This window comes from Salarias fasciatus, chromosome 6 (genome assembly GCF_902148845.1).
Source record: "Salarias fasciatus chromosome 6, fSalaFa1.1, whole genome shotgun sequence".
Lineage (NCBI taxonomy): Eukaryota > Metazoa > Chordata > Actinopteri > Blenniiformes > Blenniidae > Salarias > Salarias fasciatus.
The window spans coordinates 13,668,910-13,729,857 of NC_043750.1; the positions used below are offsets into that span (position 1 = coordinate 13,668,910).

The 60,948-nt window shown below is 42.8% G+C and overlaps 2 protein-coding genes across 6 annotated transcripts in view; both read left to right on the forward strand.

The window, feature by feature from the left end:
- Positions 1–2,736, forward strand: part of septin3 (septin 3) — a 12,426-nt gene extending 9,690 nt beyond the window's left edge. For all 5 annotated transcript variants that reach the window (XM_030093749.1, XM_030093752.1, XM_030093753.1 and 2 more), the window contains exons 6-10: positions 282–399; positions 508–603; positions 814–910; positions 1,001–1,052; positions 1,798–2,736. In XM_030093749.1, the coding sequence (XP_029949609.1) occupies positions 282–399; positions 508–603; positions 814–910; positions 1,001–1,052; positions 1,798–1,927 (493 nt within the window). In that variant the 3' untranslated portion in view covers positions 1,928–2,736. The remainder of the gene's footprint in view (positions 1–281; positions 400–507; positions 604–813; positions 911–1,000; positions 1,053–1,797) is intronic.
- Positions 2,737–30,733: 27,997 nt separating this feature from the next.
- Positions 30,734–60,555, forward strand: atf7ip (activating transcription factor 7 interacting protein). The gene is made up of 14 exons (XM_030094027.1): positions 30,734–31,278; positions 51,559–51,602; positions 52,439–52,951; positions 53,037–53,487; positions 53,811–53,992; positions 54,111–54,248; positions 54,382–54,453; positions 54,558–54,637; positions 56,175–56,239; positions 57,732–58,364; positions 58,476–58,577; positions 58,665–58,742; positions 59,176–59,258; positions 59,623–60,555. Exons 3-14 carry the CDS (start codon positions 52,445–52,447, stop codon positions 60,079–60,081), a joined length of 2,850 nt encoding a protein of 949 aa, XP_029949887.1. The 5' UTR covers positions 30,734–31,278; positions 51,559–51,602; positions 52,439–52,444; the 3' UTR covers positions 60,082–60,555.
- Positions 60,556–60,948: the final 393 nt, after the last annotated feature.

Below are 60,948 nucleotides of genomic sequence, written 5' to 3' on the forward strand. Positions count from 1 at the left end.
TGACAACTGTGAAATTGCTCCTTAATGGTTAAATGGATACAGTCTTTGGTGGATTACTGCCAGAGAGGCTCATCCTTCTTGGCCGGGGTGAACGAGATTGACTGGATGTTTTGTGTGCAGGCCGACAGGAAGTAAGACACAACCTCTCTCCAGTGACAAGCCCACTTTTCATGAACATTCACGCCGTGAATCTTGTATAGTTACTTCCAGTCTGCGTTGTCGTTACTGTGTCACCGCGTCAGTCTACTACGTGGCTCAGTTCACCTCTCTGTCTGCTCAAGTCTTCGACAGCTGGACCTGGAGTTCATGAAGCGCCTGAGTCACTCCGTCAACATCATTCCAGTTATTGCCAAAGCGGACACGATGACCATCGAGGAGAGGCAGGAGTTCAAGCAGAGGGTGAGTTTCGCCAGTAATCTGACTCTGAGTGTCTTTTATTGGCCAGTTCCAGACCCAGACTCTGCAGATGTGGACAGCTGGATATGGTTACTTTGATTCGTTTTGTAGGTGAGGAAGGAGCTGGAGATGAGCGGGATTGAATTTTACCCACAGAAAGAGTTCGATGATGACATGGAGGACAAGAGCGACAATGACAAGATCAGAGTAAGCGCCTCCGTGCAGCTTTTGCCTAATGAGTCTTTTCCTCTGCTGAAGGGAAAATGTCTCTGGCACTCAGCTTGACCCAGTCCCTCTCACAAATATACGTCATGTCCTCGAAGCAGAATGTCAGAGCACTGATGTGTATTTGTTTCGTCTCATGAAACTTGGGCAGATTTCGTGGAGAACTGAACTATACTGTGTCTGTGTCCACAGGAGACGATGCCGTTCGCTGTGGTGGGGAGCGACAAAGAATATCAAGTGAATGGCAAAAGAGTTCTGGGGAGGAAGACAGCATGGGGAATTGTGGAAGGTGACTTGATGAGTTTCTCTGGTTTGGAGACAACTGTGTTTATGTTAATGCCCATTTAAATGTTTTCCCTTTTTTTTTTTTTTTTTTCAGTGGAAAATTCCAATCATTGTGAGTTCGCTCAGCTGAGAGATTTCCTGATCAGGTAAAAGGGCTTTTTGTATTCAAACCACAAAGCAATGGACTGGAAGATATGAATGTGTTGTTCAAGAAAATGTTCATTATGTAAAACAGACACATTGTGGCAAATATCTGCTTATCTGCAACAATCTGCAACTGCTGTAACGCTTTTGGTGTTTCCTTCCACTCATTCCTTTTCATTACTATTTAATTCATTTAGAAGCATACATCCCAACCCACTGCGGCACCCCACCTGAAGCCTTTTGGCGCACCCGAGAGGAGGCCTGCTCTAAAAAAAAAAAAGTCACATCATACCAAACTCCAGTGGGCTGACCAAGCTATTAAAAAAAAAAAAACATTGATTTATCTTTTAAAGCCTGGAACCAGGAAATGGTCATTTTTGGTTATTATTTATTATTGTGTCATATAAATGTGTGAATTTATTCTTTTTAATGTATTGATTTTGTATCTGACACAATAAAAAAAAAACTTTATTTTTTTATTCATTTTATCTGCATCGTGAGAGCAAAGTCAACCCCTGCCACTGATTCCAAAGCCAATCCCAGCATCCCTCTCGTTGAAGCTTTTATTTTGAAATGGAAAGTGAATCACTCTCTTGTAAACCTGCTCCGTTCTCCACATTTAAATTGATGATTACTTGAAAAGTAATGGTTCCAGTTCTGCTGTGTTTTGTGTGATGGTCTTCACAACCTGCACAGAAATACAAATATCAAAACAATAACTCATGTTCGTTTGTGTGTGTTTCCCAGGTCTCACCTGCAAGATTTGAAGGAAGTCACTCATAACATCCACTATGAAACCTACCGTGCCAAGAGACTGAATGAGAATGGAGGTCTGCACCCCATTTCTTCCAATGACACCCAAGAAAGCAACCTGTAGGCTCTCAGCTAGAGGAATAGTTCAATGTGAGAATGAAAACCGTGCAATGAAGCTGATTGATGAGTCTGCAGAATACTATAATCGTTGTCACCACAGCATTGGTGCATGTGTAGAAAAAATATCTGAAATCTGTAAAACTGGTTTTGTTTCATCTCCAGACTCCAACCGTCCCCTTTTCCTTCACTCTCTTCCTCACCGTCGCCTCCCTCATGCATATCAAACACCCCCACTTTTGTTTCAGAGTTGACTTTTTGTACGCTGCCAATGCCTTGTTGGTTCTTTGAATCGTCCAGCTTAGGAAGTGCCACGTCACGATGTGTGTGAGAGGATCATTTTCTAGTTTGGGTCTTGTCTTGCATCTGATGCCTACATTTCATACAAACAAAATTATTTTCTCTAAATAACAAAATGATGATTCGACATGAAACAGTGATGCATGCAGCGATCTCTGCATTCCAGTCTGGAGAAAATGCCGTTTTAAAATTCTCAGCAGCGACTGTTCATTTGAGGAAAGGATCCCTGCGGCTTTACTGTCAGGAGGGCTTACCAAACATCACAAGCTGTGCTGTCTTCTCTAATAAGCACCTCCGAAAAGGAAACAAATCAAACATTTCTCTAATATTCGCTTGTCCTGGTTTTGATGGACTTTTTCCCTTTTGGAATAGTTTACATGCACAGACCTGTGCACTACGGTGGGAGCAACATCAGTCACATTTAAATCAGACTACAGAGAATGCCGCTCATGCAGGCATTAGTGTGAGTGTGTAATGTATGCTGCAAATTCCCTGATTCACCGCAACAGTGCAAACGAAAACCAAACAGTTTGGGACAACACAGCTCAGCCGTCTTTTTCCACAGTGCATGGCGTTTATTCTGCACTGACAGAGTGTGCATCTGCAAATCAGACCAGAGGAGGGCAATGCTGATCCTGAACGGCCACAGTTCTCTCCAACACACCTGAATGGAATTAAAAAGTCATCAGAAAGTCCGAAAACAAACCACTCATTTCAATCAGCAGCATGCCCAAATAATCAGAACTGTGTTCCTCCGAGACTGGAGCCTCATTTAAAAGCAGAATTCTATCTAACATTGATCTCAAGAATAAAGATTGAATTTCAAGATTTGATCTATTTAATTTGAGCTTTTGAGAGCCACCATGTCCCTTTGGCATCTTAACCACTTCTTGTCATTCATTTGATTTTCATTTTCTAGCCCTAATCAAATATGACAATTATTGCATCTTTTTTCTGCACAACAGGAAACAGCAGAGAACCTAAACTAGTTTTCAGTATCTTGTGCCATGCAAAGCTTATGTGATGACATTTTAAAAGTGAATTCTTGGTGTTTGCCACTTGGTGGCAGCACTCTGCCACGTTAACCTGACTGAAACAGCGAGTTCTCCTCAGATGTTCTGTTTGATCAGGTTTACAGACTTTCGGTGTTTCGCTGCTGTCAGTGCTAAAATATCAGGTTTACTAGAAATGAGTAGTATTAGCCCTGTGGTCAGCACTCTTTGTGCAGGTGTAATTATTTAAAATCTTATCATCATTATTATTATTATTATTATTGAGCTGTAATCATGTTTACCAAGTTTTCTTCAGGTACTTATACTGTGCTGCCATTTACTGTTTGCAGTAGAGCACAACTATGCCAAAACAGAAATCTTAAATATTTCAGTACATATCTATTTTTTTTCTCAAATTTAACTTGAATCAGCATTTTTAAACAAACACGTTTGTGAGATTTTAAAATGAAAAGTGATGTCTGCAACTGAAGTTGTAGTGGTATTCTGTGGTTTTAGTGCAGTCGGGTTCGCGAGCAGAAATTTGAAGCAGTGTTCCAAATCATTCTGTTTCTACCGTGTTTACGTGTGCATGCTTGTATCCATATTGCCTGTTTGCTTGCAGTCTATCTCACTCATCACTGAAACTTCACATCAACTTACAATTAGTCCTTCAGATTTTGTGATGTGTACATTAAATTGCTGTACCATAAGAAAGCTCTTTTGTCTTAACTGTCCTGAAGCAGAACTGATGGCCCAACATCCACATATATCATCAGTAGGATTTCACCATGTGCATTTATTTAATGACCACTTTTTTTTTTTTTTTTTTGCAAAAATTGCTGTGATATGTTATGGTATAATTTTCAGTGTTTTCTGAAGTTATTTATACATTAATGACATATTGTAATTTATCTTTATTTAATAAAAGCACATTTCCATGTTTGAAAAAATATTCCTTCATGATTAATTTTCCTGACACATCCTCGGATTGTTCAACTGGATATATTTTTTCATTGTGGCGTTTCTCGGATTTACTGTCCCAGAGGCAGTCAGCCAAGTTGCCATCACACCTAAGGCACACAAACACAGAGTATCCAAAATTCCCAACATATTGACGAGAAAGCCTCTTTTCACAAGCACGTTTGTTGGTGGCGCCCTAATAAATGAAAAGTCTCTGAAAATCACCTTCAACCCTCAGTTACTTGACTTAAAATGGACTGCAAATTAGAATGTACTCTTAACTACAATTATTATTCCAGCTGCCAAACACCCATCTCTCTATGGCTCTCTACCAACAAGCCCTCAAATGAACTACAGGAGTAATAGGGAATTTTCACAGCTCCACTACTTCCTGAAAATAGCTGTGCACATTCATTTCCTGTCTTACATTATTGGCCAAACTGATTAATCCAGGTGTGTCTGGTTTAGACTGCTGCAACAAGACACACCTGGATTAATCATTTTGGCCAATAATGCAAGACAGGAAATGAATGTGCACAGTTAATTTCAGGAAGTAGTGGAGCTGTGAAAATGGCCCATTGCACTGTCACTATTGATCATCGTAATACAGGAGGTTTCAACGTCTGCACTGCATCTTAGCAGTCTAATTCCTATTTTACAAGAAATATGCCACTTATGACCTGCTTCCGGCCGCACCAACCCATTCATACATCAGTTGTCCTCACAACCCTTGAGCAGACTCTGCAAGCCATTGTCCCAACATTGGGGAAGCCAGCTTCCACTGTGCTGTGGCTGTATGCTGTATATCTCTGCTTTACTGGAGCAGCTGTGGTGGTCTTTCAATCGGAAAGTTGCAGGGTCAGTTCTATTTATCAACCTCTCCCACGGGTTAGGCTCCAGGTCTGTGCACCTGTGAAGATCATGCGATTGCAACACCAGAAGGTTACACTGTTTTTCTTGTTACAAGTGATTTTCACATCTTAGTATCACTCACAGCATTCCACAGAAATTCAGTCATCTAGGGTATACTATACACGCATCTGTCCCTTCATGGATAGGCACAGAAGGTTGGGTTGCCCAGCTCTCACGCTGATTAATGAGATCACCCGTGTTGGAGCTGGAACATCTCAGTCTGTTTATCTCACTCATGCACACACATACATGAGGGACATGTGAGAACAATGTGTACTCAGTTCTACTGGTTCCGTAGCTGGTCTGTCATGGCCTTGCCCTTGCGGTGATATGCACAAAGACTGATAGCTCCGCATCACGAGGACCAAACAGAAAACTCCTGTCAGAAGAGGCCCCACCTCAAGAAAGTGAATATTTTAGAGCCCATTCTCCAGGGCTCTTCTGCCCTCACCCTGCATGTGAAAAAATGGTCATGTCGATCATGAAAGGAGCTTTCCAAAGACCAAAAGAAAATTAGGTGCAACCAGGCAAAACTACTGAACCAGTATGTTGAGCTGTATGGGAAGCCACATAGAAGAGCAATCAGAAGGAAAGCAGATACATTAACCATTCTTAATGGAAAAAATAAATGCTTGTTTTTCTCAAAAGTTCTCACCGAGGCATGCCTTGAGCTGGTACCTCTTACCTGGCTCCAGTCACAGACCCTCCACACTGGTGAACCTTTGATAATGTCCTGTAGGGGTTTGGTGATTAGGCAAGCCAGAGTGATCGAACAGCAGAGTGTCTTGAGCCATCTCCGTCTCAAACCAAGACTGCTAAATAAAAAGGAGATTAATTTTCTTTGCTATGAAAATTTGTTTAGTCAATAAACCACTGGAAAGTCCACCACGTATGACTGGTCTGGACAGGGGACATCCAACAGACCAACTTGAAATTGGTGATTCTCAAAACCAACTTGCAGCACTTTTGGAGCCTTATTGGTATCTGTAACCAAAGAGCCAAGTTCCATACAACGAGAGCTATCAGATACAGAAGAAGACAACAGCAAAAGGAAGCTGATCATCTAGTCAGCTCTGGAACTTTAGGTTATGGTCTACAGGTGCAGCTGGTCTGCAGTCTCATATAGTCAGAAAGCTTGCCATGAACACTCTTCAACAAGAAGCCCCTTTGTACTAGTGTTGGGACAACATGCACTGGAACTTTAACATGTGGATGAATGTTATATGAAGCATTTTTGTCCCAACTTTACTTACTGAACATACTGTAGATCATATTGTCAAAGTGTGGCTAAGATGGAGGAGGCAGGTGTGATGGTGTTGGGCGGTGTGTCCCTTACTGTAAGAACCAGACTTCTCATCAAACAGTGTGTCCTGTTAGTCAAATGATTAAACTGTCGATTTACCAATATGGTTTGTTCCTTCAGATTTTGATCACCCAATCGACCAAACATGAGTCAAAAGCTAAGACAAGCTGTTCAGCGATGGCAGAGAAGATCTGTCAAATTCTCCATGTATACAAGCCACATTCTTCGCTCCTTGTCTCACAAATGAGGCACCATTAAAAGGGGAAATAAACAAGCTTTCCAATTATGCAATATGTACGAGGGCGGACTCAAAAGAAACCGGAATTTGGTCATAAAATACTAATAATAATGAGTTTCGACTTTTGGCCGTCAGATGTGTTACAGGTACGCCTCATGCATATCTGTGAAAAATCTGAGATCCCACAGTAACACTGACTTCTGTCACACGCTATTTATAGTAACAGAGTGCAGCTCCCCTCTATGATTTTTCCAAAATGGCGACATTAACTGGAAAGCCAGAGCAGCACGTGAACATTAAATTTTGCTTTTTGCTGGGAAAAACAGCAGCGGAAACACTTACTTGTTGCAGCAAGCCTACAAGGATGACATTCTGGGGAAGACTCAGGTCCATGAGTGGTTCGGGCAGTTTGAGAAGGGCCAGATGTCCGGGCATCAGGTCTGTTCAGTCGTTAAAACAATGCTGATCTGCTTTTTCGATGTCCAGGGTACCGTCCACAGCGAGTTTGTCCCTCCAGGTCAAACTGTAAATCAGGACTACTACATCGAAGTCCTCAGACGCTCCGTGAGGATGTGAGGAGGAAGCAGCCTGCATTGTGGCAGAGTGAAGACTGGTGGATCCACCACAACAGTGTGCCAGTTTCTGGCGAAGAATCGGATGACTCTCCCCTCCCATCCGCCTTATTCGCCAGATGTAGCCCCGTGTGACTTTTTCTTGTTCCCCAGGTTGAAGAAGGAGCTGAAGGGACAGCGGTTTGCTGATGTGGAGGAGGTGAAAGACAAATCGCAGCCGGCCCTTAAAGGCACAATTACGCATGAGGTTGACACATTTGTGAAGTGGGATACACGGCTGGAGCGTTGCATTAATGCGAATGGAGATTATTTTGAAGGCGACGGTGGTGTTTTATTTTGAAATGTAAGAAATAAAAAGTTACAACCAAATTCCGGTTTCTTTTGGGTCCGCCCTCGTATTGCGGAGAAGTTCTGTTAAAACGAAAGAATAATCCATCAAACAGAAATTCTAAATATTTATTCATGGTTTAAATACAAAAGTGTGAATCTGAAGCTGGCCCAAGAACAGTCTGATCCTCTGAACCACTGGTAGAGCAACAAAGGATCTCTGGCAAAGAAATCCAGACCAGAATCCTACTGGATGCAAAACCCTGTGAAACCACTTCAATGTTTAAGCATTTCAATATGATTCGATTCAATTCAATTCAATTCAATTCAATTCAGCTTTATTTCTAAAGTGCCAATTACAACATAGTCATTTCTTTGACACTTTTACAGAGAAAACCCAACAGATTCACATGGACAAACATAAGTGACTGTGAAAAGGAAAAACTCCCTTTTAAAAGGAAGAAAACCTTTGCAGAACCAGGCTCAGAGGTGGCGGCTTTCTGCTGTTCCGGTTGGGGTGAAGCGACAGAAAGAGAAAGAAATAGGATAGACAGATACATTTTCTATATCGACATACATTTCATGTATAAACAGAGAGTACATAAGCTACAAGAGAAACAATGGTCATGAAATATTACATGAAAGAATGGAGAGAAGTGAAGCAGAACTGGGAGCCGGTTCCACATGGTAGGAGCCCGGGGTTAAGTAAACTGCTTGCGCCCACTGAGTCCGGGCTGTCTCATTCAATCAGTGTATCAGCTGTTTTGATTGATGCCCAGTTAGAAACTATCTGCACCCATTGAGCCCAGGTTGTCTCATCAGATTAATGGGTCAGCCTCGATTGATGTTCTGTTTCCCTCAATCAGGGCTCTTGTCCACCTAAGAGACAACCTCTTCTTCCAGGGTTTTTGGTGTTCTGACTTTTTAGTCTCCACATACCGTATGTCTTTTTCCTTTCACCCAAATGAAGCTCAACATCAGACAATTAATATGCAGATATGCAGGGTAGCTGCAGATGAAAAACTGGATTTAGTTGCACAGATGTGGGCAGTTGTTATGATGTGACCGGCTGGATGATCCTCAGTAGTCTTGAAGAGCAAGAGCAATGGTTTTGTTTTTTTCTACACAGCCCCTAAACCTGTGAGAATCCTTGTGCCAATGCACTTGAAGACAAAACATAGCTTTATCAGTATTATTCCCAGCATGCACTTGAACACTGAGATGCACAGCACCGGGATGCAGCTCCATGTTACCGCTGCCTCAGACGTCCAGGCAACAGAGCTGACTCTCCCGCCAGCACTGCAGAGGTCAAGTCAAACTGACTGTGAGCGCAACAGTCATTCCTGAAGGACAACAAACTCATTGAAGGAAATGAGTCTTCTGAAAAAATTAGGAACAAATAGTTGAGTCAACAAATTTCAGCTGGGTCCAGGGTTGACTCAGAACCCGGATGGCCTTGATAGTTGGCCTCAATGCACAACATCCAGTCACATGTTTGCTGATCTAGAGGTATAACAGTGATTTGCACCATCCATGCCCAAAACAAGTCTTGGCAGAGTAACCAAGGTCACACACTGTGATTAAAGGCAAATCCCAGTTGTCACTACGAAGCATGTGCTTCATAACAGCTTGAGAAGTAAACCAATCATTTTGAACTGCCAGTCTTCTTCACTGGTAAGGATTATTTTTAAGTTCATGATTGTGAAGGTTTGTAGCTGTTGTGAGAAATGCTTGGCAATTATATTTAGGCATTTGACTATTAGGACACACAGTTTTTTAAGTAGTATGCATGATTTCTGTCTGATAGTTTATCAACAGAAGAGGACATCCTGCTGAGTTTCAAAGAAAATCCAAGGGACCATTTTGTAAAGGAATGGAAAAATGTAGTTGCAATGAAACCACATTCATTTCTAATTTAACCCTTTAGCCACCCCATCCTTAGGTGCAGTGTAAAGAAAGGGAAGGTTGGTCAGCTAAATCTTTACACCAGTGTGAGGGGCTGTGCATATTCCTGAAGACATCATTCACACAGTCCTCTTGAGAGCTCTTCATTCAGAATACTATAATTCACTACATCATGAAATTTCTATCATTTTAACTGGCTGAAAAATTTGTTTTCTAGATCTCTGTATTTTGTAGACTTATTATTGTAATGACTGTTTTGTACAAATACTGACTGGATGTTTGTCTTACTAACATTTCCCAAACTTCAACACAGTAGGTCAGGTATTCAACAATCAGAGAATTGTATAACATGTATTGTGTTTTGTCATTCAACAAGTCATTCACCTTGTATAATACTGCAATTGTTTTTGATATTTTACTTTTCCATCCACCGTGACACCCAAAAACGTAGTTTCTCTCACTCTATTAATTTCTGTACTTTCTATATTAATTGAATTATCAGTGTCTACCCTTCTGTAACTGAATATCATGAAGTGCATTTTTCCCAGATTTAGTGATAATTTATTTGCATCAAATCATGTTTTTATTCTTTTAAATTCTCCTTTGACCACATCCAACAAGTGTGTTAAATTATTCCCAGAATAAAATATGGTTGTATCATCAGCAAAGAGAAGCATATTTGAGCAGTTTGGATACAGAAATTATGTAATTGACGTATAAATGAAATAGTTTTGGTCCAAAGACCGACCCCTGAGGTACCTCTTATTTCAGCTCCCGTGTATTCTTAGTTTTGAACTTTTTTCTTAGTTTTTTCTTTACTTTCTCATTCTTTTCGGTGTGCTAATCGGACACACGTGGCACTCATGGCATTGGGAGGCTTCAGACACGACAGTGAGCACATTGCTTACACCCGCGATTAGCTGATTGCTCTGCGTAAACCCATCCTGCGGACCAGAGCATGGCCAAATGTCCCCGAGGACCTATGGAAGAGGCGCCGGGGACGCAGAGCTGGAGCCAAGCTGAGGGCAAAGAAGAGGAGATTTCGCCCAGCTGTACAGGCAATCATCACGGGGAACGATAGGTCTTTGGGGAGTAAGGACGAGCTCTCCGTGCTGATTAAGACTCAGAGGGAATATCGGGAGTGCAGTGTGTTGTGTTTCACCGAGACATGAACGTTAAAACAATGATGTCAGAAATTTCATGGTTTAAAACAGTGGCTTGTATTTGTCACTGACACTGCAGCTAATAACTTGAGCGTCTACTGCTTCACTCTCAAAAAAAAAACAACAACAACAACAATCAGCTAAATTATGAAATAGCGGGAGTGACTGTGGCTGCTATCTTCAGTCACCAACTTGTTGAATAAACTGTCTTTTGAGACAAGAATGAGTGTGAAATGCGGGAAGTACATTATAACAAGTAATTATAATTCTGTATTGCCAACAATTTAGGACCATTTTAATGCTGTTGATGATTGCTTTTCCTTAGAAACGAACATATAAAAGCGCCAACTGTAAGTCTTTACACGATAAACAAGTCCATTTTGGCCTGGAGTTTAACATTGACATGTAAGTTAGCAGATCTACGCACCTTAGATTTTGCAAGAACGTTTTCCGTGTTGCCGATTCGATAGGGTCCCAGTGCTTCCACAAAGCCAGAAGCAAAATACTTGTATGAATCCAGGCTCTTATACGCCTTCATCGCTGCTTTTGTGTACGTCGAAGAACTATCGATTAGATAACAGTAAATGTACGCGTGCTCCAGATCGGGGACTTCCTGAGTCTCAGGAGTATATGGATCATGCTTCAAGCATGAAATCTGTAGTTTCTCCTGGTATCAGTCTTTGTGTGTTACGTCAAGACTGTCCACTTGATCTAACAACACAACAATATCCCTACACTCCTTATCAGTCAACATTTTTAACGTTAAAGAACACCGAACATGTACTACTGTTTATGAATGAAACCGCGTCTCACTTGTTGTTTTCACTCCAATATGGCGGCGGTCCTCCGGTTGCCAACTTCCGGGTCGCGTGACTGCAAATACTCTATAGCTGATTCGCCGTCGACCTGTAACGTCATCATCTCCACTGTTGCCAAGGTACAGACTCAACACCCCAACGCCCTCATCATCATCACTGGAGACTTCAATCATGTCTCACTGGACAAACTACTGCAAACCTTCCGGCAATATGTAGATTGCCTACCAGAGGCAAAATAAAACTCTGGATCTCCTGCATGCAAACACCAGGGATGCATACAACACCTTAGCCTTTCCTCCCCTTGGCAGATCAGATTACAACCTGGTCCTGCTGACCCCCGAATATGTCGCCATTGTCAAGAGGCAGCCTATTCACAGCAGGATGGTGAGGGGGTGGACTCAGGAGGCAGCCAAGGCACTGCAGGACTGCTTTGAGACAACAGACTGGAATGTGCTCTGGGGAGGACATCAATAATGTGACTGACTGCATCACAATACATCAAGTTCTGTGAAAACTCCACCGTGCCAACCCGGACTGTACGCTGCTTCCCCAATAAGCCATGGATTACCTGTGACCTGAAAGCACTGCTAAACAAAAAAAAGAGGGATTTCAGGTCTGGTGACAGAGAGGAGCTGAGGAGTGTACAGCACTAGCTCAGGAAGAAACTGAGGGGTTGCAAAGACAGCTACAGGAGGAAGCTGGAGCCCAAACTCCAGCAAAACAACGTGAAGGATGTGTGGACTGGGATGAAACAGATCACCGGATGTAAAGTGAAACAGAGGCAACCATCAGGCAACCTGGAGAGAGCCAACAAGCTGAAGAGCTTCTTCAATCGGTTCAGCTCAAGGCCGTCTGTCTCCACCACACATGCAGGCCCTCTCTCACCCCCACCGCATCTACCCCTCCCCCCTCTCACCCCTGTGGCTACCACTCCTGTGCAAGAGCCATGCCACCTGTAGAAACTTTCTGATGACTCGGCTGTTGTTGGGTGTATAGATGAGAAGGGGGAGGGAGAGTACAGAACAGTGGTGGATAACTTTGTGGAGTGGGCTGGACGCAACCACCTGAGACTGAATGTCAACAAAACCAGAGAGATGGTGATCGACTTTAGAAAGAAGAGGATGCCTTCACAGCCACTGAGCATTCTGGGAGAGGATGTGGAGGAGGTGGAGGACTACAAGTACCTGGGTGTTAAAATCAACAACAGACTGGACTGGAAATTCAACACCGACGCTGTGTTCAAGAAGGGGATGAGCAGACTCTCCTTCCTGAGGAAGCTGAGATCCTTCAACATGTGCAGCAAGATGTTGGAGATGCTCTACCAGTCTGTGGTGGCCAGTGTACTCTTCTTTGCTGTGGTTTGCTGGGGGAGCAGCATGGGAGCCAGCGACTCCAACAGACTAAACAAACTGATCAGGAAAGCTAGCTCCATGATAGGCTGCAAACTGGACACTGTGGAGGCTGTGGTGGAGAGGAGGACACTGAACAAACTGCTGTCCATCATGGATAACCCCGACCACCCTCTCCACCACACACTGGACAGACAGCGGAGCTCCTTCTCCAACAGACTGGTACAGCTCTGTTGTCACAAGGACAGACTCAGGAAGTCATTCCTGCCACAAGCCATCACAATAACGCTCACCTGGCTGACAGAGGAAACTCACATTTGTATGCTGCTTAGGTCCATTACTCTGGTAACGCTCCTATCCTAACACATTAATAATATTTATTATCCTTGCATTCCTTACTCTTCTTTATCCCGCTCAGCTCACTTCTCTTATCTTTTTATTCTGGAAAATTTCTCATGTCTTTAATTTACTCTGTACTTATTGTATGTGTCTGTATGTATGTGAGGGTGTGTGTATGTGTATACATGTGGATACGTGTATATGTGTGTATATGTATGTAGGCATATATGGGTGTGTGTATAAGGGCATGTATATATATTTATATATGTGTGTATATAGTCTGTATATATAGTCTTAGTATTATTGTATAGAATTTTTTCCTGTGTATATTATATATCTATATATATATATTTTTGTTTACTACACTAATTAGTGTAAGGAGTGTCTTTCTGGCTCAAAGCTCCTATCTACCGTGATTAAGAGCAACTCCAGTCTGTTGAAGCACCTCCAGAAGCCACATGTCACAACGAAGTTTGGAGAAGCTAACTCTGTGGACGCGTTCAACTAAAGTTTCAAGCTCTCCACACAAACAACAGTGGCTGGAACTTAGCTGGATTGTTAGCCAGGGAGAGGTCAACAAAGCCATTGTACAGTATGTTGTTGAAAACATGCAGGATGTCTCTACTGTAGAGTCGCCCGCTTTCAGATAACTCGTTAGCATGATGACGTGCCCAGGCGGAACATGGCAAATGTGACGAATAATTTTTTCCAGCTGCTTGAATGAATATTCAAAAATGGAAAGTGATCTTCAGACAACATTGCAGGAGCTAGATGACATTGCAACCCCAAGATGATTGTGGTAATGGGGCGTGGCCAAGCTCGGGTGCAGAGAGAAGTGATCGAGCTGGCTATCAGGGGAGCTGCTGGGGAGAGAGTTGATTGGAGTCACCTGAGGGTGATTATCGATTTCTCGCCCCGCCCTCTCCCAGGGCAGCAGAGGATTAAGAGGGCAGTAGGAAACAGATGGGGGAAAGAGATGAACTGCAGCAATGCTGTGCTGGTCAAGGCAGGTCTCAGGACACCTGGATGGACCTTGAAGCTGGAGGCTGTCTGAAAGAGGGCCTCTCGTTGTGTGTTTGTTTTTGGGTTTTGGTGTCACCAAAACCAGGAAAAATACATCCAGGATAAATGCGCAGGCACCGCTTAATAAGCCTAGTCAGTGCTTTCTCGGATTAATTGGATGCACGTTTGCTGAGACAGAAGACGCGGCTTAGTCAAGCCCGGTGTGGATCATTTGGATAAGTCCAAGTTCACAATATTCTTAAGAAGACCACGAGATCAATCACAGAATCACAGATTGAAAATGGAACAAGGACGTGCATCTTTCTTTACGCGGGAGGAGAAGGCAATGCTTCTTCAACTATATGAAATAGTATAATCCACAAGAAAGGCAACATGAGTGTTGTAAAAAAAAGGAGAGGGAAAAAGCCTGGCAGTTAATAACGGATCGGCTTAATGCGGAAGTAGCGCGAACATGTGCAATTTATAAACTGTACTCCACAGGCACTGTCATCATTACAATTCAAGGATGTGGAGGCAATTGGTACCAATTTCAGGAAGGTCTGTCTTTTTCCCATATTCTTTGTAAAAATTGTATACCTTTTATTGGAGGACTTGTATTAATAAAGAAATGATTCTTAAATGTCTGGATATCCTGCAAGAAGAAAACTGTTACTATAGAACCCTCCTGCCCGCAGTGGAAATGTTGATATCAAAGGCACTGGAGATGAAGGAGGGTCTGATTATTTCAACTGGCCTAACTGATGCCATTGTTCACGTAAGACACTCGCATCAACACCTCAACATGATCAGGTTTTCTATCTTCACATTACTATTACATTGATTACATTGATTACATCCATCTTCACATACAAGATTACACTCTACATTCCATCAGTGGAGATCAGCAATTTTTAGTGGCAGCACATGGGATATAGCCATTTTTATATTAAAAAAAAAATAGTGTGAAATATCCAGCACTCACCGTGTCAGATTTGAGACAGTGGGTCTGAGTGCAGTGACTCACTCATTCCCACAAGTTGCTCTCTTTCTGGTGTGCACCACTGCAGGTCCCAGGACAGCTGGGACCGGCCACCTTCCGCCTGACTGACTGCTCACACTGACATGCCAGTCACCTCAGACTGGGGGGGGGGCACTTCAGGGCTGATAATTTCTCAAATCTATTAATGTATCCAACTCCAACATATGGTAGTAGGCCTCTGTCAGTCGGTGTCGACGATGGATGATTGCACCCTAGTTGGATGCTGCTTTAGGACCAGCGATGGAACTGCTCCGGTCGTGACTGGTGAGGCCGATCCGAGAGCGACAGACTCTGCCAATGTGGATGCAGGTGTGAGCGGTCGCTGGGTGGTCTCCAGGTGAGCGCGCCTTCTGTCTGGCTCTCTTGTCCTCTGCCAGGCTCTGGATCTTCTTTACGCCCGTCTTCAACTGCTTCGTGAGTACACTGCGCCATATGCTGCGGTCTTCCAGCTTTCAGCATTGATGTCCAGAGGTTTTATGTCGTGCTTGCAGACATCCTTATAGCGCAGCTTGGGTTGGCCAAAGAGTCTTGTGCCAAGAAGAAGGAGGAAGACAGAATTCTGCAGGCATTGTGGCCATACAGAGTGCATGCTGTCCTACCGGCACAGGCAATACACTATCCAGATGGGGAAACAGTGCCTGTGGTTGCTGTTGTCCCCATGCAGAGTTCGGATGACCCAAGCTGTGTTTTTTCCACTGGTGTTCTGTAATGAGAGCCAGGAGCTGCATGCCTCCTGACTCTTTTTATACAGGGAAAATGCCAGACCCGTCACTTGGTGGAGACTGTGAGCTATAGGAATATAGATAAGTTGCTATTCAATAAGCGTTTCCTCATGGATGCTGGTACTCAGTGGAAAATTTTATTGGCTTCTTACACCGATGTAATGAGTGGCATGAAGGGACCACCACTGGATGCTGTGAACTGAAATGGAATCCATACATTTCGGTCATCTCTCTCAAGTTTTCTCTCTAACACTTTTCAGGTTTAGGGGCCAGAAACATTACTGATGCACAAAACAGTACCTGAAAGACACATGCTCCACTTCCTATGCAGGCGTGGGGATTTTAAAAAATTAACTTCATATGAGAATGTACACACTGCTACACCAATTTTAATCCTTGCCCTTTTGTCATTTTGGACAAAGAAGAACCAAGCTACGCAGATGTTGAGGTGCAGAATTGAAGCCATCATATATCAGGTTTCAATTAATTTGTATTTTCAGACATGACATCACTCCTTACTCACAACTAAACATGGCACTCCACAAACATGGATTAACTGCTCTAAAAGACCCTCAAAGGATTCTGTTCCCCAGTTTTTTTCTGTAAATAAATTGTCTAAATTGTCTATTTGTCTAAAATGCAACAAAAATCAAAAATCTAAACTCAAACTGCCACTGATGCACTGGGTTGTGGTTTACGCAGGCAAAAGAAATCATAATCCAACAAAATTCCAGTAGGTTTTATCTTGGTTTATTTTCCATGGCAAGCAAACAATTGGTGCAATCACTTCCTGCTGCTTCTCTTGCTCTGGTAAAAAACCATAGCCCCACCCAGGTGCACGCTGATCCTCTACCTGCAACCTCCCTAAATAACCTCCAAGTGCAGGTGGTACCAATTAACTCTACAAAAGCAAGCCTAACAGAAAATAATGTGCCAATTACCCAAATCAAACATGCAAAATAAACAAACAATAAATCTAAACAAAATAAACACTATATGAAATAACAAAACAAAAAGTAAATTAGGAAATATTCAGAAAATACTCAAAAACTAATAAATAGCTCGAATATAAATTTTTGCATTTATATGTAGTATTAGCAGTAAGTATGAAGTGGTGTTCCCCAAAATATTAATTGTTTCTGAGGTGAGGTTGTGGTCTGAAGATGAAGTTTAACTAAGTTTAGGCAAGCAATATGTTTTGTTTTCCTGGTTCTCGTCGGATTCTGCTTTATTTTGGAGCCATGTCGCCACGGTGCCGCTCTGTTCAAGGCTTCCCCTCCAATTACGCCTTGATCCCACAGAGCCTTTTTAGATCCTAAAATCAAGGGTTTCAATAAGGACCTTACGACTTCTGGCTTTTAGTTTGCGAATTCATTACAGCAAGATATTGTTTCCCTGACACAGAATTCTGGTCTTTGAGTCTTTAGTCTACCCGAATGTAGCATCCAGCAGGAAAAAGGCGATGTCTAAGACTGTGTTTCCACCAGAAGCGGTGAACGCAAATTCATTCATGCGACAAATGAAATTGCGCTGCGCTAAACGCTCAAGTTTTATCGCTGGTACAAATATGCCAAAAACCCTCACCGCTCACTGCTCGCCGCGGCATCACGTCACTCCAAGCCCACCAATCATTTCACAGTCGAACATGGCTCCAAATACCACCATCGTTGGTCTATATTTGGCATGGAGAAGTCAGCTGCGGCTGCAGGTGAGGTGGCAGCATCGCTTCTGGATGCATGCTACCCTATGGAGGTGAGGAGTCACGCCAACAATCATCTTCTCCTCCATCTTCGGTTTAGCACCACTAGCGGCTGGAGAGAAAGCACCGCTAGTGGCTGGGTAGAAAGCACCGCAATCCTAACTCTAGCGCCACTTGCTGCTGCTGGCAGGGCTGAGCAGCGGCCTGGCGGTTGCTTCACTCCATCAGGGCTTCTCTCAACAAACCCTCAAGGCTTTGAATCTCCTAACAGAGCCCAGACACTATGTGCTTGGCAGAAGCTAGTGGTTGAAGCGCCCGGCCCCTGAGCCTTGTACACAGCGCAGACACCGCAAGCTAGTTGCCAGGCAGCACAGTCTGGACAGCGGCATGATACGGCCGGTGGTTGTGGAAGAGCACTTTCCCAGTGTTGCTTGGGGACTTTCTGATGGAGGCTCAGTTGTGGATATCGTGAGGCCGGTAACAAACTGTCACGAACTGTCCAGGTCAAATGCATAAATACTGTAAAAAGTTATTTTCGACAAGTAAATGATATGCAAAAACTATGTAATCAGTTTATAGCAGACGATCATGTTATCACACAACACCACAGTCCTGGGCTCTCAGTCAGCCCCGCCCCTTATTGCTCTCTGGCCCCACCCCCTCACTGTCTTTTTTTCGTCTCTGGCTCCAAAAATCCAACACGTCAGCCTCCTAGTCGGCTTCATTTTCTAATATAATAAACAAAAAAGTGACATCACGAATGCTCTGTCCATCTCATACACTGTCAATGGTCCCCCTTCAGTCCTCGAAGACTGCCTTCCTTTGTGTTTTCACTCTCTTCCTGCCGCAGCTCACTTTAATCTAATGTTGCTGTCACCCTGAAACTTGTAGAAAAGCCCACTAACGAGTCCCTCAGTGCAATCAGATGTGCTGCAGCTGTCCTGCAGCTAAAACATGCAGAACGCTGGCCCTTTAGGACTTAGTGTGGACACCCATGCAGTCGGGAATATCATCAGGAAACACTCTATTAACTTCTGCAGATGATACACAAATATACTTATCTATGAAATCAGATGACACTGATCAAATTGCCTAAAAAGCTGATTCAAATAGCTGCAGCCAGAGTTCTGACAAGAACCAGCAAGAGATATAACATCACTCCAATATCAGCTTCTCTTCTCTGGCTTCCTGTTAAAGCAGTACTATGCAAGATTTGCTTTAGCGCTCCCCCTACTGGTCTCCTGTGAAAGCTCACTGTCGTAAACGTCCTCCGCATCACCCCTCCCACGCAGAGAGCGTCCCACTCCAGTTTCCTTTTTTTCCGCTCGTTAGACAAAGTTTTTTTCTGTCTTTTTGGTTCTGCCATCCGTGAGCACCTAAGGCTGACGTTGCTAACGCTAGCGAGGGTTTCATGTTTGTTTTACGAGCTTTTGTTAAATCTTCTGCAGCGGCAGTTCCTCGCGCTGCCCGGGAACTTCTTCCGGTTGCTCCCTCTGTCGCAGACATGCCTGCCTCGCACACTCAAACTTATTGGAAAACAAACACACTGAGACATGCTGCTTTCAGCTCAGTGCAGCGAACTTACTGGCGCTCACGTCTACGAGAGGAGGTGCCACTCCTCTATTTTTCAGTTACCAAACGGAAATTAGAACCAATCAACACATCATGCAAAGATCGTCTATTGCAACACAATGACAGATATCGCACTCCAACAGCTTTTATACTTGTAATCCCGTATGAGTGCCGTAAAGCAGGTTTGTTCTCGCGAGATGTAGTCTGGTCCGCTCCTCTGAAATTGCAAGCGCTGTTTTCAGGACACAGACCCCGGGGGGAGTGGAGGGACAGGTGAATCACCATGACAAGTCTTTGTTTACCCCCACAGGGATTCTGAAACACATTTATTGAGGTAAAAAAGTTGCAAAGTTCTGCTTTAAATCTGGAACAGAATTTAAAATCCTTCTTTAAAAAACCAGGCCCCCATCATATCTAATAGAACTGTCCCATATTACTAACCTACTGGAGGTTCCTCTGTTTCTAAAAGTAGAACGGGAGGCAGACCTTCCAGCTATCAGGCTCTTGTCGTGTGGAACCAGCTCTCAGTTTCAGTTAGGGAGGCCGACACGGTCTCTACTTTCAAGACGAGGTCTAAAGGTGCGTTCACACCGGACGCGTTGCAAGCGTCACGGGCGTCACTTTTACATTCAAAGTCTATGGTGGACGAGCTTCAACGGACCTAACGCGCGTCAGGCGCTTTTCGAGCATCGCTTTCCGAGCGTTTCGAGCGTTGGCAACGCGCGTCACGCGTTGCAGGCATTGCAGGTGTTGCAGGCGTCAGCGCCTGAAGTTGGGAAAATTGAACTTTGGAAGCGTCAACGCGCGCGTCATCCAATCACAGACGAGCATTCTGAGCGCTGATGCGGGCCAGAAGCTCGTCAAACTGGGCCCGGGAGAGGCGGAAGTACCGCTGAAAGCGAACCTCATCCGCACGCTGGCCCCGCGATCTGGGTCCGGCCCCAGAGGTTGTGAGAAACTCTGCACTCGCCAGCGGGCCCACCGCTGGGGTGGCGCGCCGCACCGGGGGGCCCGGGGGTCCGCCGCTGGACCTCTGGGACCGACTCGGTGAGACGCCCGGAGGGGGCCCGCTCCGTAGGACCGCTGGGTGAGACCGCGCGTCTCAGTCCTGCTGCGGGTCGCCGGGGAGCCGGTCGGAGAGGCGGGGGCGGCCGACGGTGTGATCCGCGTCGCCCGCCGCCAAAGCCCGACCGGGTGTGGAGGCTGGGCCGCTGGGTCGGGGGAACAGCCCGCCATGGCACCGGGCGCCGTGCCGGGTGGGGGGACCCCCGTGGCGGGTCCAGGGTTCGTGTGTGCTCTGCTTCTCTCCCTGCTTCTCTGCTTCTCTGACACCTCCGTGCTGGAGCTGCTCATTGCAGCTGGCTTACATTTCGCCGAATTCATTCGAACAAAATCATAAACACTTGGTATCTGGACAAACAAATGACACACTCGCGCTCTAAACGACCACTTTGTTGCCGAATTTTAAAAAAAAATCTCGATAAAGTTATACATTTGAAGAGAGTTTTACATTTTTAGAGCTAAAGTGAAATCAGCTTTAGCAGATCGATTTCGGCACCGATTCCGCCATTGTCAACATGAAGACGGGACACAAGCTCCTCCCACTCCCGCCAGTGAGCTGCCGCGCATCGCGAGCATTGCAAGCGTCGTGTTTAATTTGAACACGCGTCGAATTCCACACTTTACACGCGTCAACTTTGAGGCGTCAGTGACGCCCGTGACGCTTGCAACACGTCCGGTGTGAACGCACCATAAGACCTTTCTATTTATTAAAGCTTAGGGCTGGTTCTGGCCTCCCTGGACTAGTTTCTTAATGAAGCTGTTACAGGTTAAGACTGCTGGAGGGCCTACACTGAGCTTGCCTTCTCTCTTGTCTTCTTCTCGCACCATTATCTCTCTTCAGCTCTCTCGATCTCCACTTCTACCTCTACCTCACTCCAGGATTCCCGAGGTTTGTGATATAAAGGCTCCTGCCCCCACCTGTAGCAAGTGGAGTAATGCTGAGCTGATTCTGAGAATCAATTTGCTTGTACTCTCATTTTCTCTCCTTTTATCCCCTCACCCCAACTGGAACAGCAGAAAGTCACCACCTCTGAATCTGGTTGTGCAAATATTACTTCCTTTCCACATTTGTTTTTGCTTGCTCATGTGGACCTTCAGGTTTTTGCTGTAAAAGTGCCTAGACATGACCGTATTGGATCTGGCTCGATATAAATAAAGCTGAATTGAATTGAATTACATATTTGTTGGTGTTCATCTTCGATTTAATGGATTGCAGTAATGGTCCCTCTGCGTCTGCAGCACAGTATCTTTCAGGATCCGATCATTTCAGGTGTGACATGTGCTTCGGGTGTGTCGTGCCAAAGAAGTTTCACTGAACAAGTGTTTCTCTGCTGCAAGAGTGCTGTCTTTACATATCAGCTTTCTAATCAAATAAATGGTGTCCACCTCTGGTCCTCGAGGTTCTTCCTGCATGTTTTCACTCTCTCCCTGCTTCAACACACCTCAGTCTTTTGCTGATGCCACCCTAACCCCCGATGCACACTGGATGCGGTCTGGCTGCGGAACGGCTGCGGTCCGGACACCGCAGCTAACCTATAGTCATTAAAATCAATGCTGTGGTGCACACCGGCCGTGGTCCGGCTGCGGTCCAGCTCCTGAGCCCTTGCGGAGCTCCGGTCTCCTTGTGCAAGGATCCTATTTTTCCGCATGCCGCAGCCCTACCGCCTCAATTCAGACAGAAGCCATTCGGATGCCGGAAGGAAACGCGATACGTGTTCCAAAATAAGTGACTTCAAAATAAAATCTGTCGTGTTTTTGCCTTAATATTCTATTTTTTTAGTTCTTCTGGTAGAATACAGAACAAACAATGTCATGTAGTCATTATACGCATTAGAAGAATGAACGGTTTTGTACGTCGTCACTAGCCTCGTAAACCAGACCCGCCCACTCCTCATCCACATTTGGATTTGGATTTGGGTTTACTCTGAATAGGAGCCCATAGAAACTTCTTACAGGGGGTGTCGGTTACTCCTTTGACTGACAGCGCACTTCAGCGAATCAGCGCTTCAAAACAAATACGTGATCAAAATGCTTCTCTAAGGGTTAGCATTAGCTCATTAGCACTAGCTTCTCTACACGCAAAGACACACGAAAACGTCTTTTCCTGTAAGAAACTCACCAGGCGCAGACTCTTGCGCTTGCTTGATTGTTGTAATACTTGGTATTTTGGCTATAACTTTACTTATTGCAGCTTTCAGACTATGGTTAAAGTTAAAGTCCGTAATCTCCGCTACACGCAGTGATGGCGTCACTTCCGGTTTAACCACCAGAATTCGCCAAAAAATATTTGAAAACAGATTGGCTCGGCCATTTCACGACCAAGTGAAATACCCTTCTATGGGCTCCTACCCAGACTGAGCTCAACTTCAAAATCCAAACGCGGATGAGGAGTGGGCGGGGCTGGTTTATGAGGCAACATCGTCACTGCAGGAAAGTGAAATGACACCAAAATGGCTCAAAACAGCTCTATCACCGGAGCAGCTCCGTGTTGCCAGATTGGGCGGGTTTCTGCCAAATCAAGCGTCTTTTTTGAACACGTTGGACGGGTTGATGAAATGATTATGTGTTCATCACGTGTTTTTTATCATACAAATACGGTTTTAACGTGCATTTTCAACCGAGATAGCGGTATGGGCTGCTTTCTATTGAGTGAAATGGGTTCCGTATTGTTTACGGGGATAACAACAGATCTGGCAACCTTCTCCAGTGGACTGCAGAGACAACGCAGGCGGTGTGAATCACAGCGCTGCGGTATACCAGACCGAAGACGGAACGCAGCCGGAACGCAGCCGGACCGCATCCAGTGTGCATGAGGGGTAAAGCTTGTAGAAAATCCCACTAACAGCCCCTCATTGCAATAAGTTTTGCTGCCTCTTGGAGAAAACTAAAACATGCAGGACGTCGGCCCTGATGAAAATGACCTTCTACCATTAACATCTAACTACCAGGTGTGTGTGTTCTTTGTGGACGTCCTGTCTCCCCTGTTGTCTCTGTCTGCTTCTCCTCATGTTCTCCTGGTCAATCACCTTCCTCGTGTTCTCATCATGCTAACGTGCTGCACCTGTGTCTCCCCTATTCAGGCCCTGCTCTCCTCATGTGTCTTTTTTTTTTTTTTTTTTTTTGCCAATATAGCGATTAGAATGTGACCTGAAGTACATTCACCAAGAGATACAGTAGGTGGCGGTATGCACCTAAGTTGTTGGTCACCACCTGCCATTATTCCAAAGAAGAAGAAGTTTGGGCCCTATAAAAAGTGTTGGCCCCATCATGTCCCGCCTGAGTGGGGTGGGGTGGGGGGGGGTAGCAGAGCGCGGTGCAGTGCGGTGCTCACGTGTCGCGTCGCTCACTATGTCTGAATGCATGCAAACAAACACGACAGTGTTCCCTCCTGTGCACTGGGCCCTTACTGGGGCCCGTCTGGGCCCCTATTAATGACAGGCCCCTAGAATCCTTCCCCTTTCCCCCCGCTTTTCAGCGCCCCTGGGTCTGTAAGTGTGTTCTGTCCTTGTGTCCATGCTTGCATCAACTTGGCTCATCTTTGTGTGTGAGAAATAAAGGAATCACAACTCATCCTGTGCTGCCTGTGAATGGATCCTTCCACCCCGCACGGTGACAATACACTGATAAGGCGACTTATGTATTTTTCTAAACTACAGGTGATGACTTACTTGAGTTGATATTCATGAAATATATTTTTTAATATACCAAAGCCAGATTTCTTAGCTTTTTGAAAAACCAATTACTTCCAAGAAAAAGTATATTGTCATTCATAAACATTTTTAATATCACACAACTGGAAGATGTTTCAAATTACTTTTTGTCAGGGTCCTGTCTGTCCTGAGCCCTGTACTCTGTATGTGTGATTTAGCCCCTCTTGTTGCGTGTGCTTAGTTTTTCACCCTCTCTGTCCCCTGTCTTCCTGCTGTCCGTGTCCCTCCCTGGTTTCCTATGTCATTAGACTGTTGTCCAGCACCTGTTGTCTTTTGCCTCACCTCATTTTCCTACCCCGTTAACCAATCATGTTCTTGTTTCCTCCCTCTGCCCTAGTCTATTTAGTTAAGTCTTCCCAGTGTGTCTTGGTTGATTCATCTGTTTCGGTTTTGTGATACCTGTTGTTTGTATCCTGAGAGTTCAACTCATCTGTATCTGGTGTTTAGGACTTTGACTCTGTCTTGTCTGCTAAGTGAAAACCCGTCTCTGACTGCTCATCAGCTCCAGTCTTGGATTTGCCCTGAATCGTGACACTTTCCCAATTAAAGTTTAGGAAATTTGTGGACAAAAGGTTGATTATGTCCACATAAAGTTGCATGGGTTACCATTAGTGGTTATATCCCTATTAGCTTTTGAATGAGTGAATACAATTCTGCTTGTAACTGCAATACCTTATTTGTCATTTGCTGTATATTGTAAATTCTTCCAAATATTGTATATTCTTGACCCTTGGTCACATTTAAATACTCCAGATAGAAATGGATTTTAGTTTTAATGAGGTGGTTAGATCAAAAACAAAGTTAGTTCTCGTGAAGACATTTCATACTGCAGGACAAACTAAAGCCCAGATGTCACGGGATGAGAGGAAAAAAGAGAAAACATAGGTGACATGTTTGTTTTACCACAACAACCTCACGTTCATGTCGAGTCACATGACAGTGGTTGGACACCACATGAAAAAAAAGGTCTGCTTAGATGTTGTGAAAAATAAACCGGTTACTCCTGAATCAGGATTGCAAGAGAAGAATGGCATCTTTTTTCTTCTCAGCCCTCAGACAGAAAAGACATTTCTCTGTTACTGCAGAGTATACAGAGACCTTGTTGGTACCAATGAGGAACACATACCAAACAGGAGAAAGGTTTTCCAAAAAATGCTGACAATTTTTCAAAGAAAGGAACTTAGCATGAATCACAGTTTTAAATAAGCTGATGTACTTTTGGTGGGGCTTTAAGAAATGCTCAGTTCATGAAAATATAGAGCATCAGTGAACCTGCAATGAAACCTTCGCTCTGAGTCTGAACTGAGCTGACAGTAACTGCACTCATGCATCATATCTGACAGGAAGTTAATGGCTTTTAAAACGTCTCTAAATATATTTGAAGTGTGTTGTTGTGTGAATCTGAAATTAATCTTGTATGTAGAAAAAAAATATTGTGCAGTTCGAGCATGAGCTACTAGATTGCATGGATTTTATTTTCGAAAATCTTCTTAGAAGTACATTTGGACTGCATGGTGTTGCAGCGGTTAGTGCTCTCACCTCATGGCACGGATGTCAAAAGCTCAAAAACTGGTGAGCCTTTCTGCATGGAGTTTGCATGTCATGGCTTTCTCTGGGTACTTGTTTCCACAGTCTAAAAGACATGGATGTGAGGTGAAATCGCATTATTGTAAAATCGATGTATAATCAGTAAAAACATTAGTAATTAAAAACAGTTAAGTTGCAGAATTAAAAAAAAAGACAGGAATGAAATGTATGCTCTATTAAAATGTGACATTGAACTTGACATTGTCAAAGCTCCTCTTGTGCAATCTGCAATGATTGTTACTGCTGAGTCACTGTCGTGAGTCAAGATTAAAACTAACCTGCTCACTATTCTAAATGACTCATTTTCATGTAAGAGGTAGTGTACTTGCTCTCATTTGTTTGTAATTTGCCTTTTTTTTTCCCTACACTGAAGTGAAGAAAATTGGAAACCGATAAGTATGTGTGACATTTGCAAATATTTGTTCACCCGCTATTTATGGTAAGCATCAGCCCTTGGTTTAGTACGAGTTAGTCAGATCAAGCGTTTACTTCATGAATTACCACGAGATGGCGTTTTTCTCAAAGTGAGGAAGTCAGTGATTTTTCAGTCCTTGCACTCAACAATCACTGAGTGGGTACAAACAATAGCCGGGTCACTTAGTTAAAGGTGCGTGAAAGTGTCGCACTAGATGGTTAGGAAAAAGGACCGTACAGGAGGCAGAAGAGTGGTGTCTTCTTCCAAAACTCTGGTCAATGATGGTCACCATTTTTCCATAGACCTTATCTTTCTCCACTGAACAACAGCTACATACTGAAGTAAGTCCAAATGACAGAGCATCCAGACACTAAGAGAGATTATTGAACAGGCTCTGCTCTGAGGAAGAAACAACCTCTGCGACAGGAAAGCCAAGCCCTCACAGCAGAAATCGGCGTAACACCTAGACGAGAAAGGACAGCCGAGAGCAGCAATGTTCACACCTGAAGGCGTCAAGGAGGAGCAAAGGTTGTTGATTGGGGTGTGGGTTGTGTGTGTCATCCGCTCACACTCCGGTGAGGTTCCCTGCTCCCTCCCTCCCCCGTGACTCAACAAGCAGAGTGAAACAAATACCCAAAACTGAACTCTGATGGTTAACTCAAGAAGTTGCAGTAGGATATAATAATCTTGAGAGGTGAAATACAATCTGGAATTTCCAGAAAGTCCAGTTACTTCTGGTATTGGAACAATCAGTGACCCGGAGGAATGAAACTTTTCACATATTCTGTGTATTTACATGGGATTTTTTATTCTTGTATAAATCTGAATAAAGATTAATTCTGCTCTAAAATGGCCACGTAAACGCCTGAAACTTTGTTCAAAATTAAGTTTACATCTGAATAGACCGGCCAGTTTATTCTCCCTTGGGAGCAGAATCATATGCAAAAGAAGGAGCGACTATCCCGGTTGTTATGCGCATGCTCGTCTGTCTTGATGATGCAGCTTTCCAAGATGGCGACTAGCGTCCTGCGGTTCGACTCGTATGCAGATGATTTATTTAACGGGAGGAAGCTTTAGAAGAATTGGATATAATGAAAAGAGCTGATGAACGGGCACATAGCAGTGCGGACATTTTCAAAGCTGAAGCATCCAAGTTAATCGAGGAAGAAAGAAAGAGAGAAATCTCCACCAAATTCCATTGTTTACTTCCAGGAGACACGTCATGGCTGACCCCCGTCCAATCAGAACGCTTCGCAGCCCTTGAGAGAGGATTTAATCCTTTGTTCTTCCCATGTAAACACCGAGCTCATGAATGTAATTCTGAAATACTTAGTTTGGAATAAACCAATTCGTAATTAAAAACACCGATGTAACCACACTGATTGTTCATTGTTTGAAATGCCTGAAGGCTCCTGGCCTGGTCTGTCAGCAGTGAGTGGCCCTCCGCTGAGCTGAATGAAGAATCCCTACCCCCCACATGAAACAAAAGGTTTGAATCCCTCCCCCGACACGAAGCAAAGGTCTGAATAACTCCCCTCTACATAAAACAAAGATTTGAGTCCCTCCCCCATACCCTTACCAGGGTTTGAATCCCCTCCCCCATACCCTAACCAGGGTTTGAATCCCCTCCCCCATACCCAAACCAGAGTTTGAATCCCACCCCCCTGCCCTAACCCAAACCAGGGCTTGAATCCCTCTCCGCGATCTGTCTGTTCTATCCTCCTTTTCTCTCTTTCTCTCCCCTCCTCCCAAACTGGAACAGCAGGAAGCCGCCACCTGAGCCTGGTTCTGGAAAGGTTTCTTCCTGTTACAGGGGAGTTTTTCCTTTTCACTTTCGCTTATGCTTGCTCATGTGGAAGTGTTGTTTTTTTCTCTGTAAAAGTGCCCAGAAATTGTTGTTGTATTTGCCGCTATATAAATAAAATTGAATCAAAAAGTCATGAAGTAACAGTGACGCTTGCGTTTCAAGAAAAAGGGAAGACAATTATTGAAAAGAAGATGTTGAGAAAGATGTGAAAATGTTTGTTTGGGCTGAGTTGTGCAGGCAGTTGTTCAGTAGAGAAGAAAAACTCAATTTTTCAAAGAAATCATAAAATTTAGAATACAAATTTATATTCAGGTAGTGCTGATGAAGGAACTAATTCAATCTGACATGTGCACAAGTGAAAATCCCCAGAAAGAGCTTAAACATACTGCGTGTGCACAACAACCAAAAATTATACCAAAATTGAAATTAGCTCTGAGCTTGGTGGGAGAAAAGAATGTTTGCAGAAAATGGTATCTGATGAAAAAGAACCCACACATTGGAGTGTCGAAACTTTTGCGCCACCAGTCACAGTGCAGCGATGTTTGCTGTAGGGGTTGAACTGACGTTTTTGTTCGCACTTCAAAAATAAGCAAATTACTGTGTGAGTAACCATGCAATTGTCATTTGCATTTGTGAAGGCTTCCAGCTGACAGCAATGGATCCTGGGGAGTCAACCTGCACGACATTCTTTAAATTGGAGAGTTTATTCTGTATGATGCCTCGTTTTCACAGCCAGTTGTTCATCAAACTGCCACACTCTGTGGTCACGTGTTGATGGAGGATAACAACCCTTGATTTTTTTCTCCTCTCTTCCTCCAGTAGAGACTGTTGTCTTGCGGATAGCAACAACAGCGAGCTGTCACAGCTTGAAAAAAGACAGAGATGACAATGGTACAATTTCTTTATTCAGCATGAAATTAAACTGAGAAGATGTGATTTTATTGAAATAAATTGATAATCAAAGCAATGACACCATCGGACCGTATTAATATACTTATTTTTACCGTTTTTAATCTCATAACGGTTGGAAGGAATGTGTTCATGTAATGTAATAGAGATTTTTTAAGTGATTAAATCGGACATCCCCTTTCTGAATGTACGGGAGTTACTGTTTTCCACAATGAGTGAATCACTCAAATCCACTATTGATATCTATGTATGCTGTCCAAAATAACCCGTGACGTAGTGTTTCTTCAATGCAAGCGTGTAATCACACCACAAACTGCGAAATCTCAGAGGCATTCGCTCATCTGAAACTCTGGCGTGGGGCTCCGGAGTGTGAACAATGTAACGGTGTAATTCTGCTGGATTTGTCCACATGTGTGTGTCACGGGAGGCGCTTGTCTGATGTGAAGTTCTCAGTGTGTTATGCTACCACTGAGAACCCTCTCTGGCAGACCTCGCCTGGGGTGAATGTGTGCAGAGAAGAGAAAAGCACAGATCAGGAGAAAGCACAGCAACCAGCTCCCACCCCCTAATGCCACAGACTGAGCATTCAACCTGCACAGGAACTAGCCATCAGACAGATTATGGCAGGTTTAAAGCTAAAGGCTATTCCCCTTGTGGTTAGGAACAAGCACTTCATGCTTATTACCACAGGATCACATAACTCGCCCTCTGCTGGTTCCTTGTGGAACTGCATGTCCCATGTGCTCCAGTGAGACAACAAAATGGCTGACCTGGCTGACGTTGTGTAATGACAGAGGATAGCTAACAGACGCTGACCTGCTATTGTTTGCAGCACAGACAGAACAATGCCTTTGCAGCAAACCATATCTGCTGGGTTAGTACTTATCAAACCTTTTTTTTCAGGTCAACTATGCCTCATTCATTTCATTAAAAAAAAAAAAACTTAACAAAAATATGCTTAGTAATGTTATTTTTTTGGATTAAATATGAATATCTACAACTTAAAATTGTACACAATGAAGAAACTGGTGAAAAAAAAGGTTTAAGAAATAGGTTTGTGAACAAAATATTCAAAGCCTGACATATATAACGTGTTACACCAACACACCACATGGTGGTGCAATGGTTAGCACTGCAATCTTACTGAACAGTGAAAATGTTGAGGGTTTGAATCCTTTGTGTGTGGAGTTTGTATGTTCTCCCTGTGCATGTGTTTCTCTCCTTCGGTTTCCTCCCACGGTTCAAAAGATGTGTGTGGGGTAAATGACCTGAAAAGGATGTGCGTGTGTGTGTGGTGGTCTGTCTCCGTGAGTTTGCTCTATGATGGACTGGCAACCTGTCTAGGGTGTCTCTCTGGCATCTCCGGTACCTTGAACAGGATATAACGGTATAGAGAATTGATTTATGGAGGTGCAGATGTTTCACAATAGTTAAAAAAAACAAAAAACAAGAAACACAATGTTTAGTAAAATTATTTTCCCTTTGCCTTGAAGATGACGCGGCAAAAACCACTTCAATACTACTGACATACATAAACAAAGCTTTCCACACATTTCTTTTTCTTGTTTAAATTCACCTTCCCTGTTCTCTTTTGACATGAGTGTCACCTGTGTTGAAATTTGAAAAGCTCCCTTGCTGACACAGACTATAAAAATAAAGCTGACTTGCCTTGCTGGTGTTCTTTTTTTTTTTTAACTCCCCATTGACATGCACAGCTGGATTCCACACATACGAGGGGGAAATCCACAGTCGGAAAAAGTATGTTTCCTGTGCGAGGATATATCCTGAGTGTTATTTCATTTGATCTGAAATGTCACTGAGTCAAAATAGGTCAAAATCTTTAACAAAAAAAAAAAAAAGAAAAAGAAACAGAGAGAGAGATGGGGGAGAGGGGCTGCGGATTTGACAGTAAATTCTCACCTTTCTAGTAGTATCAGGAACAACTTCAACACAGGCTCACACTCAAAAACAACAGTCTGTAGTTTAGAGATCATTTTTCAGGTCGCTGGTGGATGGCTCCGCCTCCTCTGGCGAGGCCCGCCCCCCCCGGCTCGTGTGCTCCGTCTGGAGGAGGAATCTGAGCCCCCCTCCCTCGCAGGCTAGCTGCTGCTGCCGCTGCTTGTCTCTACCTCCAACTACCGTCGTTATTGTGAGGCAGCCTCAACCACTACTGCGGCTTCGTCTCTCCAGGCTGAGGTGCTGTTGCTGCTCCTCCTCCGCCGCCGCCGCCGTGTGCAGACCGTCCACACACACCGACCCGTCATCTACCGGACCTCTCCAGACTCACCTTTACCGGCTTCAGCAGAAACAAGGGCAACGGCTGGTCGACGCGACGCGACGCAACCGACCAACCGACCGACCAACTCCCTCCCCCCTCCTCCTCAATGCAACCAGCACAGCCGCAAACGCCGGTGGTTGACGTCTGTTGAGGCGGTTTTTTTTTTCTCTCGTGCGGGAAAGGAGGAGGAGTCTATTCCTAAAAAAGGAGGACCGGTCTGGGACTGGAGTCCGCCAACACCGAACTACGGTTGTTGTTGCCCGGCTCTCTAGTTTGGCAGCTGTGTTTCCAGCAGCAGGAGGAGGATCCAAAGGATAAGAGTGCCACAAAGTCGGAAAGAAAATCGCGGGAACGTCGCTCGACAACGACAGACAGCCGGTGAGTTGCGGTACTGCAGTTAGCTTGCTAGCTAACCAGCTATCACATTGTGTTAAGTGTTAGCATTTATCTTATTAACGTGAGTTCATTAACATAATATTTCTACCACCCACTTACAATGTGTTTTCTTTATTTGTGCTCACCTTGATTCAGCGGGTTGTGAAGGTTTTGCAGTGTAGTAAATGTAAGTTTTTAGCTCGCGATTGCAATATTACCTGAACAGGTGAAGCTGCAGTTAGATTTTTCTTCAGCTTTATCCTTATTTTATTGGTTTTGTTTTTTTAAAGAACAATCTTGATTTTGGAAATCAAATTTTCTAAATTAAAAATCTGTCAAATTGGTCATGTGCAATTCATTAAATCACAACCACATTTTTAGGATGAGGTGCAATTAACTGTTTAGTGGCGCGAAACTACCACAGGTATGACATGTTCCTGTACTAGCTAAATTGCTAAACTTATTTTTGATAATTGTTGTGGCAACATTTGTGCAATTGTTGTACAGTTCCCCTTGATTTTTTTTTTTTTTTTTTTTTGATGAAATGCTGCAACCCTTAAAGAGCTGTGGTTTTGAAATAGCTATGTCGGGAGATGGTGAATGTCAATGCCGACATGCAATATGAAGTTTCTGCTCCCACAAATATTTAGCAAAGTCTTAACACCTGACTGAAGTAAAATTCTTAATAGATGTGTGTGTAATTTTCATTAAACATTAATAAGGCTTGTAATGGTTATTTGAAGAATCACAAGACTGTTTCTGAAAGTACCCTGCTAAGAAAACATGCTAACGTGTTGCTGCTTTTGATCCAGTTGCTATTACAAATGTGATATGCAATATGTTTCTGTGATTTTTGTAGTTTTGTAGTATGACATTTGTTTTCATTCTGCTGAATACTGTTGGGAAAGGAACCTGCATGTAAACAAAAGGAGAGGCAGGATCTAGTTCTGTTGATTTTGAAAACAACATGCCTTTAAATTGCTTATTTTTACTCACTGAAACTATCAGATAAGTCTCCATGCAAATCAATCACTTCTCCATGTCGTGGTCATGATGGCCGGATGTATGTGTTACTTGCCTACGTTATGAAGGTCTCACCCTATTGAGTCAACAGGGCGACCATCTTGTGCTGGTGCTAAAACAAGCTGCAAGCACATGCTGCATGCTGGAGAGGGCACAGTTTGGGGGAGGGGCAACACAGGAAGACAGATTTTGATGAATAGTTTAAATTGCTTTACCCCTAAGTGATAAATTATTAATATCAGTAAATGGAAAGTGAATAGTTCTGCTGTTATTTTAATTACTGTTGTTTTTGTCAAACTTCATTTGAGAGCAGACATGTTTTTTTTTTTTAAACTGTGATTGATGGTATTTACTGGATGGTTCCTCTTAACTGATAGTAAAAAGGGGGTGACTAAATGTGACAAAAAAAAAAAAAAAACCTGATAAATGTTCCGAAGTGGAGAACAAACTGCTGCATTCCTTACTTTGTAAAGCTGCTCCCCCCCCTTGGTGTAAAGTGGTATGACCCAGTAATTTTCCATCCACCTCACTGTCCTCCAATGTGGGTGTGGCTTAATGTCAATGCTAAAAAGAAGAGTTGAACAGTTCTCCTTCCCATATGCTGTGAGCTTATATAACAAACCAAAACAACTGCTTTCTCTGATTTAAGTGAAATGAGGTTCCGTTCAGTGACCGGTGTCTGTCTTCTGTCTTCTGTCTGACCAACACAGACACAAACCAGCCATAGTTTTTGGGAGTTTATCATCTTTCACATTTAGTCTCTCTCTCTCTCTCTCATCAGATTCATGGTGGTTTCTATAAAACACAATCAGTTTTTTTTAACTATGCATAATGAGTTTTGTCAGTTTTTTTGTGCCTTTTTAGAAAACAATATTGTCCTCTTTTTTTTGTTTCACCATCCCCCACTTCACCCAGTGGCAGTGCGCACATGGTGCACTTGGAATTCATTACACAGACTGTTTTTTTTTAACTGCAGAACAGGAAGCAGCCTTTAAAGGCGCCACCTACATTTTCCGAATGAGTTTGTGCTAATGTTAGGATCATTGGTGTTTTTTTTAATGACTGTTAATGACTACATTTTTTTTTTTACATGTACCAATTTTATCAATCGATCCTGGTTTTTAAGACAAAAGTTCTGTCTCACCTTGCAAAATCTGAGATGCATAAAATATATTCTTCACTTGGAGAAAAACAGACTTTGTGTGCCCAACAGTGCTGTGCAGCTGTTGGCCCATGATGACCAAAAGCCTATCGAGACTTGAAGTTGTTTTCGTTGAGTATATTTGTCAGTGCCACATTTCTGTCATTATATTATATTGAAGCACTATGCTATGTAAGCATACACATTGCCATGCATGAAGAATTAAAAGAGAAAAAAAGCAAATTAGTTTGACTATAGGGGACCTCCAACCTGTATACGCGAGGGGATATGTGAACATGTGATGAGTGTGAATGAGTAACCGCATGTTCACTCTCTGTATGCAGGTCATTTCGACCAAGCTTTCTTACAAAGATTCTTCTTTTAATATTTTGTATTGTAGATATGAGGTAAATGTCACTTAAAAAAATTAAATTGACTGTTACTTAGACATGAATCCCAGCACGTATGTTCGTCAGTATATAGGAAAAAAATGTCACCAAATTCTATCCTTTCAACATACAGACATGAATGTAAGCTGAAGTCACATATCTATTCAGCAGTTTATCTGTAGTATGTTATTGTAAAATCCAATATATTGTCAGACAACACTCATCATGCTAATTTAAATGAGACTAGAAAATCTGTACTTACAATAGCACTGAAAGAACATTTATCTTTTGTTTTTGAACACATGCCAAATTTATGAGAACCAGTTTCAACCAGTTGTAGCCGGTTCCTTTGCTTCAGGCTGATATTGAGAGATGAGAAATGTGATCTTGAGCCCTGCTGAAAATACTTATTCTATATTCTTAATCTTTCCCGACTGACAGCTTTTGAATTAGTTTTGTTTCACACAAACCACACTAAATAAGTGAAGCATTTGTTTGTATGATTTTCAATGACTATTAAACTCCTTTGATCCTATTATTGACAGTCGGTACATGTTTTTAACCTTTATTTAAGTTCTTAATCAAGTTTGCTTATTGAAATGCTTATCAAAAATCCCCTCACGTTCTATTACATTTAATGTTTGTTCATTCATGCCTGGCACCAACACTGGTAGTTTGTAGAATTTGAACAATCATAGAAACCCTGTATCTGGCATGTATCATGCAAACATTTTACAATGGCCAATTTGTTCTCCACATTAGTTCCTTGATGTGCTTTGTGTTGAAAATATTAAAGTGTGCAATGTGCAATAGCAGGATATTTTGCAAGGCGAACACCTCAGCATTCCACTGCACTCAAAGAACCCCCAGCCAGCCATTACTGAGACCGAGTTCTCTGTAGCTTTTTTTCATAGTCTGCCTCAGTGTCTTCACACTTGGGGTGTCTCACATTTGTCAGCTTTGGTGGAATTAAATCGAGCCCTGGTCTGATTGCTGGATGGGGTTAATTTTGGTTTGCTTCCCACCATATTCTGGTATGCTTTGATTGATGTCTGTATGCTGGAGGGTCCACAGTGTTATAATGAGGCAATGTAAAGGACCAGAAGTGAGACATAGTGGGCTTGAAAACTACTATATTAAAGTGCATTGTGGGAAGAATTCCTTTTCTGCATTGCCACATGAAAACTTTTTCTTAGCTGTCCAAAGTGTTCTTGGCTTGTAAAAATACCAACATACCACTCCATCTTGTGCTGGAATTAAATGTTGTCACAAAATTTATATGCCAACAAGTTGCCAATGCCTGCAGAGGTTTTTATAACTATGGAAACGTTAGACCAGTCTGTAAACACCTACGGTTTGTGTGAGTGAGCTGACTGAATCCATACAAAACCCTTGTCTTGCTTTGTGGTAATATGATACTAAATTTATTTTGCCCCACACTTTAAAGCCTAGATCTTAAACTTAAACCTACACTAAGGAACTTTTCAACCTTAATAAAACATTTTAATATCTTTTGTGATGATACATCGACTTACAGCTAGTTGAATGACCCCTCTGTCACGGGCTGAGGGCATCAGTATTGCTTCACTTGGACTGAGCAGCTGTGAGGAGGGTGGTAGGAACCCTGCTCACTGAAACACTCCACATGTGTGGACTGCTTTACGGCATGCGTCACATCACGATATAACATTGTTTAGCCACCATTAGATTCATGACCTCGACGTTATCCATCCTTCACACAGCCACTGGAAACAAATGAAGGTGAGTTCAGTCCGACAGCATGCCACCGGGAGCAGCATTTTACCACGCCACGCGCTAGGCCTCATGGGAACTGTAGTATTCCTTCAGGCAAAACACTACCGCTTTTGTCCACTGGCGCCGCCAAAATCAACGAAAACTGAAAGTTCCTTAGTGTTGCTTTAATATATAATAGATAATAGAAACCTACCAACAGTTACACTGACCTGCTGTGGATGTGCATTGCTTAACTTGACTTCACTGCACGTCTTGAATGATTGTGATAAGCTAGGATGTGTCAAAGGGTATGTCCTGGAACTGGCCACCTTGGATTTGTCAAAGTCTTCGTGTTGTTGACCGTTACAGTTATCATGTCGAGTTAATTAAACATGATATAGGAAAACTGCCATATGTTGGTGAGAGATGTTGGTAGTGCTCGTGGTTAGAGAAGCCATTGAGGAGCAAGTCGCAGGTCTTTGGACTTGAAGTGCTTGCTGTTTGTTGCTTACTGCAGGCATTAATCCAATATTTTTGGCAGATTGACCGAATAGTTCTTTTTATTGTCAACATTAGGAAAGATGCCTTTTTTTACAAGTTAGAGAAATCTTATTTTTTCCATGATCAAAATGTTTTTGAATTCTAGCTGCGGCTATTTTTGTTTCTAAACTTAAACATATGCCACTCTTTTCTTCAAGATGTGTGGTGCGCAGATTTAGTCTTCAGTAGAGTGTAGTCATCTAGTCAACATTGCTTCACACTCGGCCTGTAGTCATGAAAGTGCCAGTGGCATTTGTGAAGGTTTTTGCTCCAAATTTAACTGTAACTATGTTATCTTACCATTATTGTAATTGTGCAAGTTATTGAGTCACCTGGGGCTTCTCCTTCTCAGAATATTTTATCCCCTGTTGAATGTACAATTAGAATTTTTCCAGTGCTGTTGAACTTCATGGACCTTCTTAGACTTGATAAAATGTTATTTCCATCGTGTATATGAGCGTTGGATAATATTACTTACACCTGAGATAATATTGTTGAATTTCGCCATTACGATATGACTTGCAATCAAGTAATAACTGAAGTATTTAAAACACTCGTCCTGTGATACTTTTGTGTATTATGAGACCTTCAATGTCTTTATAAAAAAAAAAAAAAGACCTTATTTGATTTTAGTGTTGCCAAAGTACATTGCACTTTGTGCCATGCAGTACTCTAGAGGTGGGTTGCACCTAGTGGCAATCAATGGAAAAAAAGGCTTTTTTCGAACAGTGTTTGTGTTGCTCACTCTTTCACAAAGGAACACAGCGCCTGCTGCTGGCCTGGCATACAAACCACTGCCTTTTCAGCAGTTCGGGCATTTTCTTGTGCACAGTTATCATTTTGCATCCCAGCGCGGATTATTCTGGCTAAACACCAACCAGTGACTTCCTGGTGCCATCGTCTTCACAAATAATTCATTGGAAGTACATGTTGTGCAGTAATTGCCATTATACATTGTATTACTTTTCAGACTGGATGGTTTAAGAGTGTATCTGATGAGGACGGCTTAATATCACCTTTTTCATGTCCAATAGTGATATTACAGCCTTGAGTGTTGGCCAATAGCAATACTAATCTGATACCTTCTTTTTCTTTTTTTTTTTTTACCCTCTCTTCAATAATAATAAATGTATTTATTATAATATTTTGAATAGGGACAGCTAAAAATGCCACATTCAACATGCAACAATTCTGTTCATTGAAGGAATAAATAAAATGGCTCTCAAAACAGCTGAAGTTATATAATACTGTGGTGAATTTCTTATAAATTCAAACCACAGCTTTAACAGCATTTGACAATGGTCAACAAGACTCAGCAGCACCAGGCACATGTCTGAAATAAAATTAAACTGGATCTCGGTACAACTGTTTAAATAACATGAAAAAGAAATTATCATTCCAGTGTTAAAAATAATGAAACAAGCTGCATGAATTAAATTTTTAAATAACCACAAAATAATAGAATCTCTACTAGAATAATGTATCATGGAACATAGCAAGCTACACATGGCTTCTTAAAGCACTCACACTGATACTGTGGGCTGTCATACCTGATTTTTCACACCAAAAGCACACAAAAATATGAAAATTAGACAAGCCTAGCGTTTCGCTATAAGCAAAACTCGAATCTATCCACTGTGCGGTCAAACTGAGCAAAGACACCGGACGCACATCTGAAATCTATAGGTCAGCTGTAAAACTAACAGAGGAGAGATACTCAAGATATAAATAGATAAAGTTGCTCATCTTTTTGTACTTAAGAGGGATCAGTGTATAAGAAATTTCATGCAGGTGTTACAGATTACCGTATTTTACGCACTATAAGGCGCACGCAAAAGCCTGTAATTTTCTCAAAATCCAACAGAGCGCCTTATAATTCGATGCGCCTTTTTTGCAGCAATTACGATAATCACCCCGATCACATGAGCAAACAACCCCTGCTTTCTAAGCTGCTAAGCTAGCTAGTTTATACAGAGCGGCACACGAAGCTTCAGTCACATTCTCCACTCTCCCAACCGCAGAGCACGGTACGCGGCTGCACACCCGGCCGACGTGGGAAGCGGCTGGACACCGGGCGGCAGCCTCCACGCTGCGACTCCGAGAACGGCAGGCCCCCGCCCGGCAGCCCACTCGCCGGGATGCCGGGAGCGGCTGGCCGGCTGCGACTGAGCTGTCGGTGGGGCACTTCACTCAGGAGACCGCAGCTGGCTGAACCCCGGTGACCAAGCGAGTTAGACCAGTCGTGGCCGCTCTGAGCTGCACATCCGTGAAGAGGAGCGATCCTCAGTCAAACTGGCTCTGATATGTCGCTTTACTCACACATTTCAACTGAGAATGTAACCACCTAGACTGCCGATATGTATTTCACTCATACTATTCTATACATCCTATGCGCCTTAAAATGTGGTGCGCCCCATGTATGATTTCTTTTTTAATAGAAGTCATTAATTGACTGTGCGCCTATTAATACAGTGAGCCTTACAGTGCCGAAAATACGGTAATTGGATTCCCTGTTAACTGGTGATCGACTTCCTTTAGTGTTAGTAAAAGCATATGTGGAAAACTGCTTTAATGGCAAATGCTGTTTCACCACATTTGCTATAAAGTTTCTAAGTGCTGCACTTTTTGACTAACAGCTGTGACGGATGCTAAGCATTGAATGACTATTTATAAAGATGGACAAAACTTACGTGATGTCACCCATCGTGTTATAAAATCCTGTTTTGAGGATTTTAGCAGAACGTCTCCATGTTGAACATTTGAAACCAGCTGTAAATGTGATTGGTCAAACCTATCACGTGACCACATCACTTGGACAGAGGAGTTGCTGTGATAGGGTGATGTCTGCAAAACTTTAACTCATAATATCAAAACAATAGATGATTTATATGAAAATCGGACTGTGGTCAAGCCGACACGGTTGTAGGAGCTAGTGATAGAGACCAAAACATGTCCACCAGCCTTTTAATATGTTTATTCGCACTCTGAAAGTTAGCATGTTTGAATAAGTTCCAATGGGACTCGAGCTCTTTTTGAAACCAACATCAGTTGGAATTTCCCCAGAATTACACTTTTTCTGCACTTCTGCATTAGCTCCATTTTTTTCACCCGCAGAGGTTGGCACTTGATGCTGAAGTAAGTCAGACACCATTTAACTGGGAAAGTGACTCGGGTTTTAAACAGCTTTCAGTGGGAAAGGCACACCTGGGTCGACACGGTAATTTACGTGATGTCGACGTAGCATGCCTACGTTGGCACGCTTGTTGTTTTTTGGTCACAGCGTGAGTTATCCTTTGTCAAGATGACCCAGCATTGGCAAGATAGCGAGATCAGAGAGCTTCTCTTGATCCGTGGGGAAGAGGAGATTCGTTGACAGGTAACAGGGACTGTGCTCCTCTGCATTGTTTACCTTGCTGTGCTCTGTCACGCTGATGATGTCATCAGCGTGGGACATCATCAGTGTGGGAAAATGCAACCACGCAGCTCACCTGCAGGCGTTTAGACCTGGGTCTGCAGGCAGTGGGAAAGAAGTCAATTGCTGATTGTTACCGGGTCGAACCTTGCTTAAAAAACAGGGGGTCAACCCACTAGTTTCAGTGGGAAAGGGGTTTTAGATAGTTTTGTAACACAGTTGACATGCTCTCTCTTTTTTTTTTTTTTTTCATTTAACATAAAAATACTGCCAAATTGTATACACTAACTAGATGCTTCATTAGGTATACTTGTTCAAATACCCAGATATACACAATGAGCAAATCAGTCAAATTTCGCCTGCTCAAAGTATTTTGACATGTTCAAGAAGAACTGCTGAAGTTGAAACACACCATCAGAATGGAGAAAACATGTGATTTAAGTGACTTTGAACATTTCATGGCTGTTGGTGCTAGATGAAATTGTGGGAAGTATTTATGGAACTACTTATTGATTGGGAATTCATGCACATCTATTTCTAGCGTTGACAGGTGATGGTCTGAAAAGCAGAAAATACCTAATGAACTTGTTGGACTGGTTCAAGATGATAGAAAAGCTACGGTTTCTCAAACCATCACTTGTTACAACTGAGGTATACTGGCCATCTCAGAGCACACGCTCGCTGCTACTTCTGTCGGCTGAGAACAGGAACTTAATGCTACTGTTGGAACAGACTACAAAAGTGGACAATGTAAGTTTTGAGAATCATTACCTGGTCTGAGTTTCGATTTCAGCATTGACATTTAGATTGTAGGATTAAAATTAAGCAATTCTGTCCTGGATCAATGGTTCAGACAGGTGTTGGTGTTGTGAAGTTATGGAGTCTATTTTCCGGCACACTTTGGACTCCTTAAAAACAATTGAACATAGATTAGATACAACAGCCTACCTGATTATTGTTGACCAAGTCCATCCCTTTATGACTGCAGTATACCCGTCTTCTGGCCACGGCAGGATAAGTCACAATTTCACAAAGATCAGATCATTTCAAGCTGATTCTTTGAAAATAATGAGTTCACTGTGTTCCAGCAGCCTCCACAGTCATCCAGTTTCCATCTAAAAGGAGACATTTGGGATATGGTGGAACTGAGCATTCGTATTATGAATGCACCTGTAACTATGGAACAAAATGACATGACAATTCTGAGCACAGGAGTGTTTCAACTCGCCAGACATACCCAACAAAGTGGAGTGTATGTTTAGAGTGTTTTTGTTTTGTTTTTTGTCTGGCATCTTGAAGTCCTTTGAGGCTCATTATATTCTTGTCTTTCTTTTGGATGACCAATGAAACATTAGAGGCCGACATGTTCCTGTCCTTAATTTCTCTTTCAGCTTAAAAAAAAAAAAAAAAAAAAAAAGAAAAACCTCTTTTAAGCATTGCCTAAAAGATTAAAATGCAAGAAAAAAATTAGCACAATTTATAATTATATTTTGTGTGCAATATCCCAGAATATGCTTTTTGTGTTCATGGCCCCGTTTCCACCGGGCATTAAAATGCGTCTTGGGTGATCTGATCACATGTGGCGTGCCAGACGCAATATATGTTTCCATTTGTCTGTATCATGTGTACTGTGCGAGCCCATATTGTAATCTAGTAACCCCTAAACATTACTTTGCTCACCACTTTGGCGGTTAACAATTTATATTTCTTGTGGCCCCCTGCAACTCAAACAGAAAAACAAATACAAAATGGACTTTAAATAATAATGATAATAAACTAATGGTGTATGTGGTTTGTTTTCTATGAATAATCTGCAGTGAAAGAACCTGGCAACAGTTTGGGTTGCCAGAAAAATTGCAAAATTGAATTGAAAAATTGCCCTCAAGAGGTCAGTTTTAGTAGCGATTCACACTGGGACCACCAGGAGCCACTGTATGACGCGTTTTCTGGCTACACCACTGTCTCAGAGCACATTCAAGAGGCATATTTTTCCCACTACCAAACGTATGTGGGTATATGCAGGCCAGACCACCCTGGGAAGTGGTTTCAGTGAATACTCATTAGTACCTGTTCTGTTTTTAGAGCTCGTCACTTTTGCTCAGATCATGCATTTTAATGACAGTTGGAAACGGGGCCTTCGTTCGTTCACTGCGCTTCAAGTTATCATTTTGCGACACAGAAAACTTACTTAGACCTTTGTCTTCAACAACATGAATTTCAAATATACCTAGCAGGTTCATTATTGGTATTATTCTTGTTAAATTAGACTGGCCAGAATCACAGGAATGTTTACATGGCTCAAACAGTCCTCCTTATAATCCGATTGCAAGGTGAAGCAGATTTTAAATGTCGTATGAACACCTGAGTGAATCCGCTTCACTCAGAGCTGACTAAAATTCAGATCCAATTGTACAAGGTCGTCTACACCAATTGATAATCTGCTTGTGCCTCATATAAACAGAGGCGGGCAGCAGATCAGGGTGTATTAGGTAATTGTTCTTTCTGCGCATGTGTTCCTTTGTATATAGTGGCATAATGACGTGCGCAGAAAACAGGGAGCAGGAATTAGGAAAGCCAAACACAAGCAGAGGAATTAAACAGTGGTTGAGAAAAACTTCAATTAAAGCCCTGAGAGACCAAACATATGAGAGGCACGATGGCCACAAATCACGCAACGAGTTGTTCAAAGAGCTCCGTGGCAGAGCGAGTGGAGCCTCGCCGGCGGAGCTAAGCCCCATTGCCTAAGTGGAGGCCCACTGGTGGCGCTCCACTCCGCCGACTGAAGGACTTTTTTTTTTTTTTTGGTATGGGGCAGATATAGAAAAAGAAAAACAGATTTAAAGCAAGTATAAAATCTAAATAGCGGGTCAATCAGTGGTCAGTCATGAGAAAGGTGGCAGATGGGAAGAAACTGTTGTTGTGTCAGTGAGGTTCTGGTTCTGGAGGCTCGGAGCCTCCTTCCAGAGGGGAGTGTTTGAAAGACTTCGTGACCAGGGTGGGAGGGATCAGCCACCATCTTGTCCGCTCGCCTTAAGATCCTGAAGGAGTACAGGTCATGGAGGGAAGGCAGACTATAGCCAATAACCCTCTCAGCAAAAGGGATGATACGCTGCAGTCTGTCTTTGTCTCTGGACGTGGCTGCAGCATGCCAGATGCTGATGGACGAGGCGAGGATGGACTCGATGATGGAGGAGTAGAACTGCACTATAATCTTCACTGGCAGGCTGAACTTCTTCATCTGCCGCAGAAAGTACATCCTCTGCTGGGCTGTTTTGATGAGGGAGCTGATTTTCAGTTCCCCCTCGAGGTCCTGGGTGATGATGGTGCCCAGGAAGCAGGAGGACTCCAGTATCCACTGGGGAATCTCTCAGGGTGATGGGGGTGAGTGGGGCTGTGTTCCCTCTGAAGGCCACAGTTATCTCCAGTCTTTAAAGCATTGAGCTCCAGGTTGTTCAACCTGCACCAGGACACCAGGTTGTCTATTTCCCACTTGTAGTCGTACTCATCTCCATCAGTGATGAACCCGATGAGGGTGGTGTTGTCCGCAAACTTCAGTAGTTTGACAGACAGGAGGTGCAGCTGTTGCTGTACAGGGAGAAGAGCAGGAAGAGAGAACACAGCTCTAAAGAGACATTCCTGAAACCCATTGACGTATATGAACGCTATATATAATATTAACCTCTTTTTGAGATATAAGATTTAAGTCAGGATTCTTATACATGATCATTTTGGCCATAGTATTTAAATGCTCTTAGAATTGAGACTATTAAACATTTTGAGAAAATCAATAAACTATCACCTAGTGAAGCTTAAGTTTGGTACCTCCAACTAGTGTTGATAAACTTATGACTGTCAACTTTATTGTAGGGCTGGACCACATGGGCGAAATCTCTTTCACAATAATTTCTTTGATATCAGTGGATATATAATAAAACAGATCTCTATTTGTCACTTTTAAAATATCATTGTTAATCTATAGTGAGATTTGAAGATATCAGGATAATTTTTATTTAAATAATTACTTTCTGTCGGTTAAACATAACATGATTTATAACACTATCAAACTATATTCTCTCTCTCTTTTTTTTTTTTTTTCTTTCGGGTAACAATGTCCCACTGCTGGGGTGTCCACCTGTCCCATTCTGTCCAGGACAAGCAGTGTTGAGTCTCTTTTCCACCGTCCCGGGAGACAGGATCGTGTTCCGCCGAGTAGTGTTCTGGTGTGGGCGGGTCATCCGTAGCCATTAGCTTTGGGTTTAGCAATTCGTTCATGCTTGGACATCATTGGCCAGGGTGCCGTCTCTGATTCCAGGTCTTTAGAGGGAGATTGGAGTGCTGTGCATCCCGGGGTGGGTGGTTACTGTACTGCCGATGCGGCTGCAGCAGTAGAAGTGTTAACATGTGTTGCGACAAGCTGCTAGTTAGTGTGCTAAGTTTGAATGTTTTGCACTGTAAATCAGTGTTAAGGAATTATTACAAAAAAAAAGAAAGAACAGTGAAAGAACAGCAGCAATACAAGAAACAAATGCCACAAAGGTGAATTGACGTCACAGGAGACAGTCATTCGTAGGAACAGACTGCCATGCTCCTGACAAAAGGGATTTTTGCTGCTGCAGCAGCAGTAGCCATCTTGTGTTGTAACATTCACTGCAAGCGATTCATCAAAGGAGAGGGAGTGGGGGAGGGGAAGGATCGAATGAGTTAGCATGTTCCACTTTAAACTCAGAAAATGTTCTGTGTATTCCCATTTTTTTTATTCAAATCAGGGCATTAAAGCCACATTATGTTTGTGGTTAAATATGTGCTGTAAGACAGAGAGTGGGGAAAAACAGCTGTATCCCTCAACAGTGTATCCCTCCCTATCTAGATGTATGTATATATTTATATATATCTGTATTTAACTTGATACTGATGGAATAGATTACCCGAGTTTTGCCATGTTTAGACAGCAAAATAGACAAGCTATTGCTACAGAAAAGGTGGAAATTCGATTAAAAAGCTCCAACCTAAGCAATAACTCATTTTTGGCTAGGGGTGGAACTATTTCCAAATTAAAGAGAATAGATTTATTGAAAAATACACTCCTCTTCAGTATAAGTAAATCTAGTTTTCAACTAGTAACCACAGAGGAAGAACCGTCTAAAGAGGTTTGAATTCAGCTTTGACCTCAATCTATTTGTCCTGGTTGTTGAGAACCCCCTTCAGCTGCAATGGTTCAGTCCATGCTTGGCTGTAAAACTCTGGAGCAGACTGCAGGTGTGGGGGAGGGGTGTTGGCGCTCTGTGTCAGGCTGAGGGCTTAAGTTGTTGCTGTGTGGTGCTAGCTAGAGCTAGACCATGCGATATGACTATAATCATAGTTTCTGCGGAGTTGATCTACAGGTTGTCAGTTTAACAAAAAAAATGGAACATCTGTTTTTACAACCGTCATGTAATTAACCAAAAGTGTTTTATTGTCATTCTTGAGAAAACCTGAGATGATTTGATCTTTTACAAAGGTGTTTTTTTTTTTTTTTTTCATCCTGGTCAATATTAGTCTTTTTCTGTTGCTATGATAGCAAGCTCCTCTCCGTTGCGCATGGCTAAATAATCACCATGTGCTTTCTGGATTCACATGTTAACTGCTTGTCTGGCCCACCCCCACCCCTACCCATTTTTCTTCCCTTTTTTCCTTCTACTCTGCTCTTGCTGGTATTCATGTTTTTTTCCATTTGAAGAACAGAAAAAAAAAAAAGAAAAGAAATGCGCACAGTATTCAGGCAGAAGTAGGTTGAGAAACTTAGATTGTCAATGTATAGTTTAATCATCAAACATGGCTCTATTGATGAGCATGTTGGAATTGTTTAATCGACAATTCTGTACTTGAAATGATACTTACCTGGATATGATGTTTGAGTAATATGAGATTAGATTCAACATTTGCTTTGCATTGTTCATTCGCTCATATAACTGGAAAGGTATTGAAGTAGTATTAAGATCACTGCAGTTTTGATTTAGTTTAACGATTTACAGGAAACTGCTGACATGACCTGAATGAAAAAGGGACACAAACAGACGAAGGAATGTCACAGGGCAGATCAGAATAACTCAATCATAGACATTTGTTTGCTTTGTTGCTTAAAACTCCGAAATGTGTGATCAGCCCTAAAATCCAGAAGACCACTTCAGTGTGTTTTACACATTTTTAAGCCCACCTGGCTTGCATTGTGTGGAGCTCCAAATGGAAAAAAAGAAAGATCTGTTGACTTTTTGGAGAGCCATTCCCAGGGTATTAAAACTAGGGTATGATTGCACAAGTTCAGGCATGGACAGCAAAGGAACCTCACTCATTTTGACCTTCTAACAAGGACATCAGTGGCAAGACAATATTGGAAATGAGACTGGCTGTAGTTAGTTTTTTCACCATATTTCAATAAACCGACTGGTTTTGAGTCCTTATAAGAATTGAGAGTGTTAAAAATTCAAAAGATTTTTCCACTGCTACAAAGAAGGAAAAAAAAACTGGATTTGCGTCAACTTTTAAAAATGGATCAAACCAGGTGAAGCGTCGACCAGAGGGACATTGGATACTAGTTGGATCAAATTCACTTCATTTAGCAGAATTCTCTAGTAGCTCCTCTCAACTCCCTCTGAGTCTCTGTGAGAAGTGTGTCCACATGAATTGTTTTCTGTGGCGTGCTGCTGAAACATGATTAGATGTTGAGGAGCTCAGTGTGGCTGTGCTCAGCAGACCAGGTGGCCATTTTGAGTTTCAGTGAATCCAGATGCAGGCGCTGAGGGTGGGGGATGGGAAGACCATGTGCGCTCTGCGCAGTAATGTTGGAATGCAGCCTCCGCTTCCACTGGCTGACATCTTTTTTTTTCCCACCTAGTATATTTAGCCTTTCATACAAAATAACTCCTAATTTAGATAATTCCTAATTTTTTGGGGTATGTGTTTGATCCATTCTGTCTGATATATATGTGTATCAGGTTTACTGCGTTTCTTACTTCTCAGAATGATAGCTGTGGTTTGATTACATAGTGAGTGGAACTGTGCTCTATACAGTATTTAGCATTATAGGTCTGCTCTTATTTGATGTAAAAAAAAAAAAAGCGCTTTTTTTTTTTCCTTCAATCAAAGCTCAGGTGTAGCTTAATGTGACTGTTGATGTGGGACTTTCAACCATTAAACTAAACCAGCTTTTGGAGATGATCACTGAGGTATTAAGTCCCATGCAAGCAGATCTGTGCAGATATGCACTGTACTTGTTCTTTTTTTTCTGTGGGCGGAGCCTGTTATATGATCTGCTCTTGTCTGTGTTCAGCAAGCTGTTCGCAGCAACGCTGGTGGCCATTTTGTGTTTCTGCACTGGCAGAAGGGAGGGTTGTGCAAGGAGCGCACAGCAAGGCTTATTGACTCTCACTAAAGAGTTTGGCATTATTGCAGGTTACTACTACACATGAAAGTGAATTCAGTGCATTATATTTCCTAGGTTATGGAAGGACTTTTCTTTTAAGTCTTTATCAGTCAGTCAAAATCTAACACTGATTAGGCTAAAACAATGAAATATTTTGTAAAGCCTCAAGTAAATCAGCATACTTCTTAGGTGATTTTCTTTAAACATTTGTCTGATTTGTTTCTTTGTCTGTTCAGTAGAGGTCCACCCCCCCAACCGTGTTGCAATGGTTCAGTCTGTTCTCCATCAGCCCTCCCTGCTGAGGCTCACACTGGGCGGAGAGAAGCTGCTTGGTGTATCACTCTGTGCTCTTTTTTTCCCTGATCGTGTGCAGCTAGCATGAGACTGCATGGCTAAAATGTGGTATTTCTTACCTATCAAAACAACTCTGCTTAAAAACCAAACATGTATTTTCTTGATTCTAGTTATAATGTATAAATATATTGTCAATGTGCAGCAACTGTTAATGGTCAAAAAAACTGTTTTTGGGAAGTGCACTTAATTGTCTTGAATAAACTAGCTTTAAGAAGTTGATTTATTAACTTTGCCTAATGACTATAAAAATAAAACTCATTGTGATCATCCAGCAATTATCACCACACTTGAAAGATTCTTTTAGCTTTTAATTATTTTTTAAATTTCTTTGTGTTGAATGCCCCACCCCCACTTCCTCCCCACAACAGAATGGTTCAGCCCGTGTTTGAGAAGCAGAGGCTGTTTCAGAGTGAGACTGTGTGTGTGTGTGTGTGTGTGTGTGCGCCAGAGTGAGAGAGAGAAAGGGGGAGGGTGGGTGCAGCTGCCTCTGGGTTTGGAGTGCTTTGGGTGTGCAATTTAGCGCTGGCTGTGCGCCGCTAGCTAAGCTTTGACTAAAGTTCATATTGCGTTGCGTCGCCATGTTAAGTGTCCTATTTTCTCTGCTGTTAATAGTTTTATAGTCCACATGGTAATTATCTTTTCAGTACTTGTAATAGTTACCATGTGTAACCCTCTCAGATGGCCTTATTTTGTTTTGTTAACAAGGTTAGATTTTTAAATTGATACAATTCCCCTAATCAGACCAACCCTCTTTACTTTTGATGTTATGTGCTGCTGTTTACCCAAATGGCCCTAATGACAGATTAAAAAAAAAAAAAAAGAAATGTATAAATGTATATAGATGGCCTTTTTCATCTTTTGCTGTTCAAGCTAAACATTTCATCAATAACACAGGTTCTGGATTTTAGGCTTGTTGGACGCTTTTTGTTTCTGATGTCCGGTTTGTTCTGGTTTGAACCAGTTCTGCAAGGGCGGAGCTGTGTGTGTGAACAGTGACAGCCTCTAGCCTGAGTCTGAGGCACGTGATTTGTTTTCCTTTTATTTATTTATTTTTTGCGGTGACAGTTTTACATTTGCATTGAACATATATTCAACCAAACCTGGCTGGCAATGGTTACACCTTGGAGATAAATCTAGATAGTTTTTGAGGGAATCGGTCATGTAATGGGTTGAGAGCTACACTTTTTTCTTTTTCAATGAAAATCATAATGTACAATAAGTCATCTTTTTAGTCGTTATTTTAGTTAATCTGTAAGAAGCCTGTGTGATCGTATTACAGTATGAGTAAGGTCCTCAGTGGAGTAATCATTTCAGGAATCGCAGTAGGGTCCTTTCAGCTGCAGCACTTCTCCCATAGTACTTCATGTTCTCATCTATATGTATCGGTTTCAAATACGGTCTCTAAAGGTTCAGCAGAGTTCAGCATAGGTTGGGTCATTTTTACTCAGGGTTTTTCATTTACAGTTTTCATTGATTTGAAAACATTGAATTTTGACAGCCTTTAATCTTGAGCTAAGTTTGTCTTTTACAGCATTTATAATACTTTAAAAACAGATCATACACTTGCCTTATCACTGTGTTAAACCTTTTAATTTTATTTTTAATTTTCAAACTTCCTCTGCTTTTGATGTTAAAAAAAGAACAACCCCCCCCCCCCCCCCCCCTTTTTTTTTCTGAATGGTTCAGTCCGTGCTGCCTGTAGATTTCCATACCTTGGACTAGTTTGTGCTAGAGTTGGGGGATGGGCGTTGCTAAGCAACAGTATGTGCAGGGTACTTCCTCTCTGTCTGTGCGCTGCTAGCTAGGGTTACTCTTAATGATCACCATGCCACGTTCAACATATTGTACACACATACATTGATGTGGATGTTTATTTGATGCCTGCAAATGTACTATGCCCAGAAAGAAGAAAAAGTAGAAACACCTTCAATAAGTCATGTTCACATTACAGCACATTGTTATCAGGAACATTTATCTGCACTTCCTTAAATCAAGTGAAATTGATAAATGCCCAGCTTCGACTCACTTTGGCAACACAATATTAACAGAACTTACCTCTAACAAGAACAAGGTGGACTAGTCTGAACTGAGCCCCTCCTCCTGTCTTTTATGTTGTGGCGTTGGGCCTCTCAGCCATTCCCTGCTCCCACAATCAACAATTACATGGAGGGCCTCACTCCCACACATCATGCTAAAGTATGTTACCTCTTTGTTACTGAAGCAAGTTTAACATATCTGTTATTAGATGAGTACAAGAATTTCTCATTGCAGCCTCACACTATTCTTAAGGTCAGATTTTGATTCTCATAGCTCTCCTTGAAAACAATAGATGTCTCCTTTTTAAGCTTTTTACTAACAGTTTTTTTAATGCTGTTTGTCCTCCTGTAAACTTGCACTAAGTAGTGACTCAATGAGATCTGAAATAAACGTGTTGCTGCCTGTGTGTGCTCCCTAGAGGAGCGCTTCCTCAATGTTCTTGGTATGTTCCTTTTGCTTCATTGCTCTGCTTGCTAAGACTCTAAGTTTAGGTGTGGATTGGTGGCATTGTCCGCCCACACTGGGTGGTCTGTAGTTAAAGTGTCTTTTCCTTAGCTTTATTTAATTACTACAGTACTTTTTTATACATGTTGAAATGTTGGTTGCTCTCAGTGAGGAAGATGGTCAAATGTCACTCCTGAGGTCAAATGTGGTGCAGTGGTGGGTCTGTGAGATGACAACGTTCTTGTTTTTATGGAACACCTTGGGCTATTTCATTCAAATTCATTTTGATGGATGGGAGGATTGTGATTAACTGGAAATGTTTTCGTGTACCCAGTCTGACAATAAGAGGTCAACATGTTTTCTCAAGTCACATGTTATTGACTTGTCCTTCATGTTATTGATCAACTTTCCTCAAAGCAGTGCAAGTGTTGCTTGGCCAAGACATTCAGCCAGCAAGGCAGCTGTCTGATGGAAGGTTTTGAGAGGGATTTGAAAGGTTTTGAAACAAGCACCTATCTGTGTTTGCCTGGAAATGCACTGTAACCTCGAGAGAGTAGACTGATGTCTTGCTTTATCTCCTACTTTTTTAAGTTTCAACATCGAGTAAGGAATACTCTTTTAGGTCGTCCAGGCTAATTTCTCAAAGCTTGGCCAGGAAGACTTCACTGCATCAATTGTAATCTCTTCATTGGTGATCACTGAAGTCAGGTTTTTTTTTTAGTTTTGTTTTAAACCTGTGCATTAAACATTTGAAAGAAGATTCATGGTTTTGATCGTCTCAATGAGAAATAATCTGCAACAAGTCTCAGTGGAAAATATGACAAGAAACTTGTTGACCTTCACATCAGAAAGCAGGTTTCCCAGAGTGTTGCGTTCAAATGTGGATGACTTTATCTCTGTCCTTCACAAATGTATTTCCTATATGCTTCACTTACTAGCTTCACCACATCTGACGCTTTCTTGCATTTCTGAGTCTTCTGTAGCAGGTGACTGAACACTGAGCTTCAAGTAAACTATTAAATTGCATCCTCAAGTCAGTCAAACCATAAAAGATAGCATCTATTTCTTTTTACCCGAAAACATTTTTAGAATTTGGTAAGGAAAATAAATGTTTTCTTCCTCATTTTGTTTGCATTGACTTTTTGCTGAAGCCTCAGGCCTATCAGATAATTCTTATTAGGTCTGATGGTGCCGCAGCTTGATAGATCTGAGAGCTCCTGAGATCTCGGCCTGGCAGCATACAGCAGAGCAGACGGCCATTTTGACTTTCTGCACGAAATACAAGCGTATTAAATGAGGCCGTAGGATGGGGGAGGGGAACCATATTCTTTGCGCAGTGTACAATAACATTGGAATGTGGATTATAGCACTGGAGATACACATGACAACAATTTGCATCTTTTTTTGTCTTTCCTGTATGATTACCTTTTATGAGCTTATGATAAAATGTTTAGGTAGATATGCTATCATTATATTCTTTGCTATTGCTAGAAGCATTTGAGGAAAAAATAAACCAGGACATGTCACATGTGCACCAGCATCTGGGTGTGCTTTGCTTCAGAGTGTCAAGTACACCATTGATCCAGATTCAGCTTTGTGTGATTCCTCATGCATGTGGCAGCTGCAGAATACGCATCGCAAAATTAGATGTAGCAGAATATTTAGTCCGTTTCTCTCAGCTGCAGTTGTACTGAGCTGCAAAGCAGCAACAGTAAAGCCAGACAACTTTACAGTGTCAGTCTGAAGTGACTGATAACATGTGAAATGCCTACCCAGGTTTGTTATTGAAAAATGTTTCTCTTGTCCTCAGGTTCTCGACGAACCCTGTGGTAATCTCAGCCTTTTGGCTTGAAGGTGAGTTCCAGTCATTATTTGCACTGTTGTCTTTTTAATTGCAAATGGTAATAGGAGAATTTCATTGCTGCTAGATGTACCTTGCTGCAGAATGCAGCAGCTTTTCCTATTCTTTCAATGAAAACAAGTGTAAGGCACCACAGGCTTGTTTGCAGATAATATTAAATGTATAGATATAAAGTATAATAACTAGCCCCAAGACTGCATTATGTGCAACAGTTACAATCTCTGGAAAGTCCTTGATGTTTTGCATAACCTCTTCACTGCTGCCAGCTTGCCCTCAAGTAAGCTGTTTTGATTGGCTCCTGATCGAGCCAATGGGAAAGTGGGGGGATGGAAGGACAGTTGAATTGCAGCTTCTGTTAACTCAATGTCATTTCTGCTCCCTGAATTGTAACTGAGGTAAACATCAAATCCATACGCTAATCACAAAATGCATGGAGAGACTTGTCAACCTGCTAAAGGACAAAAAGATTTATGAACTGCTGCTTAACTGTTGTCACTGTGGAACAAATACAGCAATGTGTGATCACATTATTGATGATCTGTCTGATTTGGCTCAGATACTGAGTCAGATGTGTAGTAAAGAAACAGCTGGTTTAGTATGCCGACATCTGTGGCTGAAGAACCTTCTAGAAAAGAACAAACAAGGAGCCCAGAGGGCTCCCCGGTGACCTCTAGTGTTTTCTCTGAGAATGTGCAGCCATTACTTCACAGTGCAGTACGTAAAGATCAAGATGGACGGTGGAAACTGTGCTGCCTGCCTCAGCAGTTCTCAGTCTTTTCGCATTTTTGTGTCCTTTCAGTGCTTCTAATTTCTTCTTGTCACTCCACAGGGAGACATGGAAGTTGTAGTAACAGAGGAGAAGAAGAAGATTTTCCGAGCAAGGAAAACGATGAAAATCAGTGACAGACAGCAGCTGGACTCTCTCCACACTACTTTGTTGACAGCAGCCCCAGGATTATCCAACCCATCTCCACCTCCAATAATGAATGGCACACATAAAGAAGATGGACAAAAATCTGGCGAAAAAGAGCAGAACAACATCTCTGGATCAAACTCCCCCCGTGCTCCGTCACCTTCCTCTCTAACTTCCCTGAGCTCCCCGGCACCGTACTTGTCCTTAAACCTGTCACCTTCACCCCCCTCCTCACACAGTCCAAAGGCACAGGAAGAAACCTCCCCTCCCTCCTCACCATTCCTCAGTCTAAACTTTGAACCAAACCAAGATGGCGAGGAGAACGAGTGTTTACCGTCCTCGTCTAAAGACTCTGTTACACCAGCATCGACAGAATGTACGGAACAAGAGACAAAAGACACGGAGGTCGTCTCGGCAGAAGAACAGAAGGTAAACCATCAGCATTACTGAAGAAAGTGTCATGTGTGTTTGAAAGTCAAGTTTGAAAGATTTAATATTTATGTTTTTGCCTCAGGATGAAGCTACAACACCAACGGAACAAGCTGTCGACTTGGCGAAAGATTCCACTAAAGGTTCGGCATCATGTTCGCCTGCTCAACCTCCAGCATCTAACTACACAGAACCAATGGACACAGACAGTGACAGTGCAAAAACCATGGACCTTGAACCCTCTGCAGCAAACGTAAAAGATGAAAAAGCCTCCTCCCCTAAACATAACGCTTCTGGTCTCCCCTCTTCGTCTGGTCCGTCTCATCCAGCGTCCTCTTGCACCGACCAGAAGCAAACTATAGAAATCAAAGACGATGATGTCAAAAACGAAGAGATTGATGAAGAAGACGTGAAGAAACCCTCATCAAATGATACAGAGATGGAAGTGGACTCAGTGAAGGTGGAGCCCAAAAAGTTAAAAGATGAATCCACAAGAAAGCCATCTCGACCGTCCTCCACTCCACCGTCTAATACAGGTACGAGATGGTTGCCTTCAAAAGAGATGGTTACAAAGTAGTGTGATCCAAATTACTGAATCACAATGACATGGGGTCAGGAGACCTAGATGTACTCTACAACAAGCTTTGTGATAGGTGCTGGGAAAAATATTTGAGAATTTTCAGCTAAAAAACCAATATGCAAAAGTCTTATAACAATTGCAGTCATAAATAAAACTCCTTCTGACTACTGACCTGGACCAACCTGCGACCCAGAGAAAGAAAGAAGTTGAATGACAGATTGAGACAATGAAAGTTAATGGTCAGTGCTTTTCTTTTCTTTGTTTTTTCCCCTCATGCAGTTAAGGAGGAGAAGTCTTCGACCTCAGGACTGAAGCGCACCTTATCAGAAGGTTATGAAAAAGATGAACCAAGTGTGAAAAAAGAGGGAAAGAAGATGAAGATGGACCAGCAAGATGAGCTGGAAGCCCAACTGGAAGTTAAAATTACTGCAAAAGCTGGCAGTCATCCTAAACTTGAAAAGGTTAGTCTTTTGAATATCCGGCTACAGTTCTGTTTACAATACTATTTCTCTTCAGTCTTGGCCAGATTTGAAAGTGCTTTTTCTGATGAGTTTCTCTCTATTTGTGGTTTTTCCTCAGATTGTGCAGCAGCTGGTGGAAGAGCGAATGAGGGTCTTCGAGCTCACCATTTTCGACAAACACTTCCAAGAACTGAAGGACAGAGTAGACAAAATCGATTGTGCCACTAAACACCAAGCCGCCATTAGTACACTCCAAGTATGTATACTTTTGCATTGTACTGTGGGCTACAGTACCCCCCCCCCCCCCCCCCCCCCCCGATATAAAGTATGAAATTTTCTGATGCTCCATTTGTCAAAGCGTTAAGCAAATGTCCATCTCTGTCTTCTAGGCCAAGATAGCACGACTATCAAAGAAATTCGGAGAAGCTAATCAGGCATCAGAGAACAAAAGAAAACAAGAGGTATGCTGTGTTTTTATTTATTTTTTGTGCCTTGCTGAAATCTGTATATTAAATTGATATTAATAAAGAGAAATCCCTAACATCCTTCTGTTTGTTTTCCTCAGGCGCTTGCTGCAGCTGCTGCCGCCGCCGCCGCTAATGCTGCTAAGACTGCAACTGTTGCGAGCAACCCTCCGACTCAGCGGTATGTATGCGATTGCTTTTACATTCTTTACTGTGTATTTTAACTGGAAGACTTTAGAAATCAAGTTCCCAAGGTTTTTTTTTTCAGAGAGATTTCTATCACTTCACTTGAAAGCTCAGATTATTTTCACACTTTGTGTCATGAGACAAAATAATTTTTTTCCTCAAAATGATCAGAATTAGTGTAAATCAACATGTGGACTTTGAGTGATGCAACAGTCTGTGCACAGTACTTCCTGTGAAAATAATTTGGCTTTTGTATGAACGTGACAATACCGGACTGAAGCCAATTCTACACATCATACACAGAGTGAATAGATGACATTGTCCCAGGTTGCTAACTGTAATCAATAGAGCGAATAGCAAATCTTTCCATCCTCCAAGGCTCATTTGTTTTGAAAATGGTTTGTCAGGATTAACTTTACGAAACCTCATATTTGCTCCCAATATTTTGTTTGGCGTAAGCAATCACGCCCCAGTCTGAGCTGTCCACACGAAAAGTAGCCCCTCGTAGGTCCAGGTCCTGAGTCTTGTGACGTTCTACAATCTGAAGCCTGAGCATTTCTTCAGGCAGTGCAGAGTGTAGTTAAAACTGCACCTCTCCTCCCAACAGCGTGCTCCGACGGCAGACAGTGGGGCCGCATCCTGGGGTGCCCAGTGAGGGAGTGGTGCCCTCTGTTGGTAAGACTCCTCCACTGTCTGTCAAGAAGGAGAAGGAAGAAGAGGAAATGGAGGAGTACAAGACAGATATGTCACGCCATGTTGGTATGGCAAAAAAGCTGTCAGATTACAGTGAAGGAAGATGCAGAGCAGACATTAAGCTGCGCACAATTTCTTCTCAGTTGGAGAATGTGCTGTTCCACAACTGCAAGAGAAGCTCAGGGTCTCCCCGGCCTGACCGCTACGCCTCTTACCTATTCCGTTACTTAGTCCCATACGAAGTCTACTGTGACTGGGTTGCGAAGGTCAACTATATTGGACTGCTGGGCAAGGCGGCACTACCAAGAAACTTACGAAGGACAATGAGGATGTACATCGAGCATCGGTTCCCGCTCCTGTCTTGTGACAAGTGGAGAGAGATCCGCGATGCTATCAATGAAATATTGCGAGTAAAGAGGAGCCCGGACTTTTTCCGAGAGTACAATGAAAGGACTGCTGTGTTGTTGTGACACTTCCGTGTTACACGTACAGAAGCATACTGGGACAATTGTCATTATTCGTAGTGGAGGATATCGGCTATTCTTTCAAAACGTCACTTTCATCACTAACATCTTTGTCAATATTGGGAAAAAAAAATTATGTTGAAAATTGCTTTACATTGAATTCCTAGTAACTATCTCTGAAGCTGACAAATGCTTGACTGAAAACGTGGATGTATACTTTATGACTCGGCATCATGGTGCGAGATGTTCAAAGATGACTGTATGAAATGAAATAAAGTCCAATATCAGCACTTCGCCCCATGAACTCGTCATCCTGTCATGGTTAAAAACTTGATGTTTTCAGCAACTCTAAGCATGCGTGATCTTTCTGAACAGGCCAGTCCGCACTTCCATTGAGTTAAAGCAGACCCCAACCATTGTTTCATCGTCCACTACAGTTGGTAAGTAGCAGCATTCTTTTAATGTTCAATGGTTTGCAAGACTGGCAGGCTGGGGCAACCCTGCTTTCCACTGGGTGTTAAATGGCGTATTTATGTTAAATCTGAAGAAGTGTCAAGAGCTTTTGATATTACTGTCATGGGTTTCATATTAATATCTGTAGCTATGCTGCAGTGCTGCTGGATGATGGTTGACTGAGCTGCTTTTGGTGTGTTTTTAATAAAAATCTAAATCAGTCATTGTATATGATGAAGAAGTTTTCCAGCAAAGCCTGCATAAGAACAGAAATGACAAAACCAAGTCATCTTCAATAGCAGGGTTACTCAGGGTGGTGGTATTGAAGCTTTCAAGATGCTCCAAAACATGGACAACAGACTTTCCTCTGGTGAATGGGCACATTTTATATTTTATTTAATAAAAAAAAATTGCAAAAATGCTTTGCATATCTGGAGAAAGTGTTTTTTGTTGATTTTCATGTGTACACACTTTTGGGGGGGGGAAGCAAAATTCAGAACAGAATACAGACTTGCTCCTTGTTCTAGATTTAATGGTCAGTTGGAATGACTGAGTGGTCTTGCAGAAGTCTTGTCAGTGTCTTCGGGCCTTGAAGGACCAATACCTGGTCTGGGCGCTCTCATTCTGCCTCTGCCGTCTTCTGGCTGCAGGTTGCTGTAGGAAAAGAGAATGATGTGATTGTGCAGACGACTCCACAGGGCGGTCAGAGCCAGACTGATGCTCCTGCAGCCTTCTTGTTTGTTCTTGTTGATGCGGTGATGAGGCACATTTTGTGGAAACAGCTCCTGAAACCTGGCAGTGACTCAAAGCTTTCATGCCACTGTTACACGATTAGAAGACACATTGAAGAAAAAGTAGATTTGAGCTGTCTGTGGTCTGAAAAGTGGGGCTTCCCCTGTTTTGAGAAAACTTTTCCAGATACTGTTTCTAGGAGACTCTGGATTTGCTGTTGAGAGACAAAGCAACAGATTGTGTCTGCTTGTAGCTGGAAAAACATCCCAGATTTACACATTTTATAGACAACAATCCTTATACTCGTTTTTATCAAAACATTTCCAATTACAACGTGACACGTTGTACATTCAGCTAAAATGTAAAAGGAGGGGGGGGGCAAGGTTCCATACTCAGCAGTTCAGATCAAAAACTTTTTGTCAGGATGGCAGAAAAAAAACCCCCAGAATTCCCAGAAAGTCATCACTAAATCACTAAAATGATGAACTATAGGGCAAACTCCATTAGAATAGATTCCTGCATCTCAAACTGTAGGAGAGCGAAACGCAAAGTCCCTAACAGTCTCAACACAAAGCAGCTAATCTCTTTAAGTACTCCAGGATGATATCCAGTCGAAAAGTTTTAAACATGGCCTGAAGAGCTGAGAGAATGTGTTGGCATCCCAAACTTGACACTGAAGTGGTTCCACCAGAGGAAAACGTTTGAGCGGCTCTTACAGGTTATTCTGTCTTGTCTGTTTCCCCGCAGTTCAAGCTTCACCAGCACTGGCAGCCACTGCCGCAGCATCAACCTCCACCACCAGTGCTGTGGTTTCACAGACCCCCATCCTCCAGCTCATCACCTCCACCTCTAATGCCGCCTCCAACCTGGCCGCTGGCATCAACACCCAGAGTCCAGCGGGCACGCTGCTGCTGAAGACGGCCTCCGGGAGCAGCATGATGACCACTGGCCAGCCGCTCCTCATCCAGCTGCCCGGAGCGCTGGTCAACATTCCCGTCTCCTCTCTGTCCGCCGCCAACTCCCTCAACAAGGCCAAAACCACCGCTTCCACCACCACCTTTATACTAAAGCCCGCCCCCGCCACGACAACAGCGTCAGCCCCCGCCGCGGTGGCCGCCACGGTCCCGGCGCTGCAAGCCCCCACTAGTCAGATGCCCTCCACCCAGATCTCTCTGGCACGCGCCGTATACCAAGGCGGCACGGGGGCAGTGAATACACCAAATGCCGGGGTGTCCGTGACCACGGCCCGGACTCCGGCTCAGTCCGTCTCCGCCGTGGGAGCCATGTCTGCAGCCTCTTCGCCTGCTGCCTCCGGGCCGGCGGCCACTGGCTCCACGGCTCCAGGGCCGCCACAGGGAACATCCCTGACGTCAAAGACAGGTGAGTGTGACAGAGCAGCACGCTCATTCTGAATTGTTGTCCTCATTTATCATAGGGTCTGGTTAAACACGCTGCCACTGAAGATAACAAGATGCTATGCCCTTTTCTCAGATAACCAGGCTACCGGAGCGTCTTCATCCAAAGCAGCGACGCCAACTGCTCGACCCAAAGGCTCGGTAATCGATCTCACTGAGGACGATGATGATGTGCAAGGTAAAACTGAACCCAAGTGTTTTAGTTTTCTCCCGGACAATTAGATCATTGGAAAAAAATTGACTGTTTTTTTTTGTACTGTTACAGTGACCGGAGTCAAAAATGCCACCGTTCCAACTCCCTCGCCGATCCTCCGCCCCAACACAGTCGTCAGCATTCCCAACAGTAAGACCTTTATCTTGCTTTGAACCTGGTTTGGGATTCGGTGTGAAATGACAGATGAGTTGAAGCAGGATTCTCTTAAGACCTTGATGTTTATAATCTAAGGGGACAATAGCGGGTGAAAGTGGAGATCTGCACTGGAGGAGGAGGAATGAGAGACAGAACAGACGTGTGTGAATGAGAAAACAGTGGAAGCAGTGAAGCTGGAGAAGCTCCAGTTTGAGGAGTCGACCATCCAGAGCAGTGGACAGGAGAGTGCCGGCAGGATGGAGACGAGTGTCGTCATACTGTAGAATGATTTTATCCATCAGTCTTATTTCCTATGAAATGAAGTGTGAATGTAGTTTGGCTTCTTTGCTGAATCTAGCTCCTGCAGTGAGAAAACCCCACAACTTATCTGTGTGTGTGTGTGTGTGTGTGTGTGTTGTGTCCTCAGGTGCAGGAGCGAAGTCCTCCCCTCAAAGCAATCAAAACTCCTCCAACATTCCTCAATTGACTGTACACCACCGCCCCCCACTGGTGAGGACGAAGAACAGCATTTCACACACTTCATGCTTCAGCACTTAAGTTCATTTGATTAAAGACAAATTACACTAAAAACACAGTTATGGTTTAAAAATTTTATGAAAAACTAAATTCATTTATTAGTCTATTTCTGTAATTACAGACCAAGGGTTTGAAATTAAGTTGATTTGTGGACAAATTGACTTTATTGTTCTTATAAGTTATGAAGCGAATGTATTACTTATTGAATCCACATGTTTGTAGTTGCTGCTGTCTGGAGTTTCTGTACAGTTTAGGTTTTGGTGACATCTGTTGGACCAACATGTGTTTTTTTTACCCCAAACTTCATTAAAATTCTTGCCCTTTGTTTGCTTTGCAGGACTCTCCGTTGAAATCCCGCGCTGTGAACAACACCGCGGTAACCCGGGGCTCCAGCGTGACGCTCCCCCCTCTCCCCATTGCACCCGTGCTGTCCCGTTTACCCCCAGAAGCCGAACGCACCTCGCCTCCCCAGCAGCCTCAGCTGAAGCTGGTCCCCAGCCAGACCGGGATAGTGCTGTCCTGGTGCGTGGCGGAGACTGACCGGACCTGTGCGACTGTAGACAGCTATCACCTCTATGCCTACCATCAAGACAACTCCAGCGGCAACGCAGCTCAGCAGCACTGGAAGAAGATCGGGGAGGTGAAGGCCCTCCCTCTCCCCATGGCCTGCACACTCACCCAGTTCCAGTCCGGCTCTACGTACCATTTTGCTGTTCGAGCCAAAGACATTTACGGACGTTTTGGAGCCTTCTGTGAACCTCAGTGTACAAATGTCATCAATTCCAGCTCCAGTTAAATCAATAACAGACATTCGTTTTTTTTTGTTTTTTTTTTGCCTTTGGGAAACAAAAACAGTTCTCCTGTTTGGTTTTGTTTTTTTTTTTTTTCGTGTTAGGAATTCAAACATTGTGTTTGTAAATACTCCTCCACTTGCGGTAACTGGACTACTGACTGACTTGGATCATTACAATGGCAAATGGTTGCATTTGTCTGGTTTATTGTATGTTATATATTTTTTTTGTTGCAACTGTTGTGTATATAATTGAAACACTCTGCCCCTTCAGCCAAGTCGGATGTTTGTGTTGTTAGCGCCTGTTGGGCCAACCCAGAGCCTCTTTTAAAGTGGAGGAGGTGGATGCGTTGTTGATGTATACCGAATTGCACAGACATGTTCAAAAAGTGTGTTAAAATCGGAACGTTAACTTTTGTAAGTTTTGTCTGGGAATCAGACTTTGACATGCATAATAAAAGGTTTTATTAAAGTTGAGGCCTGCTGAGTTTGTGACAGGTTGAACATTGAGCTGTTAGGAGTGCTCCATGATGCCTGGACGTCATTTACAGAGAATCTTTCTGCTTTTTATTCGTCCTGAAGAGTAGAGCGGTGCTTCCACACGTCTGGCAGACACAGCGGCCAGCATCCCTAATAAATTAAAGTGCCCATCCTGCAGTGATCATCAGATTGGGGTGGGTAATGTGTGAGGCGTTTGTCATTTACTGCCTCCATGGTTGATGCAGAGAGCAAGAAAGAGCACATTTATCAGAGTGACAACATGATTTAGCAAGATTCAGAGAGAATCCATCCTCTCTGACTTACAAACTGAACTTAAGCGGAATCAACTGTTAAGATCAACACTAATAGGTCACTTGCATGTTTGATCATGTG

Excerpts from the sequence above, each read along its gene's own strand:
- atf7ip (XM_030094027.1), top strand. The coding sequence starts at position 52,445 with ATGGAAGTTGTAGTAACAGAGGAGAAGAAGAAGATTTTCCGAGCAAGG. Across the intron at positions 53,488-53,810 it reads CACTCCACCGTCTAATACAG|TTAAGGAGGAGAAGTCTTCG; the intron begins GTACGAGATGGT and ends CCCCTCATGCAG. Across the intron at positions 53,993-54,110 it reads GTCATCCTAAACTTGAAAAG|ATTGTGCAGCAGCTGGTGGA; the intron begins GTTAGTCTTTTG and ends GTTTTTCCTCAG.